Source organism: Saccoglossus kowalevskii, chromosome 17, assembly GCF_978046115.1.
Source record: "Saccoglossus kowalevskii chromosome 17, keSacKowa6.1, whole genome shotgun sequence".
Classification (NCBI taxonomy): Eukaryota; Metazoa; Hemichordata; class Enteropneusta; family Harrimaniidae; genus Saccoglossus; species Saccoglossus kowalevskii.
Genome location: NC_140657.1, coordinates 2729211 through 2801299, shown reverse-complemented (window position 1 = coordinate 2801299; position 72089 = coordinate 2729211). Strand labels below are relative to the sequence as shown.

The following is a 72089-nucleotide window of genomic DNA, read 5'->3' as shown; positions in this document are numbered from 1 at the left end:
TGTGAAAACAACTGCAGCGATAACTAATCTGCATGTGAAAACAACTGCAGCAATAACTAATCTGCATGTGAAAACAACTGCAGCAATAACTAATCTGCATGTGAAAACAACTGCAGCAATAACTAATCTGCTTTTGCAAACAACTGCAGCAATAACTAATCTGCTTGTGCAAACAACTGCAGCGATAACTAATCTGCATGTGAAAACAGCTCCAGCAATAACTAATCTGCTTGTGAAAACAACTCCAGCGATAACTAATCTGCATGTGAAAACAACTGCAGCAATAACTAATCTGCATGTGCAAACAACTGCAGCGATAACTAATCTGCTTGTGCAAACAACTGCAGCGATAACTAATCTGCATATGAAAACAACTGCAGCGATAACTAATCTGCATATGAAAACAACTGCAGCGATAACTAATCTGCATATGAAAACAACTGCAGCGATAACTAATCTGCATATGAAAACAACTGCAGCGATAACTATAATCTGCATATGAAAACAACTTCAGCAATAACTAATCTGCATGTGAAAACAACTCCAGCAATAACTAATCTGCTTGTGAAAACAACTCCAGCAATAACTAATCTGCTTGTGAAAAGAACTCCAGCAATAACTAATCTGCTTGTGCAAACAACTGCAGCGATAACTAATCTGCTTGTGCAAACAACTGCAGCAATAACTAATCTGCTTGTGCAAACAACTGCAGCAGTAACTAATCTGCTTGTGCAAAGAACTGCAGCGATAACTAATCTGCTTGTGCAAACAACTGCAGCGATAACTAATCTGCTTGTGCAAACAACTGCAGCGATAACTAATCTGCATATGAAAACAACTGCAGCGATAACTAATCTGCATATGAAAACAACTGCAGCGATAACTAATCTGCATATGAAAACAACTGCAGCGATAACTAATCTGCATATGAAAACAACTGCAGCGATAACTATAATCTGCATATGAAAACAACTTCAGCAATAACTAATCTGCATGTGAAAACAACTCCAGCAATAACTAATCTGCTTGTGAAAACAACTGCAGCAATAACTAATCTGCTTGTGCAAACAACTGCAGCAATAACTAATCTGCTTGTGCAAACAACTGCAGCGATTACTAATCTGCATATGAAAACAACTGCAGCATTAACTAATCTGCTTGTGCAAACAACTGCAGCGATAACTAATCTGCATGTGAAAACAACTCCAGCAATAACTAATCTGCTTGTGAAAACAACTCCAGCAATAACTAATCTGCTTCTCAAAACAACTCCAGCAATAACTAATCTGCTTGCGCAAACAACTGCAGGAATAACTAATCTGCTTGTGCAAACAACTGCAGCAATAACTAATCTGCTTGTGCAAACAACTGCAGCGATAACTATAATTTGCATATGAAAACAACTCCAGCAATAACTAATCTGCTTGTGAAAACAACTCCAGCAATAACTAATCTGCTTGTGCAAACAACTGCAGCAATAACTAATCTGCTTGTGCAAACAACTGCAGCGATAACTATAATCTGCATATGAAAACAACTCCAGCAATAACTAATCTGCTTGTGAAAACAACTCCAGCAATAACTAATCTGCTTGTGCAAACAACTGCAGCGATAACTAATCTGCTTGTGCAAACAACTGCAGCAATAACTAATCTGCTTGTGCAAACAACTGCAGCAATAACTAATCTGCTTGTGCAAACAACAGCAGTGATAACTAATCTGCTTGTGCAAACCACTGCAGCGATAACTAATCTGCTTGTGCAAACAACTGCAGCGATAACTATAATTTGCATATGAAAACAACTCCAGCAATAACTAATCTGCTTGTGAAAACAACTCCAGCAATAACTAATCTGCTTGTGCAAACAACTGCAGCAATAACTAATCTGCTTGTGCAAACAACTGCAGCGATAACTATAATCTGCATGTGAAAACAACTCCAGAAATAACTAATCTGCTTGTGCAAACAACTGCAGCAATAACTAATCTGCTTGTGCAAACAACTGCAGCGATTAATAATCTGCATATGAAAACAACTGCAGCATTAACTAATCTGCTTGTGCAAACAACTGCAGCGATAACTAATCTGCATGTGAAAACAACTCCAGCAATAACTAATCTGCTTGTGAAAACAACTCCAGCAATAACTAATCTGCTTGCGCAAACAACTGCAGGAATAACTAATCTGCTTGTGCAAACAACTGCAGCAATAACTAATCTGCTTGTGCAAACAACTGCAGCGATAACTATAATTTGCATATGAAAACAACTCCAGCAATAACTAATCTGCTTGTGAAAACAACTCCAGCAATAATTAATCTGCTTGTGCAAACAACTACAGCAATAACTAATCTGCTTGTGCAAACAACTGCAGCGATAACTATAATCTGCATATGAAAACAACTCCAGCAATAACTAATCTGCTTGTGAAAAGAACTCCAGCAATAACTAATCTGCTTGTGCAAACAACTGCAGCGATAACTAATCTGCTTGTGCAAACAACTGCAGCAATAACTAATCTGCTTGTGCAAACAACTGCAGCAATAACTAATCTGCTTGTGCAAACAACTGCAGCGATAACTAATCTGCTTGTGCAAACAACTGCAGCGATAACTAATCTGCTTGTGCAAACAACTGCAGCGATAACTAATCTGCATATGAAAACAACTGCAGCGATAACTAATCTGCATATGAAAACAACTGCAGCGATAACTAATCTGCATATGAAAACAACTGCAGCGATAACTAATCTGCATATGAAAACAACTGCAGCGATAACTATAATCTGCATATGAAAACAACTTCAGCAATAACTAATCTGCATGTGAAAACAACTCCAGCAATAACTAATCTGCTTGTGAAAACAACTGCAGCAATAACTAATCTGCTTGTGCAAACAACTGCAGCGATTACTAATCTGCATATGAAAACAACTGCAGCATTAACTAATCTGCTTGTGCAAACAACTGCAGCGATAACTAATCTGCATGTGAAAACAACTCCAGCAATAACTAATCTGCTTGTGAAAACAACTCCAGCAATAACTAATCTGCTTCTCAAAACAACTCCAGCAATAACTAATCTGCTTGCGCAAACAACTGCAGGAATAACTAATCTGCTTGTGCAAACAACTGCAGCAATAACTAATCTGCTTGTGAAAACAACTCCAGCAATAACTAATCTGCTTGTGCAAACAACTGCAGCAATAACTAATCTGCTTGTGAAAACAACTGCAGCAATAACTAATCTGCTTGTGAAAACAACTCCAGCAATAACTAATCTGCTTGTGCAAACAACTGCAGCAATAACTAATCTGCTTGTGCAAACAACTGCAGCGATAACTATAATCTGCATATGAAAACAACTCCAGCAATAACTAATCTGCTTGTGAAAACAACTCCAGCAATAACTAATCTGCTTGTGCAAACAACTGCAGCGATAACTAATCTGCTTGTGCAAACAACTGCAGCAATAACTAATCTGCTTGTGCAAACAACTGCAGCAATAACTAATCTGCTTGTGCAAACAACAGCAGTGATAACTAATCTGCTTGTGCAAACCACTGCAGCGATAACTAATCTGCTTGTGCAAACAACTGCAGCGATAACTAATCTGCATATGAAAACAACTGCAGCGATAAGTAATCTGCATATGAATACAACTGCAGCGATAACTAATCTGCATATGAAAACAACTGCAGCGATAACTAATCTGCATATGAAAACAACTGTAGCGATAACTATAATCTGCATATGAAAACAACTCTAGCAATAACTAATCTGCTTGTGCAAACAACTGCAGCGATAACTAATCTGCTTGTGCAAACAACTGCAGCTATTACTAATCTGCATGTGAAAACAACTCCAGCAATAACTAATCCGCTTGTGCAAACAACTGCAGCAATAACTAATCTGCTTGTGTAAACAACTGCAGCAATAACTAATCTGCTTGTGCAAACAACTGCAGCAATAACTAATCTGCTTGTGCAAACAACTGCAGCGATAACTAATCTGCTTGTGCAAACAACTGCAGTGATAACTAATCTGCTTGTGCAAACAACTGCAGCAATAACTAATCTGCTTGTGCAAACAACTGCAGCGATAACTAATCTGCATATGAAAACAACTGCAGCGATAACTAATCTGCATATGAAAACAACTGCAGCGATAACTATAATTTGCATATGAAAACAACTCTAGCAATAACTAATCTGCATGTGAAAACAACTCCTGCAATAACTAATCTGCTTGTGCAAACAACTGCAGCGATAACTAATCTGCATATGAAAACAACTGCAGCGATAACTAATCTGCATATGAAAACAACTGCAGCGATAACTAATCTGCATATGAAAACAACTCCAGCGATAACTATAATCTGCATATGAAAACAACTCCAGCAATAACTAATCTGCATGTGAAAACAACTGCAGCAATAACTAATCTGCTTGTGCAAACAACTGCAGCAATAACTAATCTGCTTGTGCAAACAACTGCAGTAATAACTAATCTGCTTGTGCAAACAACTGCAGCAATAACTTATCTGCTTGTGCAAACAACTGCAACGATAACTAATCTGCTTGTGCAAACAACTGCAGCAATAACTAATCTGCTTGTGCAAACAACTGCAGCAATAACTAATCTGCATGTGAAAACAACTGCAGCGATAACTAATCTGCTTGTGCAAACAACTGCAGCAATAACTATTCTGCTTGTGCAAACAACTGCAGCGATAACTAATCTGCATATGAAAACAACTGCAGCGATAACTATTCTGCATATGAAAACAACTGCAGCGATAACTAATCTGCATATGAAAACAACTGCAGCGATAACTATAATCTGCATATGAAAACAACTCCAGCAATAACTAATCTGCATGTGAAAACAACTCCAGCAATAACTAATCTGCTTGTGCAAACAACTGCAGCAATAACTAATCTGCTTGTGCAAACAGCTGCAGCGATAACTATAATCTGCATATGAAAACAACTGCAGCAATAACTATTCTGCTTGTGCAAACAACTGCAGCGATAACTAATCTGCATATGAAAACAACTGCAGCGATAACTATTCTGCATATGCAAACAACTGCAGCGATAACTAATCTGCATATGAAAACAACTCCAGCAATAACTAATCTGCATGTGAAAACAACTGCAGCAATAACTAATCTGCTTGTGCAAACAACTGCAGCAATAACTAATCTGCTTGTGCAAACAGCTGCAGCGATAACTATAATCTGCATATGAAAACAACTCCAGCAATAACTAATCTGCTTGTGAAAACAACTCCAGCAATAACTAATCTGCTTGTGCAAACAACTGCAGCGATAACTAATCTGCTTGTGCAAACAACTGCAGCGATTATTAATCTGCATGTGAAAACAACTCCAGCAATAACTAATCTGCTTGTGCAAACAACTGCAGCAATAACTAATCTGCTTGTGGAAACAACTGCAGCAATAACTAATCTGCTTGTGCAAACAACTGCAGCGATAACTAATCTGCTTGTGCAAACAACTGCAGCGATAACTAATCTGCTTGTGCAAACAACTGCAGTGATAAATAATCTGCTTGTGCAAACAACTGCAGCAATAACTAATCTGCTTGTGCAAACAACTGTAGCGATAACTAATCTGCATATGAAAACAACTGCTGCGATAACTAATCTGCATATGAAAACAACTGCAGCGATAACTATAATGTGCATATGAAAACAACTCTAGCAATAACTAATCTGCATGTGAAAACAACTCCAGCAATAACTAATCTGCTTGTGCAAACAACTGCAGCAATAACTAATCTGCTTGTGCAAACAACTGCAGCAATAACTAATCTGCTTGTGCAAACAACTGCAGCAATAACTAATCTGCTTGTGCAAACAACTGCAGCAATCACTAATCTGCTTGTGCAAACAACTGCAGCGACAACTAATCTGCTTGTGCAAACAACTGCAACGATAACTAATCTGCTTGTGCAAACAACTGCAGCAATAACTAATCTGCTTGTGCAAACAACTGCAGCGATAACTAATCTGCATATGAAAACAACTGCAGCGATAACTAATCTGCATATGAAAACAACTGCAGTGATAACTAATCTGCATATGAAAACAACTGCAGCGATAACTATAATCTGCATATGAAAACAACTCCAGCAATAACTAATCTGCTTGTGAAAACAACTCCAGCAATAACTATCGTGGATGCTCATCCACATGTGTGTTTCCTCATTCATTAATATTACTTGTTTATTCAGTTTTATTCTTTCGTATTCGTAATTTAGTTATATTATCAGATCATGTTTTGCTTTATCTATTCGTCTTTATTTTGTTCAATTACAAGCAGTATTAGCTGAGATATAGCCAATAGAAGCTATTACATGTCATGATTTCACACTTTAATACATGTATCTCTATTATAAATTAACACAGAGTCGAGTTACATAAGCCATTTAATAATAATCAATAGACAGCACGAACGCAATAGGAATCAGTTGCATGGTCGATTTTAAGCCGATGTATCAATATTGAAAACCTATCACTGTGTCTCCCTCGTATTTAATCCATAGGTGTGAATCCTACTGAACCCTATAAAAGGGGCATTCTATCGTGTATTTTTCAGTTGCATCCTTGTTACATTGTAGTTCCTTTGTTGTAACATCGCCATAATAAACAGTGTATTGTTTAAATGTACATTACGCCTCCTTTATTGTAACTCTACGATTCAATGCATGCAGTTTGAACCTGATCGAATGTGAGCGAATATCACCCACAATAACTAATCTGCTTGTGCAAACAACTGCAGCAATAACTAATCTGCTTGTGCAAACAACTGCAGCAATAACTAATCTGCTTGTGCAAACAACTGCAGCGATAACTAATCTGCATGTGAAAACAACTCCAGCAATAACTAATCTGCTTGTGAAAACAACTGCAGCGATAACTAATCTGCATGTGAAAACAACTGCAGCAATAACTAATCTGCATGAGAAAACAACTGCAGCAATAACTAATCTGCATGTGAAAACAACTGCAGCAATAACTAATCTGCTTTTGCAAACAACTGCAGCAATAACTAATCTGCTTGTGCAAACAACTGCAGCGATAACTAATCTGCATGTGAAAACAGCTCCAGCAATAACTAATCTGCTTGTGAAAACAACTCCAGCGATAACTAATCTGCATGTGAAAACAACTGCAGCAATAACTAATCTGCATGTGCAAACAACTCCAGCAATAACTAATCTGCATGTGAAAACAACTGCAGCAATAACTAATCTGCATGTGAAAACAACTGCAGCAATAACTAATCTGCATGTGAAAACAATTGCAGCAATAACTAATCTGCTTGTGAAAACAACTGCAGCAATAACTAATCTGCTTGTGCAAACAACTGCAGCAATAACAAATCTGCTTGTGCAAACAACTGCAGCAAAAACTAATCTGCTTGTGCAAACAACTGCAGCGATAACTATAATCTGCATATGAAAACAACTCCAGCAATAACTAATCTGCTTGTGAAAACAACTCCAGCAATAACTAATCTGCTTGTGCAAACAACTGCAGCGATAACTAATCTGCTTGTGCAAACAACTGCAGCGATAACTAATCTGCTTGTGCAAACAACTGCAGCGATTACTAATCTGCATGTGAAAACAACTCCAGCAATAACTAATCTGCTTGTGCAAACAACTGTAGCGATAACCAATCTGCTTGTGCAAACAACTCCAGCAATAACTAATCTGATTGTGCAAACAACTGCAGCGATTACTAATCTGCTTGTGCAAACAACTGCAGCAATAACTAATCTGCTTGTGCAAACAACTGCAGCGATTACTAATCTGCATGTGAAAACAACTCCAGCAATAACTAATCTGCTTGTGCAAACAACTGCAGTGATAACTAATCTGCCTGTGCAAACAACTGCAGCAATAACAAATCTGCTTGTGCAAACAACTGCAGCGATAACTAATTTGCTTATGCAAACAACTGCAGCAATAACTAATCTGCTTGTGCAAACAACTGCAGAAATAACTAATCTGCTTGTGCAAACAACTGCAGCGATAATTAATCTGCTTGTGCAAACTGCAGCAATAACTAATCTGCTTGTGCAAACAACTGCAGCGATAACTAATCTGCATGTGAAAACAACTCCAGCAATAACTAATCTGCTTGTGCAAACAACTGCAGCAATAACTAATCAGCTTGTGCAAACAACTGCAGCGATAACTAATCTGCTTGTGCAAACAACTGCAGCGATAACTAATCTGCTTGTGCAAACAACTGCAGCGATAACTATAATCTGCATGTAAAAACAACTCCAGCAATAACTAATCTGCTTGTGCAAACAACTCCAGCAATAACTAATCTGCTTGTGCAAACAACTGCAGCGATAACTAATCTGCTTGTGCAAACAACTGCAGCGATAACTAATCTGCTTGTGCAAACAACTGCAGCGATTACTAATCTGCATGTGAAAACAACTCCAGCAATAACTAATCTGCTTGTGCAAACAACTGTAGCGATAACCAATCTGCTTGTGCAAACAACTCCAGCAATAACTAATCTGATTGTGCAAACAACTGCAGCGATTACTAATCTGCTTGTGCAAACAACTGCAGCAATAACTAATCTGCTTGTGCAAACAACTGCAGCGATTACTAATCTGCATGTGAAAACAACTCCAGCAATAACTAATCTGCTTGTGCAAACAACTGCAGTGATAACTAATCTGCCTGTGCAAACAACTGCAGCAATAACAAATCTGCTTGTGCAAACAACTGCAGCGATAACTAATTTGCTTATGCAAACAACTGCAGCAATAACTAATCTGCTTGTGCAAACAACTGCAGAAATTACTAATCTGCTTGTGCAAACAACTGCAGCGATAATTAATCTGCTTGTGCAAACTGCAGCAATAACTAATCTGCTTGTGCAAACAACTGCAGCGATAACTAATCTGCATGTGAAAACAACTCCAGCAATAACTAATCTGCTTGTGCAAACAACTGCAGCAATAACTAATCTGCTTGTGCAAACAACTGCAGCGATAACTAATCTGCTTGTGCAAACAACTGCAGCGATAACTAATCTGCTTGTGCAAACAACTGCAGCGATAACTATAATCTGCATGTAAAAACAACTCCAGCAATAACTAATCTGCTTGTGCAAACAACTGCAGCGATAACTAATTTGCTTGTACAAACAACTACAGCAATAACTAATCTGCTTGTGCAAACAATTGCAGCGATGACTAATCTGCATATGAAAACAACTGCAGCGATAACTAATCTGCATATGAAAACAACTCCAGCAATAACTAATCTGCTTGTGATAACTAATCTGCACAAGAAAACAACTGGAGCGATAACTAATCTGCTTGTGCAAACAACTGCAGCGATAACTAATCTGCTTGTACAAACTGCAGCAATAACTAATCTGCTTGTGCAATTGCAACGATGACTAATCTGCATATGAAAACAACTGCAGCGATAACTAATCTGCATATGAAACCAACTCCAGCAATAACTAATCTGCTTGTGAAAACAACTGCAGCGATAACTAATATGCATATGAAAACTGCAGCGATAACCTGCATATGAAAACAACTGCAGCAATAACTAATCTGCATATGAAAACAACTGCAGCAATAACTAGTCTACTTGTGAAAACAACTGCAGCGATGACTAATCTGCTTGTGCAAACAACTGCAGCGATAACTAATCTGCTTGTGAAAACTGCAGCGATAACTAATCTGCATATGAAAACAACTGCAGCGATAACTAATCTGCTTGTGAAAACAACTGCAGCAATAACTAATCTGCTTGTGAAAACAACTGCAGCAATAACTTGTCTGCTTGTGAAAACAACTGTGGCGATTACAAATCTAGAGGCAAAAGACAAAATTGTCATCACATGATGAGTCACATAACCACAAGCAGTAATCAAAGAAAGCTTAGAAAGAACTCCTGTGTGCCGAGAGTATTGAATACCCATTAAAAATGAATTCAAAATTACTTGTACATGAGATATTGATGGAAAAGCTGAAAACTAATTATGTAAATCAGGTAACTAATATGAACAGAACAGAACAAAAAAATTATGAATTATTATGCTAATTAGAGAATTAATATTAATCAAAATTAATCAGGCCTTTCTATTGTCCTAGAGCATTTATGTACCAAATTTTATTCAAATGTGATCAGTAATTGAGATATCAGTGTTAATTAATTATGTTAATTAGGTGATTAATAAGCATAAATATTTACCAAAAACTAATTGGGTTTCTGCATAGTTCTCTTTAAAAGTTTCATTAAAATCATTTGTGCTTCTTTATACATCAGTGGAACATTATGCAAATTAGGTAATTAATATTCAGTTAAAACTAATCAGGTCTCTGCATAATCCTAGAAGATCTATGTAGCAAGTCTCATTGAAATACGATGATTACTACTTGAAATATCAAAGGCTGAAAATTAATTAATTATGCAAATTAGGTAATTAATATGTACTCATATTACCCTAAAAACTATGAGGTCTGTGCAGTGTCCTATGACATCTATGTACCAAATTTCATTGAAATGTCATGATTACTACTTGAAATATCAAAAGCTGAAAATTAATTAATTATGCAAATTAGCTAATTAATATACACTGATATTACCCTAAAAACTATCAGGTTTGTGTAGTGTCCTATGACATCTATGTACCAAGTTTTATTGAAATGTGATGATTAGTACTTGAGATATCAGTGGAAAAGCTGAAAATTGATTAATCATTATGCAAATTCGGCAATTAATATTGCACAGATTTTTACCCAAAACTAATCAAATCTGCGCATTAGTTTGGAGCATCTGTGTGCCAAGTTTCATCAAAATCCAATGAGTGGTTCTTCAGTGGAACAGTCATGGAACAGCTAAACATCAGCTAATTATCATGCAAATTAGGTAATTAATATGCATGGATTTTTACCAAAACCTAATCAAATCTGCGCATTGGCCCAGAGCATCTATGCATCAAGTTTCATCAAAAACTGATGTATGGTTCTTGAGATATCAGTGGAACAGGCGGACACACACATACATACAGACACACTAACTGCAAAGACTTCTTTTTTGTGCTTCGCACACGGGAGTAAAAAATATACAACCAGTTATCTTACTCCCCACCAACATTTACAGAATAGTGTTCAATGTTCATCACCACATAAAGTTATCTGCGTTTAATCCCCTTGATAATAATATGGATTTCCAAATGGAATCACTAAATACACCACATCAAATGGCCGCTGACACTCAATGCAATATATTCATGCATTTTAAAATTGATATACCTGCCAAGTTTAGATTTACTGATATTCATTTACTATGTTATAACATTGGAGCAATGCAATTCCATTGATTGAACAATCAATACTACACAGAGCACTAGTCAATGCTTCATGTGCAACATCTGTGTTTATTTTCAGTGTTTCCTAACTTTTTAAACATGTCTAAACAAAACATCCATGAATCTCTTACCTGGTACTTTAAAAGATTCAGTAAATTTTCATGTGTAAAACTACATATGAATACTTTTTCTCATTGTTGTATTGTGTATGTAATCAAAATATAAGCAACTTTGAAGCACAAACTAAACTTTTAATTTTTGTCTTCTCAACAAGTAATTGTTTAAATATTCAACATGTCAGGGTATAACTGAAACAAAGGATTATTATGTGACAACAGGTAAAGGGCAGACATGTGTACAAATAATAGAGGAGATGTGTAGTGAAATCTGAGAAATAAGAAAGTGACACACTCACCATATAATATGTATTCTGACTTGTACATGTATATTTCATGACTCGAGGAAGCACCTGAATGTCAGTTTATTTGTATCATCATTACTTATATTTTCAGTTTACATTTAGATTACCGGTACTAATTTGCAACATTTGAGTAAAACATGGTTGTTTTTGTAACACAGAGACACAACCTGGTATGTATCTTCCATGTAAACACCACCACCACATGTACATGTGCTGTAGAACAGACTCCATTTCATCATACAAGTAGGATGGTTGTTTTCATCGCAAGAATGTATAAACCTCAAGAACAGTTGCTCAGGTAATTTGCTTGAAATCTAAAATGAGTATGGTTTCTATGACGATGAGTACACACCACAAGATATTTCATCCAAGCAATATAGCAAGTATTTATTGCCATGATATTTTTTTAAATAATATTCTAAAGAATAATTGTGCATGTTATACATATACAAGACAACACAAAGTGGATACAATTAATTTGACACTCTAAAAGTTGTTCATTAAACATTTGTAAAATCCTTTTCACAGGCGAAAATAGGTGCCAGCAAATAAGTCAGTGAAAATACACTGAATGTCATTTTACTTTCTTTAGAAACTCTGAAAATGGTGTTGCAGCATTCATACACAGTGTTCAATATTGCAACAGTCTGGAATGTTTTGTGAGATCTAGAAGACAATAGATGACATCATTGCAATATCCTAAACACATTAGATGACATCATTGAAAGATCCACAGCACAATAGATGACATCATTGCGATATCATCAACACAACAGATGACATCATAGAAAAACCCACTGCACAATAGATGACATCATTGCAATATCCACAACACAACCCAATAGATGACATCATTGAAAGATCCACAACACAACACAATAGATGACATCATAGAAAAACCCACTGCACAATGGATAACATTCAGAGAATAGGACATCCAATAGATGATGACATCATAAAGAGCTCTTTGTTTATGTTCATTATTAACAATTGTTAGATGTCTGCCAGGAGTGTTCCTTTTGGTTTCTTTTTTAATTCTTCTTGAGCCTAAATGTGAGAAAAAATTTACTCAATATAAATAATCATAAATATTCATAAAGAACCTCTGAAAGCAGAAAGCATAAGATTGTTTTGTTTTTTAACAGAATTTTCCCTTCATGCAAAATTTATACAAGTAAAAAAAAAAATAACTGAACAAGTCATTGAAAATGACACAGTCCCCATTAAATTTTTGAAAGTCTTGTTATTTGGCCATCTTTGATCTAGTTATGAAACAAACTGACATGTATGATGTATGTACCAAATACGAATGAAAATGGTACTGTAAAAGGGTTAATTATTCACTGGGTTTTAATTTTGCTTATTGATCCGATTTTGAAACAAACATGTATCCTAACATGTATAAAGTATGTGGCAAATTTGAATGAAAACTGACAAAACTGTTCAAGATACCATATTTAAAAAAACAAAACAGATGTCTCCCAGTCGGGCATCTTTGATCCAATTGCAAAAGAAATTGTCATGGACAATTAGGTACATGCAAAGAATGAATGAAATTGGCCTAAAGGATTCTGAAATATGACTCTGGACGGACGGACAAACGGTCGTTGGACATGTATCTTAACATGTAAAATCATTTTAAAAAAACAAGATGGCTGCCAGTCGTTCATTTTGAATCACTAAACCACTGCATGTGCAAATGCCCCACATAAAGTACTAGGCACATGCAAAGAATGAATGGAGTCGATCAAAAGGATTCTGAAATATGACTCTGGATGAACAGATAGATTATAAGTCGCAGTTTTCGAACTTCGAACAGGAACTAATAAAATAAACATCAGAACCTTAAACAACGAGTTATGACTGAATGCTCGGGGTCTGGTTGTAGTACCTCACATCATAAAAAGATGATGGATTTCCTTTATTACATGATTCATGATATAATATTTCTACTTGCCAACTCTTGTAGTTTCCGTTTGGCAACTCCTTTTCTTTGTAGCTGTTTCTCTATCACTCTGGCATTGCTGGCATAGGAGTCAGCAACCTCCCTCTGGGAAATAAAACAATATGATTAGGAACACTCCAGAAAATTATATAATATTTTGCTATGATTTTGGTAATTCAATTTTATATTTCACCTCTAATAAGTAGTGAACTAGACAATAATTTGAGATAAATACAGGGTAATGATCCTGATGATCAAGCCAGGTTTTATTGATGGTATATACCTTTGTTGGTACCCATCACAATCTATATGTGTTTGAAACCCAAAGCAATATGACAAATTTAGGTCAAAAAGTGTGCCAACAGTCACAACCTTCTGTGTTTCTTTGTAATTTCAGAAATTTTACTTTTTGTGAAAATTGTTTTGACTCCCTGTCTTGAGGACCCAAGTGAGATGTTCACTGCAATGTGAACAGTTCTTACAGCTTCTATTTCTTCTTCCTCTTCATCAACAGTTGACACGGTTACTGAACTGAACTTGCCCATCTCTTTGGTTCTCTTTGATATTATCACCTGTGGAGTGGAAATAAAAACAAATTAAACATTTCTGTTAGAAAAAATCAGCTCATATAACATGCAGTTGACAAGATTGCACTAACAAAACCCAATATTCTTATTTAGGCTATAAATGAGAAATAAAATATATAAATCTAACCAATATCTGAGCATCTTTTGCACCACAATTTCTTTTTATAGCTTTAGTTTCTGACACGTTCTTTCACAGACTTAGTTTTGCAACTCACACTAACTGTGTGTATGGACTAATATATTTCTCTTGTTTCATGTACATGAATGTAACAGAACGAACAGACATGTTGCAACAGATAAGAATGAATGGAGTACTACCGGTAGTACATTTTATTTTTCTGTCACAAACAATCGTGAATATTTATATATTACAATTTTGATCGATTTTACTAGCTGGAAAAAATTCCTGCTTAAATGTTGATGTTTAGAGCAGTGATGCAAGTCTTCGAAATGAATGTCAGATTTATTTAAATCTAAACATCAATCAGAACTGTTGGTGACTACCAGTACTGTACAATAATTTTATTCATAGTAAATGATTGGTGGGCCATTGAAATTACATTTCCCATGATGGTACATATGACATATAATGTACATGATGTGATGCAAAGGTTTCTGTGATAGAAATGTATTTATTTATTAAACAGCATCAGTGTTACTTTCCCACTTCACAAAACTGAACTCTGTAAGCATTTATAAGGGCTTTATATTTTGTATGGTTTATTAAATAAAATGTCTAAAAGATGAGGACAGAATTTTCTGTTCAATACATCATTGTTTTAGCTAAAACAGCATCTTTTTTTTACACATTTTATGTTTTTAGCTTGTTTTAACTTAAAATGTCTAGATTGTGTACTGCACTGAAGCAGTATAAATGGTATGATTTGTGTTTCATAATTTCTCAGTAGTGACCTACTGACCTTCTTTCTAGGGGCTTCAGTCTGTGCCTGTGCCAATATATTGGTTTTCACTGGACCATCACCAGCCTTGAAAACTCCACCTTCCACAATGAAAGTTATGGGACTGTTTTTTTCCTGATGTTGGTAAAATAAAAATAAACTGCACCTATGAAGATAAAATGGCATTGCTATATCAAGATGTCAAATGTACATAATTTATTATTCAAACTTAACTCTATCCATTTCAAGCTCTGAATACTTCATTTATTGTCAAGTGTTGTATCATGTAGCGCATTTCCTAAATTAGAAGCATGTCTCCAATAAAAGAGCATAATAGTCGCATTGATGTATACTGAATCAATAAAATATTGCTTAGTTTGAACAGAGTAATGCCTTTGTAATATACTTAAGTGCATGTGCTATTTATAGAGCAATTATGCTATACCAACTGGCTAGGGATGTCCATTTCAATAGAAGATAATTTTGATTTTGCTATGCATTGGGAACTACAAGCCTCCACTCATGCAGACTCGTTATTAAAAATTATAACATTCACTACTCATTGTAGTCAGAACGTTTCACAAATTGAGTAACCACTCAATAGTTATTATACTATTATATTAACGATCAACTGTAAAACATTTAATATTTAGGGATTTTTGCAATTTGTTTATCTATTTCATGTCATTCATGAAGACAAATTTTGAAAGTGAAAATCGCTAACACACCCTGTAATAAGGAGAAATGTTCACTGGTACAAAATCTATTTTGAATGGCCCACTAAATAAAAAAAAAAATTATCCTTCATAAAAATTAAAGTGATTTACAGTATTTGAGGCACAGTCGTTGTGCAGCTTTAAACATGTGTAGTTTTGGAGGGGTGGGCGGGGTTTGAAATCAGATGTAGGATAGGATAGGATAGGATAGATTTTATTTGGCACATACACAATACAGAGCTAGTGTAAAGTCCAAAATAACACAAACAAAATAAGCTAAAACAATTCTAAAACATGAAAAAAAAATTTTGCTAGACTACTACAAATAAAAAGATCAGAACTTGAAAGAATCAAAACAAAGATATACTCTCTAGCTAATACCGTACTCGACCGCGTTAGCGCCCATGCCCGGGCAAGTGCCCACCCCTCACTTTTGCTTAATTTTTATATTTGGGGTCACATTCGGCAAAGCGCCCACCCCTTCAAAATGCAACTAATTTAAAACTTGGTCTTGCGTTACGAATCTTGGTAATCGTTTTTATATGATACAGCGTGGATATTGACCGCTGTGAACATGTTGTGAATGTGTAGAACATGGTAACCGTGCGTAAACTATGCTTCGACAATGACCTGTTAATACAAGTAAAATGCGGTAAATATTTCATGCCATATTCAGTTTACCTCTCAAAAATGGCTAGTTACTAGTTTTTGGGAAAAACCATGTCGTTTATTCGCTGAAATCAATTCCAACAGATCGTATTTCGACATCGATAATTCACTTCCGCATTGCGTTACAGGAAAGTCTTCGGGAATTTCCGAAGAATTGCGTCAGTACAACACAGCATTCTGATTGGTAAATAACCAACTTGACCCATTAGGTCAAAGGACGCTGCTGCAGGTCAAATGCAAATGCTTCATGGCGGAAGGTGATTTTCATCAAGAGTTTGCGTATGATCATGGACGCACTAGTACGTCCATGGTACGATCCAACACCTTCGTCAGTGGAGAAAATATGACAATTTTGATTTCGACTGTGTTTCAACAGACTCAAATGTTTTTAATTTCGTAAATTTTGGTGGTACGTAATTAATATTGTAATAAAATGTGCATATTTTTTGTGATCATTTCCGTTTCTTCATTGTGAAAATCAATGACCACTCAACTAATTTCGTAATTTGATTTTCCCTCAAAGACGTAATCTGTCACTTGATGAATCAAATTTTTCATTTGCACTCTTTTTCGAGGGGGGTGCTCGGGTAAGCGCCCACCCCTAACAAATCGTGATTTTCTGAGTTGAGGCCCCTGGGCGCTAACGCGATCGAGTACGGTAGTTGTAGACTTGGTGCATAAACATAGATTGCTATCAATAATGAATTTCTTAATTCCCTAATTTTGTCATGATTACATCTGAAAAGGTAATGTTTTTCATCACCAACTTCATTACAGTTACACAGATGACAGAATCTGTCTTCTCTTTTAATGCCTCTATGTCGACCTTTTTCTACTGGTAGCTGATTGGCTGAAATCCTGAATTTGGTTAAAGGGGAACTAAATAGAGCCTATTTTGGTGTTTGTATTTATCAAGTTATGTATATTGATTATAAATTTGAAAAAATAAATAAAAAAAAATGATTATCTTCAGAGTTATGATGATTTAAATATGAGAAACCATAAAGCTGCGAAGGACATCCGTTTGCGCCATCTTGCCAAAAAAAAACACGCCCTCATGAGGTATAAACAGGTAAGGTAACAAAGCATGATGACGAAATAGTATCTGATTAAATATAAGCAACTTAGGGAGCCATAGTTAGCTGGACTGGTGAATTGACTTCTAGTCTAAGTTGTTTCGACTTTTACGTTAATGTTATTTACAAGCGTATCAACATACAAACATTATGGATGTGCGATTGATCGAGACAGGCATTTTGTTTTGTTTTTTGTCTAACTGTCTAATAAATGCCGTTTCCAGTACTGCACTGTGCGGCGTGCAAATTATTCAAAGTATATGGATGCTGGAGTATGCAATCTTGAGTTCGTAGAGTGATGGTGGAAACATTTTCGTCCATGTATTCACAGGGCTGCACTGGCAAATCATGGGACAAGTGTCACAGGAACACCAAGCAGATTGTTCACAGACTTCCGTGTAATTTGAAATAAAACTATTATCTGAACAAGGGGCATCGTCGACGATATACTCTCATCACTCACACTGGACTGATCTGAATCTTCACAGTATACCGTACTTCCCTGATCATAAGCCCGAGGGGCATGAACACGTAAGGGAAAAGTAAGGATGAGCTTATACTCGAGGACCAACTCAGCAAAAATGATTTTGTTTTGGGGTTAAGGTAGAGATGCAGTTTACCTGACAGGTATTTTAATTAGTTAATTAGGAAACCAAGATGACTGCCTTTGTCCACAAAACTATATATTTTCGGAAAGCTTATTGTATAAGTTTTAAAATTTTTGTAGTATTTTATTTTTATGGACACTGTAGTTTGAAATATGCACAAAAATGTGCTTTTTTGGTCAAAAGTGATTTAAAAAAAATTAGCTCCTAAACCATGCTTCTGTTTCCTTTCAAAATTGGTTTGTGGGTACATCTGTTTACTATGAAGAAAGCGCTGTCTTGAAAACTGTCTACCAGTTGTCAATTTTGCAGGGCAGCAGTCCAAATTTCACTACTTCAAGTTTATGCACAAATTAACACCCAGGCTAGTTGTCTGTACGATTGTTGTAACACTGTTCAACCAAAAACAATGCCCCGACGGCGTTTTGAAGATAAACACATTGTCAATCATTTGTGAAAATTTCAAAACAAAAGGTCAAAGCGTCTAGGAGCTATTTTTTTTTAAAGTTCTGGGATGTACACTAAAAAGAAGCTGAGATAATTTCTAATTTGCATAACAATTCACTCAGTAAGAAGTAAAAAATTAAAATGGCTGTAACAGTTCCAAATTTAAATGTATTATCGTTTTGTTAGAAGTTAAATATAGTGCATAATATGGAGATCCCGTCATTTCTTTTTTTCACCATGTTTCTTTTTTATTATTTATGTACAGCCTTGCTAAATCTTGCTAAGCATTCAAGAGAGAATTTTTGCACCTGTTATCTATATTTTAAAATCGTTTTTTGAGTATGTTCCACTATTCATAATTCTACAAAATTGTAACAGTCTATAGCCAAGACTGTTTGGATAATAAAAAGCAGAAAAAAAAAATTCACTCCCAAGTGCCCACAAACATGCATTTCTACCTTAAACACTGTAACCATCTTGCAAACAACAAAATATTATCCAAAAAAATTATTCATTCACCACGCTGGGTTCGGGAAAATAATATTTATTTTTGAAAAAAAAATGGGTCATTGATTTGAACGACACTTACAATGATTAAAAATAATTAAAAAGAAAGAAAATTTATGGTTCGATAAAGAGTGTTCGGCAACTAAAAAAGAAGTACAATGTATTACGTGCACTAAATCAGTTTAGAAACTCTCAAAATGGGAAAAGTTTGGAATATTACTTACGCTAATTCAAACTCACGCCAATTTTGGCAGAAATTTCGGCAACAAAACGAAAATGTGTCTAAAATTATTACCCAGAAAGAGTGGCATGATTATTTTAAACATCTGTTTAATAACAATTTTATAGGGGATGAGGATATGGCGGATTTTTTTGATTCAGTAAATGATTATGTAACAAGGTTAAATTTTGATGACATTGAGAACACAGAGGTTGATAATACTGACCTTGACTGCCCTATCACACAAGATGAAATTAAAAAGAGCATAAAGAAACTAAAAAATAATAAAGCCCTGGGCAAGATGGAATTTCTTCGGAATTTTGGAAAGATGCACCACAGAAAATTGTTGAAATGTTATTTATTTTATTTAATGTATTACTTGAACAAGGTTATTTTCCTGAAAAGTGGGCAATTGGATTAATAACACCAGTGTAGAAAAAAGGGCATAAGGATAACCCTGAAAATTATCGGAGCATTATGCTTTTAAATGTTATTAGTAAAATATATATGAATATCCTGATGGAAAGATTGACAGTATGGTTTGATGAATATAGTAGAATTGTTGAAAATCAGAGTGGTTTTAGAAAGAAACGAAGCACATTAGATAATATATTTATTCTGAGCACAATTATTGATAAATATGTATTTCATCTCAATAGTTGATTATATTGTGCTTTTATAGATTATGAAAAAGCATTCGATAGGGTCCACCATATTTCACTATTTTATAAATTAACAAAGGCAGGAATGAGAGGCAGACTATTAACAACATTGTTCTCAATGTATACACATGTTAAGGCAGTAGTTAAAACCCCACATAGTGTGACTGATCTGTTTAAACTTGGAACGGGCCTGCAACAAGGTTCAGTTATTTCCCCATTACTTTTTTGTTTTTATATAAATGATATAGAAGAAGCTCTTACACAAGGTGTTGAAACTGTAATCTATGTAAACAATTTAAAATTAATGTATTTATTATATGCTGATGACCTCGCATTATTTAGTAAATCTCCCATTGGTCTACAGCGTCTTCTAAATAGATTAGCAAATTACTGTAAAAGATGGAGGTTAACAGTGAATTTGAATAAATCAAAAATTGTTGTTTTTCGCAAATCGGGTAGACTAAAGAAATCTGAAAAGTGGTTTTGGAATGGAAATGAAATTGAATTCGGTATTGGTTAAAATGTATACATGTAGGTGGTGATTCCTCTGTTTTAGTAAAAGAATGTTATGGCTATCAATATGACAGAGTAGAAAGGGGATTTAATTGTTGGGCAACATATATTAAGGATTTGTTATGTAATTTTGGTTTTGCACACGTATGGGAAAGCCAGTATGTGAATAACCCAAATTGTTTTCTGCTACAGTTTAACCAACGGTGTCTAGATATTTCCCAGCAACAGTGGCATGATCAGATTGGTAATAGTTCAAAATTATGCACTTATTCTAAATTTAAAAAATTATTAGCCGGGGAAAAATATCTGGATTCTATCACCATAATATAAACAACGATTAATAGTAACCGTGGGTAAACTGAGTGTGGGGGAAGAATTTAAACACCTTTCTCGGTCGCCAACATGTCTCATCGTTCAAACCCTAGGCCTTTCATGGTAGTCTCAAAGTAAACCATGCCCAATAACCAGGTACACGACTTAACGATCACATTTTTGGCTTTTCGAAAGCTACTACTCAAAGAAATATGGATTACTCCAGAATTGCAACATCAGGGTTCATCCTGAGTAAATGACAGAAAGGATGCGAACCACGTTGTGTACGTTCGCCATGCACTCTGAATTTAATGCGAGTTTTCTCATAAAACTAAAAGCATGAACCAAACTATCATGTCAATCATGATTATTATGAATTGAAACACACAATTTACACGCATATTTTAAAGAATATCGTCGACGTCCAGTAAAAACACTCTGGACTTATAATCGTGAATGCTCTCAACTCGATAAATACCAAGTAAAAATATAGGTATGGGCTTCATACTCGAGAGGGGCTTACGATTGGGGAAGTACAGTACTTTAACGCAATTGGGCTTTCACTCTCAGAATACTGTGGTTCAAACGCATAAGGCTCTAACCCAAGTTTTAAAAAGCATATTGTGCATATAAAAGTTGAGTTTATACTAATAGTACACAATGCTTGGCAGCATGAACGGCTATGTACAATGGCGTATACGAATGCAGTCAGATACTAAAACGTCATAGCTTTGAAAAGTACCCGGATGTTAAATATGTTCGTTCGTTATTTATTCCCCTCCATGAATGGCCTCCATGGTGTTTAATTGCAAGCACTTCAAATGCCTATCCAAGCTACAGTTATAATTAAAACAAAATTAAACCACTGCAATATTATTTCGAATACAGTTTAGAATATACACAACTATAAATTAAGGCCGCATTTAGGTTCGCTTTAAAGCATTTCTAAATTTCCTGTTTTTGGTGTTTTCTAAATATTGTTCAAATTTAATACAAGATTTAAAAATGCTATAAGTGCAAAGTACAGTCACTGGTGTACACCACTTTAAAGTAAATGTATACATGTACAATTATTTTGAATTAGAATCAGTGTATCACACTGCTACCTACATGTAGACACACAACTGGTTGGCATATCTGATCAGAGAAGAGATGTCCAATGCAACCTGCAATGTTATTTGGTCAGATGTAGTTTTATGCAATGTCCAGTAGTGAGCGAAATTAAAGTGCGCCATGTTTCATCTCATTGGAAGTCTTTTCATCATATTATTTATCAATTCACTAGAATTATTCTAGACCACTTACTTTTTACATTTCTTTCTGTACTGTCTTTCTATTCCATCTGGCCTATTAATCAAAAAGTGACATGTCAATATAATAAAACTAAGAAATTTTATGATGTAATACTTGTACAGGACAAATTTTTGTGAAATTCACAATTTTGAATGACTCTCAACAATCGTGAAACATAGCACACATTCGTGCTGTTTATTTATAGCATGGACCATAGGAAACCGAGACATGTAACTGTGGATATTCATGTAACCATGGAGATATAATGATATACGAGATATATATGAGTCTTGATATACATTGTAGCTCCATGATGGGATCTTACTTAGTAGTTATATTCCCCTACCCAAGTAACACCTTATAGGGTCAAACAACACAGCTACTGTCCCCTACCCAAGTAACACCTTATAGGGTCAAACAACACAGCTAATGTCCCCTACCCAAGTAACACCTTATATGGTCAAACAACACAGCTAATGTCCCCTACCCAAGTAACACTTTATATGGTCAAACAACACAGCTAATGTCCCCTACCCAAGTAACACCTTATATGGTCAAACAACACAGCTAATGTCCCCTACCCAAGTAACACCTTATATGGTCAAACAACACAGCTAATGTCCCCTACCCAAGTAACACCTTATAGGGTCAAACAACGCAGCTACTGTCCCCTACCCAAGTAACACCTTATATGGTCAAACAACACAGCTAATGTCCCCTACCCAAGTAACACCTTATATGGTCAAACAACACAGCTAATGTCCCATACCCAAGTAACACCTTATATGGTCAAACAACACAGCTAATGTCCCCTAACCAAGTAACACCTTATAGGGTCAAACAACACAGCTAATGTCCCCTACCCAAGTAACACCTTATATGGTCAAACAACACAGCTAATGTCCCCTACCCAAGTAACACCTTATAGGGTCAAACAACACAGCTAATGTCCCCTACCCAAGTAACACCTTATATGGTCAAACAACACAGCTAATGTCCCCTACCCAAGTAACACCTTATAGGGTCAAACAACACAGCTAATGTCCCCTACCCAAGTAACACCTTATATGGTCAAACAACACAGCTAATGTCCCCTACCCAAGTAACACCTTATAGGGTCAAACAACACAGCTAATGTCCCCTACCCAAGTAACACCTTATATGGTCAAACAACACAGCTAATGTCCCCTACCCAAGTAACACTTTATATGGTCAAACAACACAGCTAATGTCCCCTACCCAAGTAACACCTTATATGGTCAAACAACACAGCTAATGTCCCATACCCAAGTAACACCTTATATGGTCAAACACAGCTAATGTCCCCATACCCAAGTAACACCTTATAGGGTCAAACAACACAGCTAATGTCCCCTACCCAAGTAACACCTTATAGGGTCAAACAACACAGCTAATGTCCCCTACCCAAGTAACACCTTATAGGGTCAAACAACACAGCTAATGTCCCCTACCCAAGTAACACCTTATATGGTCAAACAACACAGCTAATGTCCCCTACCCAAGTAACACCTTATATGGTCAAACAACACAGCTAATGTCCCCTACCCAAGTAACACCTTATATGGTCAAACAACACAGCTAATGTCCCCTACCCAAGTAACACCTTATATGGTCAAACAACACAGCTAATGTCCCCTACCCAAGTAACACCTTATATGGTCAAACAACACAGCTAATGTCCCCTACCCAAGTAACACCTTATATGGTCAAACAACACAGCTAATGTCCCCTACCCAAGTAACACCTTATAGGGTCAAACAACACAGCTACTGTCCCCTACCCAAGTAACACCTTATATGGTCAAACAACACAGCTAATGTCCCCTACCCAAGTAACACCTTATATGGTCAAACAACACAGCTAATGTCCCATACCCAAGTAACACCTTATATGGTCAAACAACACAGCTAATGTCCCCTAACCAAGTAACACCTTATAGGGTCAAACAACACAGCTAATGTCCCCTACCCAAGTAACACCTTATATGGTCAAACAACACAGCTAATGTCCCCTACCCAAGTAACACCTTATAGGGTCAAACAACACAGCTAATGTCCCCTACCCAAGTAACACCTTATATGGTCAAACAACACAGCTAATGTCCCCTACCCAAGTAACACCTTATAGGGTCAAACAACACAGCTAATGTCCCCTACCCAAGTAACACCTTATATGGTCAAACAACACAGCTAATGTCCCCTACCCAAGTAACACCTTATAGGGTCAAACAACACAGCTAATGTCCCCTACCCAAGTAACACCTTATATGGTCAAACAACACAGCTAATGTCCCCTACCCAAGTAACACTTTATATGGTCAAACAACACAGCTAATGTCCCCTACCCAAGTAACACCTTATATGGTCAAACAACACAGCTAATGTCCCATACCCAAGTAACACCTTATAGGGTCAAACAACACAGCTAATGTCCCCTACCCAAGTAACACCTTATAGGGTCAAACAACACAGCTAATGTCCCCTACCCAAGTAACACCTTATAGGGTCAAACAACACAGCTAATGTCCCCTACCCAAGTAACACCTTATATGGTCAAACAACACAGCTAATGTCCCCTACCCAAGTAACACCTTATATGGTCAAACAACACAGCTAATGTCCCCTACCCAAGTAACACCTTATATGGTCAAACAACACAGCTAATGTTACTCCACTATAAAAAATAAGCCAACTTTGAAGTTAGAATACAATCAAAACTGAAGTGAAAATGAAAATTGCGAAGGAAACAGTTTTTCTTTGAACTATGAAAACAGGAAGGGAAAACAAAAGGAGACAGTTTTCTCATACATGTAATTAGACCAGTTAGACTAGTGCACCAGTTATACTGTGATAAACGTGAATATTAACACACTATAATTTATCCAACAACAACAAACAAATGAAACAACTAGAAATGTTTCATGTTAAAACTACCCCCGGTACCAGTTATATACATTAATGAGACTGGAGATTATAACCCATGTTGCACATAGGAAGTATTTTCTATTGTCTCAACAAGAGTTGCATGTGTTTTTAAAGTCTATGTTTATAGAGCTCACAAGACAGATTTTGATTGTGCATTTCACCACTGCATACTGGGGCTCAAATAGGCTGGTTCAAGTCACAATAATTGTATTTACAATGGATCATTTGAAAAAAAATGATTACACAGACAAGGGCAATCATAGAAGTAAATGGGCCATTCCAGTTTATATCTGCACCCCCCTGTTGATGTGGTCGGATTTCCAGCACTGTATGATGGGAAAAATATCACGGAATTCCAACTGTATATGGAGAAACAGAATCTGGAAATCTAGACGAGTATGGAAAAAAAATTCCTGAAAATCCAGGCAGTTATGGCTACTAAATAAAATATGGCCTAGATTATCTTGCCACATACCGGTTGATGATGTTGGATTTCCAACAGTATGAGTAAACAAGCAGCCTATCGGCTGAGATAGCTCCGCTGTTAGCAATGCACATTTCAATTAAAGAACTGAAGACATCATTAGAAAATGAACAATATGAATAGTATCAAAGCAATCGGACTTACAGTTTTTAACAAGAAGTCGAAAATATCACTTTTTACCAAAAATTACAAAAATATTCACCAAAATAAATAGAGAATTGAAGATATCATCACAAAATGAACAAATCTGAGAAAGGTCTACATGTAGTATCTATATATGCAATATCAAAGCAATTGAACTATTGGTTTTTAACAAGAAGTCGAAAATATCACTTTTTACCAAAAATTACAAAAATATTTACCAAAATTAGAGAATTGAAAATATCATCACAAAATGAACAAATCTGAGAGAGGTCCACATGTAGTACCTATATATGTAATATCAAAGCAATCGGACTTGCGGTTTTTAACAAGAAGTCGAAAAGATCTCTTTTTACCAAAAATGACAAAAATATTCACCAAAATTAGAGAATTGAAGATATCACGAAATGAACAAATCTGAGAGAGGTCCACATGTAGTACCTATATATGTAGTATCAAATCAATTGGACTTGCGATTTTTAACAAGAAGTCGAAAATATCACTTTTTACCAAAAATGACAAAAATATTCACCAAAATTAGAGAATTGAAGATATCAACATGAAATGAACAAACCTAAGAGAGGTCTACCCAAGGTACATATACACCAAGTATCAAAGCATTCAGGCTTGTAGTTTTCAAGAAGAAGTCGAAAAAGTAAAACATTGACACGGACGACGACGACATACAATCACTCATGATAAGCTCCGCTCGACAAAGTCGACAGCGGAGCTAAAAAACTGTATATGGTAAAAAAATTGGGCCAGTATGAAATAGTTATTACTGAAATTAGATAAGGATGGTGGCACGAATGAGCTCATCAACACCGTGAATCAGGACTAGTTTGGATTTCCATTATCAAATATAAAATTTTGAACTTGGTAAATTAGCATATGATGAGTTATATTTGGAAATCCTACTCTGTATGGTGGCACAATGGAACTCATCAACACCATAAGTAGGAACTATAGTTTTGGATTTCCATTACTGTATGGTGAATGGTGATTTGGAAATAAAACTTTGTATGACTTATACACCCATGGAAATTATACCCTGTATGAAGTAAACACACAAGCTCATCAACAGCGGGGGTGCAGATATAAACTGGAATGGCCCAATGTAAGATGGTCTTGTTTGTGTTTTCCCAACGTAATTTTCATCACCACCACCAGACTTTCTCGCCCAATTTTATCTGTACTTTTCTTTTTATATGCTTTATTATTATTATTATTATTATTAATCCTTTATTTCAGGCCAAAAAAGTCCCATATTAAATACATAACAAACACCAACACTAATAAATACAACGTCTAAGATTAGTCCAAATTTTTTTTTTTTTTACAATACAGCTAGTTCAAATTTACCTCTTGAGGTGAACAATCTCATCTGTTTCGCACGTCAGTTTGTGTGCGTGTTTGCCACCGTCGATGACACGGGCTCCATCACGTTTTCTCATTGGTAGTTTATCTATTGTGCAATCTGAAATAAAATGTTACATTATCATCAAGTGTTTCATACACAAACTTTAGTATACTACATGTACACCATACCAGATGAACATTAGAGAATGGGATCGAAAAATCATTTGTTTTAGTAGAAACCAAACATTAAATAGACTGACTCACTTGTGCATACAGTTTTTACAGGTTGCAACTAATTTATAAAAACATTTTTAATCACTTCACCTATCAAAGGGGGGTTGGTGTGACTAAATTAATTGTTCTTTATTTAGATCAGTTTTTGTTTTAATTTTATTCATCTAGTAATTGTTTTTAACATTTATTTTTAACTCAGTCTTTATTTTATTCTAACATCCTATTATTGTATTGTATTGCATTGTCCTAATCTTGTAATACTTTTTTATTTACCATACTGAACCCGCTGATGGTTTGGTAGTGTAATAAAGTTATTATTATTATCATTATAAATGTATGTAACTGTATGAGCTCCTCTAACAGCAAATATTTTGTACTTACAACCAATTTAATTTTACAAGAGACAAATTATCATGAATTTTGCAAGACAGAGAAACACGTGAGATTATGTAGAAGTGAAATTTCAGCTGCGGTGCTATAATAGTATCTGTTAATAATTTTTGTGAATTCCTGTCTTCATAAATTTCATAAATTAGAAAATCACAAAGATTTCTGACAATGACAGTGTGTACATGTAAGTAGCTAAAGTCCTGCAGTTCTTGTTTTTTTTCTAGAATTAATGCAGTAGTTTTGTTCATTGTGGATAATCATGAAACCAGGGACAAAGAAATATCGGTAATAATAATTTCCAAGCAATAATCACCCAATAAGAGTGCCTGGCAAAGATTCTCTTGTACGTCACATGAAATGTTGATCGAGTAATTGTCTGTTCATTTTTGCAGACAGAGGTACAAGAAGGTGATATTATTGATTACAAGTCGTTTGGACCCCTCGCCGTTTGGACCCCAGAACGATTAGACCCCAGGACGTTTCGACCCCTCGACGGTATAACCGCTTGACGTCACACTTCTCAACATTTGCACCCAGCATTATTTGTCAAAAGTTGCAACATTTTACTGGATAAAACTAGATACCTGACTTTGGCAACAGAATCGCGAATTACGGCGATCACTCGACGGTTGAACCCCTCGTCGTCACAACCCCAAACGTTTGAACCCACTCTTATTACGAATATGAATACTGCCCGATCAAAAGCAACAACCACTTCACTGTATAAAATTGTTACCTTGTTACCTATCCTCCAGATGCCTAGTGGCACATAGGGCCTCAACCGAACGTCTCCATTCTGTCCTATCAGCTGCTGCAATTCTGGCTTCCGCCCATGACTTCCATCCAGCCTTGTTTCTTTCCTTCTCTACAGTGCGTCGCCAAGTTGTTTTGGGTCTACCCCGTTTCCTTTTCCCTTCTGGTGCCCATGTCAATGCTGTGTTACAGATGCTTGTGGGTTCCTCCCTTAAGGTGTGCCCAATAAATTTCCATCTCCTCTTCATTACTGTAGTGCTCAATTTCTCCATCCCAGTCCTGGTTAGCAGTTCTTCATTCCTAACATGGTCTTGCCATTTTATCTTCATTATCCTCCTTGAGCACTTTGTTTGAAAAGCATTGAGTTTTCTTTCGTCGACTTTTGTCATCTTCCAGGTTTCAGATCCATATAACAGCACTGACAACACCAATGATTTGTACAACTTGAGTTTTGTTGCTCTCTTGATTTTGTTACTGTTCCATATTTTATTAAGCTGCCTGAATGCATTTCTCCCCTTTGAAATTCTGTTTTCCATGTCTCCCATTCCTCCTCCTGATTTTGTTAAGGTTGCACCCAGGTACACAAATTCGTTGACATCTTCAACAACTTCGCCATCGATGTAAATTCTGTCAACATTTCTTGCATTAATTCTCATTAATTTTGTCTTCTGGGAATTCACTTTTAGACCAACTCGTTGAGCTTCTGTAAAAATCCTGTCAGTTTTTTGTTGGATATGTTGTTTTGTGGATGCTATCAGCGCCAAATCATCTGCGAAATCCAAGTCATCCAACTTTGATGTAAACTTCCATCTAATTCCTGTTTCGCCATTTTGTACAGTCCTTCTCATTATCCAATCAACCACTATGAGAAACAAAAAACCTGACATATTGCAGCCTTGTTTTACTCCTGTTTTGATGTCAAACCATTCCGATGTTTCCCCTTGATGTATCACTGCACATTTGAAGTCATCATAAAAAGCTTTCACAAGACTGGTTAACTTTTCTGGTATTCCATACATTCTCATTATTCTCCAAAGGCTGTCTCGGTGCACAGAATCGAATGCTTTTTCGAAGTCAATGAAATTAACGTATAGTGTTGCTTGCAATTCGTTGACCTGTTCAATAATATTACGTAAAATGAATATTTGTTCTGTTGTGCCTCTTCCCTTCCGAAATCCAGCCTGCTCATTTCTGAGACTTTTATCAACTCCGTTCTTTATTCTGTCTATGATGACTCGGCTCAGGACTTTGCTTACGATAGGTACAGTAGTAGTGTTATTCCTCTCCAATTCTTACACTGTTTGAGATTTCCTTTCTTTGGTAGTTTTATTATCAAACCTTGCTTCCATTTCATAGGTATTCTCTCTTCTTTCCATATCTTATCAATAAGCTGTTGAACTTTGTCTGTTGCAAGTTCAATATCTGCTTTAAGGAGTTTTAAGGAGTATAAAATTAGTTGATAATAAAAAATTGGCAACAGAGTCGCAAATTACAGCGGCTATCTTTTCTGATCGATGCCTGGGCGTTGGAGAGTTTAGTCCGCCATGTTGTTTACAATCGCAAGGCTACTGTTTAGCAATAGGACTATACCATTCGATTCTTAGGGACGGCAATATAGTCAATTTACACATTTCTTTTTTGTTTTGTTTTCAGGAAAAAGTCAATGTTCTTTCCCGTGTAAAGCTGTGATTATGTAACCTTACCCCAATCAAAATAGTTAGGTGAAAATACGAGAAACATATTTACAGCCGGTACATACAAAAAATGTACATGTAGTGGCTGTCATTACAATGGACCCTCGCTAAGTTGCGATTGTCGGGATCCAAGCAAAAACCACGACATATCAATCGTCGCGACTTTCAGAAGGGGCTCTGAAGGGCGGGGGTTCGTGCATTCAAAACATATAAAAAGAACACATACACCCATGGGTTTATTTACAGTGTGTCTTCTTTATTAAAATATATCACGGTTAATAAATACGCAATTTAATTGAAATGTTAGAAACATATTTACAAATTGTATGTTGTACCATCACATGTGTCAGGCAATATTCAAATAATTGATCATGATTATGTTTGCTGTGAACATTGCAGTGATGCGTTGTTTATGTACAATACTACATTGTATGTGGGTGTTTGCTGTTGTTTGCTACTTCGACAGTAACAGCTTCCGAATATACTTGTTCGTCGGAATAACTATCTTCATTGATAATTTCTCGGGAGAAGTTCTGTATTTCATCAAACAGGAAATTGCGAATGTTCATTTGAATTATATTCTGTCGGGTTCATTTCCGGGACCAAGACAACTTGTTGTAGAAATCCGAATTCAAGTAGGGGATAGACTGCAATGTTCAATAAACACACTAGCAAACATATACAAAGTTGCATATGCCAAGCTTATTTCGTATTTTTCATGATGCCAATCGAGTAGACGAACATGACACTTTAGACCACTGAAACAAAGCACATCGGTTCACGTGTTTACTGCACCTTCAGCTTCTTAATAGTTTCGAGGTACTTATTGCCTTGTCGTCGTACTTTTGCCATAGAGCGGAGATACGTCCTTCGTTTGTGCGGTACGCGGCCCTCTGGTAGTTCGAAATCTTCGACTCTCTCACTAAACGCGATTGTACGGTAGTTAGCCTGGCTTCTTGGTACAGTAGTGGGATCAAAACTTAAAACTGTAATTCGCTGCGGTTAGCCTTTCCATTTATCCATCGACGCCATCCTTCGACATGATTGTTGGTTCTGAAACTTTTTTAAAAATGCACCACGACGCGACTGGAAAAACTCTGCTTTCTATCCAGGTGGTACATGTACGAACATAACGCATCAACTCTGTGAATTCCATCGTTGCATTTTCTTCTAACTCTCTAAACATGGGCTCGATGTGTTCCTGCGGCAGAAATGGTAGCGCCATAATTTTTCTGATAAATCTAAATACTGATCCCTTCCGATTATACGCCAACTGTAAACCTACTTGCTTCACTTTGCGGCCTATTGCCTGGGTCAAATGAAAAACGCATGCCATCCTTGGATTCTTAGTTCAGGGCAATCTGATTAAAATCTGACGTAGTGTACGGGCTTTAATTATTTTGGCTATAAACTTATTTTAATTTTATTTTTTATTACTTTTGTTATTAATGCCCTTTTATCTCATTATTTTACTTTGATTTTGATTTTGTGATTTTTTTTAATTCCGCCCTACCTACATCTGATCCGACGCCTATGTAACGAGATTTCAACGAGACCCACTATCGACGATTTTAGTCAACGAATCACATATCTCCTTCTATAGCGCACATGATGACGTCACCGGGTGGCAAACACACTCAAATAAAATGGCGGATTATACCGACGTTAGCGACCGTGAATAACACGGCTTTTCGGTAAGTTTATCATTGTCACGAAAGTCATTTTCATGTTAATATTGTGACTCGAATGGTTTTAGATCGTTATTCCGCATAGTTATTCTGGGAGTGTTGATTTTGTTTCCACCGGTTCGACCGAACACCAGTGTCTTTTTCCAGTCGCCTGCCCTGGAGACTGGTGATGTTTTGTTGACGATCGGGCCAAAATCGTCTACGGTATTGAAGCTCTAAATATTCATCAAATTGTATCAACATTTTGTACATAATACAATAACTCTTTATTAAAGTAATTGAGCTGATTTGGACTGGAATAAAATATTTTTTATTTGGAACACATCGCAATTGATCAGGAAATATTTGTTTGCTCCAATCACAGGGAGCCCAGGAACTATAATCAACTGTAATACGTAATACGCAGTCTCTATGAGAGGGGGGGGGGGGTATCGGCTGGTATCCAGTGTAAGAAATAGACAAGGGATGAAGGCTCCAGCCAGCTCACATTTTTTAAACTCGAAAAAACAGACGAAAAGAACGAAAAATAAAATATAAAAAAAATACCAGGTTGAAGAATATTAGTTGCTCCTTCGAATTTCGCCAAAGCCTTACCTTATTTCACCGTGGGCCGGTGACCGTTATACAATTTAAAATCAGTTTGCATTGTTTACTATAGTTGGTAACAGTGTTCTAATCATTACGATTTACTTATTTTTTTGCTTCCATTCTAGATAATTATGCTCAGTGATGTAAAATTGAAGCGATGACTGAATGAACGAACCTTGGCTGGTGAAGATGTATCTGGAAGTGTACACATTTGTTGGAAGTGAAAAAAATATTCAATGTAATGACAAAAATTGTAAAATGCTGTGGAATTTCTTTTGCAAATAAAAATATACTAGCAATTTTCTATTAATGGTTTATTCAAGTGGGCAAAATATAATGTACAGAAAGATTGTCCGTATACACTGAAAAGTAAGCAACCGACAGCCTGTATAAAAGGGGGGCTGTGATTGGCTGTTACTTATGCGAGATTTGAACGGGACTTACATAGGCGTCGGATCAGATGTTGGTAGGGCGGAATTAAAAAAAATCAATCTCAAAATCAAAGTAAAATAATAAAATAAAAGGGCATCAATAACAAATATAATAAAAAATAAAATTAAAATAAGTTTATATGTAGCCAAAATAATTAAAGCCCGTACACTACATCAGATTTTAATCAGATTGAGTTCAGGGAAAACAGAACGTACTGCACGCCACATCCCTGCTTCGAAATCCATAACGCATGCCTTTGCCTTGAATCCAGGTATTGCGATTCTAATTGCTCTAAATACTGATTCGTAATCTCTTGTTTCTCGGCGGGACATCAAACAATACGCTAACAGAATTTGCTTCAGGTCATTCTCTTAGTCACCTTTGATAAAACCGTGAATAGAAAAAAGCTGGTAAAATGGACGTCTAACGATCCTGAAAGTAGCGTCCATGTACCACGAACGCGCCCTGTGTAGTACATGGAGCTGGGCCGGAGTATAAAAAATTAGGTGTCGCACGCCCTTGATTACTACGTCGTTCTGCAAAAAATCTTCAGGCAGGAATGATTCGGCTAACTCAAAATCTAAATCTCAGGGCTCTTTTGGTTGCGTCTTTTCTCTGGTACGGTTTGCTGCTCTGGTCAAGTTGGCTGGGACAGGTAAACTATATGGTGGGTCTTCGGGATGCGCGGGATTCTTCACCATAATCTCCTCCACGATGTCAGCTAATGAACGAAAAACAGTTTCCTTGGCTATCTTTTTTACTTTTACAATCGTTTTCATTCTTTTGGCCGTACCGGGTTCACCTGCATGGTTGTGGGCATGTAATCCTCTAGTGAAGTTATCGCCCGACTGGGACACCGAAGCACGACACTGTATACGGGAGGTTCACTGGCTACATCTCCATGCTGTAACCGTCCGTCGTATTCTTCGTCGATTTAGAGTGGTAGGAGTATCCGCTACTGTCAGTTAGCATAGTTTTCCCTCGTGTCGATGATCCTTCCACGAGTTCGTATGTAACGCAATGCTCTTCTAACGTGATTTCGTCTGGTAAGTCATCGAGGGTTACATCAGGATTCGGTTGCGGGTTTTCGTAGGAGATATCTACATTAAATGAGTCGCGGTCTAAATTCATTGGTTCGTCTCGGGTGTTGTCGGGCGCTCTCGTCTTCATGATGATCGTTGTCTTCGCGGTCTAAAATCATTGGTTCGTCTCGAGTGTTGTCGGGTGTAGTCTCATCTTCATGATCAGATGGGAGTACATCTTGATCGTGATCATCATTGTACAGTCGCACATATGGTAATCGTTTGCAATCAGCACAAAACCAGTCTACATCTGCTTCTTGGCGCCTCAGTTGTCTGTAGAATGCTATTATATATTATTTACCATGAATTGTTACCATGATTGATAGCTGCAGTTCTGTAGCTCTGGATTTTGATGGTATCTGTTGTCATTTTCTGTTGCATCGATGCAACAGAAAACGCCAACAACAGACACCAGCGAAATCCAGAGCTACACATGTACAGAACTGCAGGTATACCATGAATATTGTTACCATGAATTCTGTCAATTCCACTACCGGCATCCAATGAAATGTCATCTTGCAACACAAACGACTTTAATTACAACCACAATCCCACTATCCATGGACGTAATAACATGTTAAACAGTCCCTCTATAGACCCCGCTCATGCTCTATCATTGAGGGACTTAGCTGCGGTTCCGTAGCTCTTTGGTGCGACCTACAATCGAATTTCGCCCTCACAATTTCATTTGGACGTCTTTTTTTTAATTTTGTTGTTTTACGTCGAACATAGAGCTACGGGATCTATCACCGTTTAAAAACAGAAATCTGGCAAACGTAAATTAAATCGCTTTTGCTTTCGATTACGATGGTGTGACGTACCTTTATTGTGATTTGATCGCTGGATGAATAACATACAAACTTTTGTTTGCAATTTGTGTTTATAAATAAGCAATAATTTGTGATATTTTCAAACAATTACCGCGGAAACCAAGCAAATTTCGAGAAAACGGCAACCATTGACATCCCACACTCCCTAGCGCAGAATAAATGTAATCTCGTTTGGCGGTCATGTGATGCAGTGGTGGAAGAATAAAACTCACTCTTCCCGTTATTCTAATTGTTCTGTGACAGGTCAAATGTATTCACATTCTAATTAGCCTTGTAATTTACTTTGCGCATGCTCAGTGGTGCTCAACTTGACATCCAGTCAGTTGGTCACTGAGATTTGCGGCGTGAACATCGCTTTGAAACCACTGAGGGACGACAACCCGTGCAGTACTTCTCCATCTACTTTCCACGTTTATGAATTCACTTTCGGTAAGAGGATAGCTATTATTTCAAACGTATTTTGTAGCAAATTTAGTGTAAACATTGTATATTTCGCTAACTTGTAAAACACGAGTAGGAGCGTGTACGCCACGTGTACCCATTGCTTGTACGGAACAACGTTGAAAGCCCATTACATTTGTTCATAGTGGTAATTAGTTATTCGGGATACATAAACTCATTATGAATTGTTCATTTTTCTTATTGTATTTGCGTAACATTTATGTAATATTTATGTAATATTTATGTATATATTTGTGGAATTGTAGTTTTTTCTAAATGAGAACTGTCCAAGTTTGTGGCACTGTTTAAATGTGCGAATTGTTAGGATTTAAGTTTAGCAGTTATCACGACTCGTTTATTTGTTATAAATTATTGTAGGTGTGTTTGCGTGTAAAAAGAAACTATGTAATCATATAGGGCGTCACTGAATTGTACTGGTTGGGGTGAGTTTATATACGCTACTCGAGTGCAATATTATTTCTTTGACTCGCATTATGTTACTTGTTTATATTCATGGAAAAAAGGAAGTCTCTATGCGTCGACTTAAGTCTATTGAGAGACATGATTCAGTTTATTGTGTATTTCGTACATTCAGTACTTACATATTAGCTAAACTATTCCGTTTACATATCATGGTTTCTACTTGGAATTATGATCTCCATACCTCCAATGACATTGTATTAATCTTGACTATTTATTGTATTTATGTAGGTTTCAGTTGTGTTAACTTTTATAGTTGCTCATATTGGAAATTAAAAGAACGCATGGTGACTTCACATCTGCCTGGTGTCATATTTTCTGCGTTACATTTGGCGTAGTCGGCAGGATTTCCAATCAACAACCCCAACCATGGAGCGACGTCAAGGAGATACTGTGAGTACATGTTCAAGAAAGTGAGAATATGGTCCGAGTGTTGAAGTTTGCCCAGTGAAGACGAATTTGTGGCAAAGAAGGCGTTAAATATATATCTGACTGAGTTAGCGTTAAGCTTGCATTTTAAAAATGTTTATGATATAGTATATATTTTTGTATTGGGTGATATATATTTATATGTGTATACGCTGTATATTCATCAGTGCCAATTTGTTTAAATGTTGTGTGTATTGTAAAGTTTATTTTTGCGTTGACTATTTTGATGTAATATGGCGGCCGAGGAGAAAATCCACGAGCTGGAACGACAGGTAGAGGCTCTTAAGCTGGCTGTCAGTAAGCAGGAGGGTGAAGCTGCTGCCGCAGTTTCAGATGCCAAATTAGCGCACGAGGAAATTCAGCGTCTGGTTGACAAAGAAAGTCGGTCAGCGGAAAGTGAAGCATATAGCAGTCAAAGTTCTGGTGAACGTATGGTTTATTTGACCCAAGCAAGACGACTTGACCGATTTAGAGGTAGGCCAGAGAAACCCATGGATTTGGCTATTGATGAATGGATTGAAGATGCCGAAGCCATACTTGCTACCAGGAAACTTGACGGGAGGGAAAAAGCCGCCTTTATTATTGAACACTTAGCAGGAGAAGCTCGCCGTGAAGTGCTTGGTAGAGGAGAAGCGGTGAAGGATGATCCCGAAAAGATCTTTGCAGTATTGGTCAGAGTATTTGGAGATGGTGATAGCCTACCTCAGTTACAGCAACGTTTCTTTACATATAGACAAGGGGAAAGGGAAGATTTGGTTACATGCTCTCTCAAACTGGTTGATTTATATGATCGGATGGTAAAACTAGATTCTTCTCTTAAAGCTGTCAGAGAAAGTCAGCTTAAAAGTCGTTTGGCTGAAGCTGTTCGTGACGGAAATGTTTCTATGGAGCTGAGGCGTTTAACTAGTGATCATCCAGATTACACATTCTTCGAGGCCCGGGACCACATCATGAAATTGATGGGGTATGGAAGCAAGACGTCCAAAGTTAAATCATATGCTACCCTTCACGAAGTATCTATGGATAGTGAACTGAAGGACACCGTGAAGAAATTGAGTGAGCAGATGGCTGCCCAACAGGAGCAAATAGAGTCTCTGCTAAAGCTTGTGCAGCCTGGTGTAAGGGAGCAGCCACATTACCAGAATAAACCGAAATCTGGATGCTGGTACTGTAATGCACCAGACCATTTTCGCCGTGATTGTCCTAAAAAACGTGGTGCACAGGACGACAGTTCAAAATTGTCCTCTAAAAGAGTCCATGATTTAAACAAGTAGTGCCTACTGCCGAGAGCCATGTGGTGGGTGGATGCGAAACGGAAGGCTCAGTAATACACAAAGTTGTGGGACATTGTCCAGAGCTTACTGTGAAGTTGGGACAGACAGAAATCGGGTGTTTGTTGGATACTGGTGCCCAGGTGTCTACAGTTACAGAAGACTTCTTCAAGGAGCACTTCGCTCATGAAGGACAGTTAATAGATGTAACATCCTTCATCCGCATATCTGGTTCCCAAGGTTTGGAAGTACCTTATTTAGGTTATGTTGAGCTCCCACTGTCAGTATTTGGACAAACATTCCACAATTTAGGATTCTTGGTTGTCAGTGATCCTGTCAATACACCCATTGCAGAGCACAAAAGGATGATCCCTGGTGTACTTGGTTCTAATGTATTTCGTGACATAAGACAGAAATTAGTTAACAAATTTGGCAATAATTTCGTACCAATTTTAATGCAATCAGTAGACGAAGAAGAGCGCAAACTTTTACATGTACTTGGACTTTATCAGTCAATAGCATTGAGCCAAGAGACAAGAATGGTTGACACCGAGGTAATGTATGTGAGAGTTGCTGGAAAGAAACCAATTTTAATTCCTGCTCGCACTCTTAAGGTTATTCAAGGGTCCGTGAGGCCAGCAAAGAGAGGGCAAACATATCATGCCTTACTTGAGAGAAATGTTGCTCGGGTTGCTGAATTACAGAATGGGGTTTCCATGGGAGCAGCGTATGTCTCTGTGGATGATAATGGAAGAGTACCAATTCAAGTTGCTAATTTTAGTGATACTGATGTACATTTGTTACCCAGAACTCCGATTGGAGAACTAAAGTCAGCCACTGTGGAGCCCAGACTTCAATTTTATACCATAAATGAGAATGAAGTGGAAGTGAAAGATGTGTCTGCGGATAACCCTGCCTTGTCATCGGTGACTGATATTCTGGCAAGAATGGATCTTGGTAATTCCCTTGATGACCCCAGACAGAAAGAGCTGCACAAGGTGATAAGCAAGCACCGACACGTCTTTAGCCAAGATGAAAATGACATTGGTTATTGTGATGTGGTGAAACATAGGATAGTCACTATCGATGATAAACCAGTGAAAGTACCATATAGAAGAGTACCACCACACCAGTGGGGTGAAGTGAGGGATTACCTCCAAAAGTCATTGGAAAGAGGTGTAATCCAAGAGTCGTGTAGCCCTTATGCCTCACCAATAGTTCTAGTCAGAAAAAAAGATGGCAAGTTGAGATTATGCGTAGACTATCGTGCGCTTAACGCCAAAACTCGCAAGGATGCATATCCTTTGCCGAGAATTGAAGAAGCACTCGATGTTCTGAAGGGGGCAAAATATTTCTGCAGTTTAGATCTTGCCCATGGATACCACCAAATTCCTATGGCAGAAGAGGATGTGGAAAAAACAGCCTTCAGGACTGGGACGGGAGGTCACTATGAGTTTTTACGTATGCCGTTTGGCTTATGTAATGCAAGTGGCACGTTTATGAGGTTGATGGACAAAGCATTTGGGGACCTAAATTTTCAAACTCTTCTAGTCTACCTTGACGACATTTTAATATTTGGTGCAACTTTCGAAGAGACACTATCAAGACTGGACACTGTCCTTTCCCGCTTGGCTAGTCTAAACTTAAAAGTTAAACCTGAAAAATGTCAACTCTTCAGAAAAAAGGTGAGGTATTTAGGTCACGTTATATCAAGTGACGGCACCTCCCCTGATCCAGAGAAACTACGTGCTGTTCAGGAGTGGTCTCGCCCAGAGACGGAGCGTCAACTTCGTGGGTATCTTGGCCTCTCCGGATATTATAGAAGGTTCATCAAGGGGTATGCAAAGATAGCCGCCCCACTACACAACTTGTTGAAAGGAGGGAAGAATGACACGAAGAATGGAAAGAAAAAATCCAAGGATTCGTCAATGAAAATCAGGCTGTTATGGGACGCTGCTTGTGAGGAGGCTTTTGTTGCAATTAAGAATGCCCTAACTAGTGCACCCGTACTAGGTTACCCAGACTTCCATAAACCCTTTGTAGTCGAAACGGATGCCAGTTTGAATGGCCTTGGTGCTGTACTTTCTCAAAATCAAGAGAATGGAACTGTAGTCTTGGCGTATGCCAGTCGTAGCTTGAAGACGAATGAAAGAAATATGCAAAACTACTCCAGCATGAAGTTGGAACTTTTGGCATTAAAGTGGGCCATTACCCAGAAGTTTAGAGACGTATTAGTTGGAGCAGAGTTCACAGTGTATACTGACAATAATCCACTAAGTTACCTGCAGACGTCAGCTAAATTGGGTGCAACAGAAACTCGGTGGGCAGCCGAACTAGCGCAATTCAATTTTGTAATCAAGTACCGATCAGGCAAGAGCAATACGAGTGCTGACGCTTTAAGCAGGAAAAATGACCATGGCATTGAACCACAAACCGTGAGGTTTGAACAAGTTAGTGGTCATGTTATTCATGGTTGCATCCCAAGAGAATATGTATCCACACAGGTTCCAAGTGAACTTCAAACACAGATGTGTCAGTTGACATCAGACCTACTACTTGATGAAGTTCGTGTACGGTCGCAAGTAATAGAGCCGGAGTCAACATCTACTTACCCCTCTATTTCGAAACATGATCTGTCAAAAATGCAGAGGATAGACGAAGTGATTAGTAGGTTCCGTCATTATTGGGACAGTAAGCATCCCCCAACAACAAGACAGCTGATGAAAGAGTCGAGACCGACTAGAAAACTACTTCGAAACTGGAAGAGGTGCAGGGAGGAAGATGGTGTTCTTTACCGTGTTGTGCATGATGCTGGTCAAGAGGTCAAACAGCTGATACTTCCAGAATCACTGAAGCCCCAACTATTTGCAGCCATTCATGACAGCGTTGGTCACCAAGCCACTGAAAAAACGGCAGCCCTCGCCAGAAGTCGATGCTATTGGCCAGGCATGCTGGCAGAAATTGCTGAATACTGTCAGAATTGTACTCGATGTGTCCTGGCCAAAGCAGGTAAGAAAGTCCATCCTACTATGGGATCTTTAACGGCCAAGAAACCCTTAGAAGTTCTTGCAATGGACTTTACTGTGCTTGAACCTGGTATTAATGGGATGGAAAATGTATTGGTATTAACAGATGTATTTACGAAATTCACCCAAGCAATTCCTACGCGAGACCAGAAAGCCAGTACAGTTGCTCGTGTGTTAGTTCGAGATTGGTTCTTGAGGTTTGGAGTTCCACACAGAATCCACAGCGATCAAGGTCGCAATTTCGAAAGTAAAATTATACAGGCGTTGTGTGTACTTTATGGAATCGCAAAGAGTAGGACTACTCCCTACCATCCAGAGGGTAATGGCCAATGTGAAAGATTCAATAGGACATTACATGATAGACTCCGCACTCTTCCTCCAGAGAGAAAGCGTCGATGGCCTGAGTTGTTACCCGAAATCATTTACGCCTATAACTGTACTCCCCATTCCTCAACTGGGTATTCACCACATTATTTGTTCTTTGGTAGAGAGCCTGTTCTCCCTGTTGACCATTTTCTTGGCATAGAAAACAGTGATGACATTGGAAATGGTCAAGTTGAGGATTGGATTTCCAAGCATCATGAACGATTGATGGGTGCATTTGAGAAAGCGTCCGAGAAAAGCGAGAAAGAAGTGTTGCGAAGGAAAGTTAGAAATGATAGAGATGCAAAAAACACTGATCTACCAATTGGCGCGAGAGTTTTTTTACGCAATAGAAGTGTTAAAGGTCGCAACAAAATACAAGACGCATGGAACTCGACACCCCATAAGGTGGTGAAGCGATTGGATACTGGAGGCAACACCTATGTGGTAGAACCACTAGATGGAGATGGACCAAGAAAAACCGTGCATAGAGGCGAACTTTTAGACTCCCGAAGCCTGGCGAAAGATGTACACACAAAAAGTGGTAATGGAAAACATGACGCAACAGATGAGTATGGTGATAATGTGAGTGAAGATTCGAGTGAGGATGAGTATGACATTGGCATAAAGGTTAGTTGTCTGGACGGCGGCGGCGGCGGCGGCGGCGGCGGCGATGGTGGTGGTGCTAGACGTCATGACAATCAAACCAACAGATTTGTACATGGTGGTGATCGTGCCATAGACAAAGTAGGGAAGCCTCTTTCCGGATCGTTCAAAGCACTTAAACAACCAATTGTGGACAAGCCAGAAGGTATTCCATTACCTGTTGTATCGGGTGAGGATAACCCTGAAGAGTTAGTCGAAGAGCCTCCCACTGTAGCTGCTGCTAGTGAACCAGTAAAACTTAGACGTACAACTCGTGCAAATGCTGGAACACATTCGAATCCCCACCATCTACCCAAATCTGCGATCCAAGAAGTTAAAGCTACTCCACAAGCTACTCCACAAGCTACTCCACAAGTTGATCCACAAGTTATTGCTGATATCGCCAAATCAAATTTACTGTTTATGCAAGTGCTGTCAGGAATGGCACATAATGTTAATACATAATACTAATTCATAAGATTTGTAATTTTGGGCAGTGGACAGGTCTGACAGATCTGTATGGGAAATGTAAGACACTCCCACCCTCCACAAGCCTTGGGGTCGCACCTTCGACAAGTGAGAGTAACCCCGCAGTCGCCCTTACTGGGGATACAGTTATACATAGTTACACAACATAATTACATAGCTTTGTAAATCAACTAAAACGGTTGCTGAGGACATCAACCACTTAGGTAGGGAAGTGTGTGACAGGTCAAATGTATTCACATTCTAATTAGCCTTGTAATTTACTTTGCGCATGCTCAGTGGTGCTCAACTTGACATCCAGTCAGTTGGTCACTGAGATTTGCGGCGTGAACATCGCTTTGAAACCACTGAGGGACGACAACCCGTGCAGTACTTCTCCATCTACTTTCCACGTTTATGAATTCACTTTCGGTAAGAGGATAGCTATTATTTCAAACGTATTTTGTAGCAAATTTAGTGTAAACATTGTATATTTCGCTAACTTGTAAAACACGAGTAGGAGCGTGTACGCCACGTGTACCCATTGCTTGTACGGAACAACGTTGAAAGCCCATTACATTTGTTCATAGTGGTAATTAGTTATTCGGGATACATAAACTCATTATGAATTGTTCATTTTTCTTATTGTATTTGCGTAACATTTATGTAATATTTATGTAATATTTATGTATATATTTGTGGAATTGTAGTTTTTTCTAAATGAGAACTGTCCAAGTTTGTGGCACTGTTTAAATGTGCGAATTGTTAGGATTTAAGTTTAGCAGTTATCACGACTCGTTTATTTGTTATAAATTATTGTAGGTGTGTTTGCGTGTAAAAAGAAACTATGTAATCATATAGGGCGTCACTGAATTGTACTGGTTGGGGTGAGTTTATATACGCTACTCGAGTGCAATATTATTTCTTTGACTCGCATTATGTTACTTGTTTATATTCATGGAAGTCTCTATGCGTCGACTTAAGTCTATTGAGAGACATGATTCAGTTTATTGTGTATTTCGTACATTCAGTACTTACATATTAGCTAAACTATTCCGTTTACATATCATGGTTTCTACTTGGAATTATGATCTCCATACCTCCAATGACATTGTATTAATCTTGACTATTTATTGTATTTATGTAGGTTTCAGTTGTGTTAACTTTTATAGTTGCTCATATTGGAAATTAAAAGAACGCATGGTGACTTCACATCTGCCTGGTGTCATATTTTCTGCGTTACAGTTCCAAGAAAGCAATCACATACAGTATTTATAATTGTATGATTTTTGTTTAATAATAGAAACTAGTTGCATAAACGCAATTTATCTACTGATTTCGATCACGTGGTACAAAATGATAGGTCTCGCGTAATTTGCTATAAACTCTGGAATACAAAATGGCGTCTTTCGTCTTGTTATTTTTCTCGGTGTACGGTAAATAAAGTCAATTTTTTATGACCACCGTCATCATTTCACAGCGCAAATAGGTTCTGGTCATTGTTTGGAAGTAAATAAACATAGTGAGTACTTTCGAAGGTCTTAAAATGTGATTTTCGCGACGACCAAATTTGGCATGTGGATTTTAACCGGTATTCAGTCGCACAAGGCCCCATAGCCCTATGGGCCGGCCAGAGTCAGTCACGTAAATAATGCGGTCGGCAACATAGGGCTATGATTCCACAGCTATGAGGAACTATGTTACAACTTACCGAGTATAAGAACCATTTGACCACACAGACAATAATAAACATGCAGTGGTTTTGCTTCGTCGTACTCCTCTTTGTCTCTCGTATCCGAGCACACAACACTCCTAGAAATGACTTTCGGCATTTTTTACCTCGAGTAATGTTTTTTCATCTGAATAATAATACTAAAACTGCACACAACAGGAATAAATTACTTTGGAGTTTCGCAGGCGTTGTGTCATCGTCATCAAAACGTGTGTACTAAATAAGGCGTCTTAGCCATTAATAAAGTTACAATATGGCTGCCTTTTTGGATAATTTGATTGGTAATTGTAGATAATTATAAAATCAAAAACTTTACCCTTATTATAATAATAAGGAATAGGCAATTCTTACGCGTGCAATTATCATTGAATTAAGTAAAGTGTTCATTCATATTGACATACTAGTACTAATAGTTCTTTAGTAGTAACTTGGGTGGTCTTGCCATGCCAAGGTTGACGGAAGTCGCCATCTTGGAACAGAAGAGGGGATTCGATTGTTGTCCAAGCTGAATATCTAATCTGTAGAATTAAAATGGATCCCCAGATAATGGACGGACTGGATTTTCCGTTCTGTGACGAGGTAGTAAAATATGAGAAATTGGCTAAGATTGGACAAGGGACATTTGGGTGAGTTTTGAGTAGTAAAGAACTGGGTAAACTCTGTAACAAACACATTCACATTGTTAAAAAACAGCTGGTATAATGACTGTTTGGATCAACATCATAGTTCACTGGTTAATCTAGGCAGTCCCGACAGCGTACTACTGTACTACTTATAAACTGCTGTTAGTGTTACTAAATTGAAAATGGCTGCTCTGAGTCGATCGAACTGTCAGAATCATTATTGACCACTAGGCGAGCATGAACTGTCAGAATCGTTATAGACCAATTAGCGACTGCCACTAAAGTTCAATGCTGCAGCTATCTAATACATTATAATCAAGAATAATCTTACAGTCAGCAAGGCACTTTTCCTAAAACTGAGAATTCACCAGATCGATCGGAGATAAATGTTTGATTAAAGGCCAACAATTTGAAATCCTGTGTGGGTGGCTGAAAAAATTTGCCGAGTGCAATTTTTTTTGTTCATGGTCTCAACTATAGTCTAAAATGTGGCTCAAATATCATAACTTCAAAGTTTCACAAATTATTTTATATTTTCAAGTTCATGTACATAGCCCTGTGTTGCCGACCGCATTATTTACGTGACTGACTCTGACCGGCTCATAATTACAACAACAAAATTAAAAAGAAGACGTCCAAATGAAATTGTTAGGGCGAAATTCGATTGTAGGTCACACCAAAGAGCTACGGAACCGCAGCTACATGTGTACAAGTCAAATCAGGAGATGGCGACAAGAACTCACAAAAAATAGTCAGGTACATAGAGTAACTGTTTATATCTTGTACAATACTCGTTACATCTGTCTTTTCTAGAGAGGTGTTCAAAGCAAAGCATAGAAAGAACAAACAAATTGTGGCATTGAAGAAAGTTCTAATGGAAAATGAGAAGGAAGGGGTGAGTGTACTGCAACTTTACTTGTTAGACCATAGACAGTATAGAAGAAAGCACTTGCAACTGCGGCAAACATCAAAGTCAAACGCTGGATGCCTAACGCAAGCTGGGCTAGAATATTCTAATGAGCAAGAAAACAAAGACGTCATATTTACTTCGATGCGATGTCACTACTTTCGTATCGAACTACAAGTATCTTTTCCTAAACAAGTCATTTTCTTTCCACAATACACATCTTTCGAACACACAATAGTTATCAGTTGTTCTCATGATCGTGGTTCACTAGTAAATATTACTTTTAATATACAGTACTCATTTCGCCCAACCTCCCGCCCGCTTCCGGATTTCGAAGGATTTTTTTTGCTCGCTTTGTTCAATTCGCTCGCACAATTTTCGCTTTTTTTTTGCAAGCGCACTCGCCTGCCGAAAGCACAACTGCTCGCATTAACAGTTCATTAACTATTGTTTCATGTACAAGTGTATTATTTTTTGGTTTTTGACTCCCGTGTGCGAAGCACAAAAGGGAGTCTTTGCAGTTACCCTGTCTGTATGTATGTACAGTTGTATGTATGTATGTCACTTTTTTTGTTCCACCGTTATCTCAAGAACCACTAATCAAATTTTGGTGAAACTTGGTACATAGATGCTCTGGGATAATGCGCAGAGTTGATTAGGTTTTGTTAAAAATCTATGAATATTAATTACCTAATTTGCATGATAATTAGCTGATTTTTAGCTGTTCCAAGACTGTTCCACTGATATCTGAAGAACCACTCATTGGATTTCAATGAAACTTGGCACATGGATGCTCTGAACTAATGCGCAGATTTGATTAGTTTTGGGTAAAAATCTGCAATATTAATTATCTAATTTACATAATGATTAATCAATTTTCTGCTTTTCCACTGATATCTCAAGTACTAATTATAACATTTCAATAAAACTTGGTACATAGATGTCATATGACACTGCACAGACCTGATAGTTTTTAGGGTAATATCAGTTCTTATTAATTACCTAATTTGCATAATTAATTAATTTTTAGCTTTTGATATTTCGAGTAGTAATGATCACGTTTCAATGAAACTTGGTACATAGTTACTTGAGGACTGTGCAGACCCCTGATTAGTTTTTGGGTAAATATGTGTGCATATTAATTACCTTATTAGCATAATTAGTTAATTTTCAGCTTTTCACCTGATATCCCAAGTACTAATCATCACATTTCAATGAGACTTGCGACATAGATATTCTAGGACTATGCAGAGACATGATTAATTTTAAATAATAAATAATTGTGCCTACATGTATTAATTACCTAATTTGCATAATTAGTTAATTTTTTGCTGTTCTATGGCTATTGCACTGATGTCTAAAAACCACTCATTGGATTTTAATGAAACTTTTAAAGAGTACCCATTACATTTCAATGAACCTAAGACTATGCACCATATTAGTTTTTGGTAAATATTTATGCTTCTTAATCATCTAATTAACATAATTAATTAATACTGATATCTCAAGTATTGATCATCACATTTGAATAAAACTTGGTACATAAATGCTCTAGGACAATAGACAGCCTTATTAATTTTGGGTTAAAATCTGTTCATATTAATTCTCTAATTAGTATAATAATTAATATTTTTTTGGTTCTAATCACATTTCAATGAAACTTGGTACATTGTGGCAGACCTTATTAGTTTTACACCTAAATCTGTTCATATTAGTTACCTTATTTGCATAATTAGTTTTCAGCTATTCCATCAATATCTCAAGTATAAGTAATTTTGAATTAATTTTTAATGTGTCTCTCAGCACACGGGAGTTCTTTCTAAGCTTTCTTTGATTTATGATGTTTATAAAAGAAGAATAAATACAATCAGAAATTTAGAGAACGACCACTAAAAAAATACGGTGGATCACACTGCATAAACATGTAGTGGTAATACATACGTGTAGTAATAATGTCTACATAAACAAGATCAGACCAAACATGTGAAATCAAATACGACACTGACACAGGCACAACTACCGGATTCGGCTGCTACCCCGCCCTGGGCGATCTTATGGAGCATTCGATTTTTTTTCAGAAGAATGTGGACCAAACGATCGCCCGGGCGATGTTATGGCAGATATTACGAAACCCATCTTGTCTGAAAAAATAACCCTGCGGTGATAAAAATGGTGTTGACCAAATATATTGATGTAAAGTATAAATTCGAAGTGTTATATTTAATACTTTGGTGAGAGGTTGCATTATACGTGAACAAGAACATGCACTAAGAAGGAAAAGCAAGCCAAAGTCAAAACAGGGTGACACAACACGGCCATGACACAACACACGCTGCGACAACTGAATGATAAGTGACATCATTTTGGAGCGCAATTGAACTTCAAGTACTTTGCGAAACTTGCTGCGTGGCAATGCTGATACCAAGTGTGTGTTAACCGAAGTTTGACCCCAAGTCACTCACTAAACTGGTGCGTTTCCTTAGCAACCTTTTCCTTTCATGCTCCGTGCGTTGATCTAGTGAACTTGTTATTATATCCTACGATACTGTAATTACGCAACTTGTATGCAACTCTGTACTGGCTTTGAATATATCAACATCGTTTACTTAGTGCACTGCTTTTCTAATGACGCAAATGTGTTAGCAATATTGTACCGGCTCTGAATATTTCAACTTTGTAATGTATTGCTTTCAAATTCAAGTTATTTTTAGCTCCGCTGTCGACTTTGTCGAGCGGAGCTTATCATATGAGTGATTGTCCGTCGTTGTCGTCGTCCGTGTCAATGTTTTACTTTTTTGACTTCTTCTTGAAAACTACAAGCCTGAATGCTTTGATACTTGGTGTATATGTACCTTGGGTAGACCTCTCTCAGATTTGTTCATTTCATGATGATATCTTCAATTCTCTAATTTTGGTGAATATTTTTGTCATTTTTGGTAAAAAGTGATATTTTCGACTTCTTGTTGAAAAACCGCAAGTCCAATTGCTTTGATATTACATATATAGGTACTACATGTGGACCTCTCTCAGATTTGTTCATTTTGTAATGATATCTTTAATTCTCTAATTTTGGTGAATATTTTTGTAATTTTTGGTAAAAAGTGATTTTTTCGACTTCTTGTTGAAAACCGCAAGTCCAATTGCTTTGATATTACATATATAGGTTCTACATGTGGACCTCTCTCAGATTTGTTCATTTTGTAATGATATCTTTAATTCTCTAATTTTGGTGAATATTTTTGTAATTTTTGGTAAAAAGTGATATTTTCAACTTCTTGTTAAAAACCGCAAGTCCAATTGCTTTGATATTACATATATAGGTACTACATGTGGACCTCTCTCAGATTTGTTTATTTTGTAATGATATCTTTAATTCTCTAATTTTGGTGAATATTTTTGTCATTTTTGGTAAAAAGTGATATTTTCGACTTCTTGTTGAAAAACCGCAAGTCCAATTGCTTTGATATTACATATATAGGTACTACATGTGGACCTCTCTCAGATTTGTTTATTTTGTAATGATATCTTTAATTCTCTAATTTTGGTGAATATTTTTGTCATTTTTGGTAAAAAGTGATATTTTCGACTTCTTGTTGAAAACCGCAAGTCCAATTGCTTTGATATTACATATATAGGTACTACATGTGAACCTCTCTCAGATTTGTTCATTTTGTAATGATATCTTTAATTCTCTAATTTTGGTGAATATTTTTGTAATTTTTGGTAAAAAGTGATATTTTCGACTTCTTGTTGAAAACCGCAAGTCCAATTGCTTTGATATTACATATATACATGTAGGTACTACATGTGGACCTCTCTCAGATTTGTTTATTTTGTAATGATATCTTTAATTCTCTAATTTTGGTGAATATTTTTGTAATTTTTGGTAAAAAGTGATATTTTCAACTTCTTGTTAAAAACCGCAAGTCCAATTGCTTTGATATTACATATATAGGTACTACATGTGGACCTTTCTCAGATTTGTTCATTTCATGATGATATCTTTAATTCTCTAATTTTGATGAATATTTTTGTAATTTTTGGTAAAAAGTGATATTTTCGACTTCTTGTTGAAAACCGCAAGTCCAATTGCTTTGATATATTATACATATAGGTACTACATGTGGACCTCTCTCAGATTTGTTCATTTTCTAATGATATCTTCTGTTCTTTAATTGCCATGTGCATTGCTAACAGCGGAGCTATCTCAGCCGACAGGCTGCTTGTTTATTATTGTTACGGCACTGACCCGGGGTATTGGGTCTGTGAATATTTCAATATTACTGACTTGATAATGCATTGCATTCATAATAATTAAGCAAACATAAACATAGGCGCATTTAAATCATTGAAATAGTAGTCAGGTGTCTACGGAAAGTTGAGAAAATATTTTAAATACTTCATCGATGTTCCAATGGTGAATTATTTTATTCGAAATGAAGTGAATATGTAATATAAACCATACCATGCGTCATGTTAATTTTACTATAATGTAATAAACTCTGGGCAGCGCACTTCGATCGCATTATTCACATACATTTCAACTGAACTCTAATAACCACATAATATACTTGCATATACCATATTTTCATGGAACAACAATTCGTCTACAGCATTGGATTTATTTGATTTTTACGCGTTTTGACTTCACAGTGAAATATTTTTAGCGTCATATTTGAAATAGTGGCACCTATAAAAAATAAAGAATATCTGCAGGAATAGTAAGACTGAGAAAAATTGATCAATCGATTGTTATAGAATGACCGTAGTGTACAATTTGTCAAATAAATACAACATGTACAATACTTGCAAATGTACTTGTCCGAAGCCGACATCAATGGAGATCGCGTTTTTTAACTAGGCAGCTGGCAAGTGGACTATCACGTTACATAAACTTGTTGAATTACAATTATGGTTTCTCTTTTTGTGCCCAATGTCTTGTTATAAAATGAAGGATTCAGATTTTGCATGCAGGGTATTCCGTTTTGCGAATTATGGGCGAAATACTTCCATGACACCATGTAGCTGTATCAGCTCTTCTGCAGTCACCAACTTTCCATATTGTTGGCACTGCATCTGGTTTCAGTTTGCGCCGTTTTTCATTCCCGAAACCAAAATATTTCATAAATTAATGAATCCAGATAGTGGATCAACAAATGATACGGGCATAAAAATGGACACTGCAAATAAAAGTATATGGAGAAGGTCCATCCCAATGACGGCTTCTTGACGGCTTTGGTCCACTGATGTCGTAAATTCAAATCTTTTGGGAACCCATAAAAACTTATGCGATCGGCGTGTGTGTTACTACACCCGCCAACAACACAGCGTTTCCCCATGATAACGATCGTGGTAACTCGTTGTATATGATGGTAACTCGTAAGAATTCTCGATCGTGGTAACTCGTTGTATATGTTTACTAAACGCGTGCGTATGGAAAATGATAAACAATCCTGTCTGCTAGCTATCTCATGCTTTATGCTCCCGTTGGTGGCGCCATTTCGGCTACACTCGTAATGCCAAAAAAACTTGAAGGTGACAGGAGAGGGGGGCGTGGCCCGATTTTGGAATATCATTGACTGTTTACCCAATTTATATACCCTTTTCACTTGATTGTTTTTTCATAATGTTGTTTATAAATAAATTTTGCACACAAAAAAGTCAATTGTCCCAATTCAGTTACACTTTAAACAGGGGTCAAAGTGTCGCTTGTACGCCCGTGACTACAATGCGACTATAGACATTTTATTGTTTATTTGAAAATAAAAAAAAATATAGTGTCAGAACCCAATTAATAAGTTTTTAAGTCAAATGTTGAAAAACGTGCGTCAATATCTGACATGCTTAGCTCATAGTTTCATCATCGGCATGCTGATTGGTCAGTGGAAAGGTTAATTTCAATAAATAAACAAGCAAAATGGCTGACTCAGTTTCAAACTGAGATAGTTTTGAGTCCGTTGTATCAAGGTTGTTGTGGTTGTATAATGGAAATGGACTCATTTGTCACCTTCGAAAGTGTCGTTTAGTTTCCGCAAAATAATATTCTCGCATATGGCGTATGTAATTGCTAACTACTGGACAGGATACAGGGCAAACGTAATTGGTTAGCCATGGCAGTTCACGCCCGAGCTCAACGGCAAGTCACGAGAAGAATGAAAAGTCTGGCCGCTACAGTATCATCCTGATAACTGCACTCAACATATGGTCAAAAATATGGTCAGAATCCTGTTGGACTGGGCGTGTGCTGTATTGTTCAACATCTACGTGTTAATGATGGAATTGGTGACACGAGCCAGTACTGAGTGGACAAGACAATGAGTGTTTGGAGTCGCTTTGTTGTGTCAACAAGTATACAAATTACAATGCAGCGAAAGTAAGACAAGTAGAGACAGTTTCGTGAATGAAAAACAAAATAGTAAAAAAAACATTTCTGAATAAAAAACACAGGCATTTAAACTAACGAAATTTGGAAATTTCTACCAACGGAACAATAATTTTACCTCCATAATAGGAATAATATTTTTACCTCCATGATTGTACTCTTGAGTTTGAGGAATGTTATGCTTCCCAGTCGGACATGTGTGATTAAGCAATTGAACTACAAACTGAGATATGAAATTTATATATAAGTGGCAGAATTTTCTCATTTTATTTACTAGAATCATTACCCTTGGGTTTTTATGCCAGACGCTCTTTGTAACATTGTACAATACATTTGTGTCATGTGATGAGCCAGACACTTCACACATGTTCAGCATAAATAGCAGTGACTTGTGCAAGTCACAGACAGAACAGTTACAATTGCCTAGCGATCACAGCTCTCCTGCCACAACTATATATTTTTTCGTTTATTCATATTATTATTAGAGACATGTCAGCTGCCAGGCGCGGTTTAAAAGGTTAGTGTGTCTTTTTATTATATCAGGGTACATGTATATGTATGTATTATTTTTGTTTATCTTTTGACATTCTGTGTCTAGTACCATTGCCTTTATAGACTCAATCATATCGCATCCCTTTTTTTCAGTGTTCTGTACGAGTATTCTACACTCATCTAACTGATCATCGTAAATATGCATCGTCATTATTTTTCAGTTCCAGCATTCATCCTCATTGAGTTTTTGTGTGACAACAAAACATGGTTAAAAACTCCCAAAAAAGTTAGTGACAGTCCCACGACTATTTTGTGGTAGAACTTTTTACATGAAAAGTTAATCACTTATTGTAATTTCATGGGTGTAGAGTGCTCATTCCAATTATATCGTGTTTTTGTATTTTAATTTGATCATCACCAACTTTTTAATGTTGGCCATTGATGTTTTATCTGCTAAGAACCCTTGCTATACTTGTGAATGTGTAAAAGTTCTGCTTCAATATTTAACTTTCTTTTGCAGACAAAGTTACAAGATAAAGAGGAAAAAATTATATCAGGCCGTATGCTGAATGAACATAGTAATGACCCAGAAAATACAGTGGATGAATCTTTGAACCAGGTTGGTTGCTCAACAAATTTATAGTGTATTTTTGGAAATATTTTTCTATTGCTTTTTTACTATCAAAATTGTCATATCTTCAAACAAGTTGTTACTTGTCATGGTGCAACTAAATATGGAAACCGGTTGCCCATTTAAAAAAATACATGTATAATATGAAGGCGTAGTCTGTGAAAGCTGACAAAAACTGACCTAGCTATCTTCAACTTTGTATGAACAACTGTATTTTTTTTCCTGTACTATTCACATTTAGTACATTATTTACACGTCTCATAATCAATATTCTAGCGTGTTCTTCTGTGACACATACTGATCAGTTGAATTGTTTTTTCAGACTTTCAGTGACGACTTCTCAGATTCAGACCCTGGTGAGTCAATATCATTTATGTCCTTTACATCATCATCATCAGTAAAAGAAGAAGAATTACCACCAATACCCCCACCAAAAAAGAAAAGAAAAAGTGATGCAACCCCAATACAGTGAAAAACAAAAAAGAAAACTGTAAGTATCATTCTTTATTAAAATAAAGACTACCAGTATTTCAGAAGTGTTGCTCATGTGTGATGATTGATTTCACCCTTACCGTTAAAATCTTATTATAAACCGCATACCTATTACTAACCGCACCCCCAATTCAACAAGACCGTGACCGACTTTGTTTTAACCAGCTGGTACATTGTTCCTAATCCTATTCATTTGTTTCGACAACGTGCCTAAAAATATTCATACTTCTTTATTGTTCAGTAGTGTTAGGATGTCAAACATGCAGTGTCGCAATGAGCTGTTCCCACCGAAAAACTGTTAAATTCTCTTTCAATGCTCAGTTTATCTTTCGAAAACAACTAATTTCTTGATTTAAAAAAAAGTCATGTCGTTTTCCCATGGAAATCAAAGCCAAAATATCGCACTACATTATTGGTAAATCGCTTCCGGGTTTCGTTCACCATGAAGTCGATGACCTTTCATTAACATATTTAAATGAACTAAGGTAATTTGAACACATGGGCACCATCCAGCATTTTGATTGGTTAATTAGCGACTTCAAGTAATGTCTCGTGGAAATTCAAACTACATAGCGGAACTCGTGTCGCATCGATCGTTTACATGTGACCGAAATAATTCGCTTACGGTGAAACTAAGTTGAATTTTACTTGCATTTGATAACAATTCAACGAATTTATTTTTCATGTGTTATTATAATCACTACTGAGTAATAATCAACAATTTGAACAGTTCGAAAACAAGTAAGTTATTCACTTGTGAGCCGAAGCATGGCCGGATTGCGTTACCGTACCCACGGTACCGTACATTTTGAGTGCCATACCATGATCATTTTCTACTAAGCAATGCATTAAAGCGAACCTAAATGCGGCCTTAATTTATAGTTGTGTATATTCTAAACTGTATTCGAAATAATATTGCAGTGGTTTAATTTTCTTTTAATTATAACTGTAGCTTGGATAGGCATTTGAAGTGCTTGCAATTAAACACCATGGAGGTCATTCATGGAGGGGAATAAATAACGAACGAACATATTTAACATCCGGGTACTTTTCAAAGCTATGACGTTTTAGTATCTGATTGCATTCGTATACGCCATTGTACATAGCCGTTCATGCTGCCAAGCATTGTGTACTAGTAGTATAAACTCAACTTTTATATGCACAATGTGCTTTTTAAAACTTGGGTTAGAGCCTTATGCATTTGAACCACAGTATTCTGAGAGTGAAAGCCCAATTGCGTTAAAGTACCGTACTTCCCCGATCGTAAGTCTCTCTCGAGTATAAAGCCCATCCCTATATTTTTACTTGGTTATATATTCACAATTATAATATGCGTGTAAAAGGTGTGTTTCATTTCATAATAATCATGAATGGCATGGTAGTTTGGTTCATGCTTTTAGTTTTATGAGAAAACTTGCATTAATTTCAGAGTGCATGGCGAACGTACACAACGTGGTTCGCATGCTTTCTATTCTGTTATTTACTCAGGATGAACCCCGATGTTGCAATTCTGGAGTAATCCCTATTTCTTTGAGTAGTAGCTTTCGAAAAGTCAAAAATGTGATCGTTAAGTCGTGTACCTGGTTATTGGGCATGGTTTACTTTGAGACTATCATGAAAGGCCTAGGGTTTGAACGATGAGACATGTTGGCGACCGAGAAAGATGTTTAAATTCTTCCTCCACAGTTTACCCACGGTTACTATTAACCGGCTTATGATCAGGGAAGTACGGTATACTGTGAAGATTCAGATCAGTCCAGTGTGAGTGATGAGAGTATATCGTCGACGATGCCCCTTGTTCGGATGATAGTTTTATTTCAAATTACACAGAAGTCTGTGAACAATCTGCTTGGTGTTCCTGTGACACTTGTCCCATGATTTGCCAGTGCAGCCCTGTGAATACATGGACGAAAATGTTTCCACCATCACTCTACGAACTCAAGATTGCATACTCCAGCATCTATACTTTGAATAATTTGCACACCGCACAGAGCAGTACTGGAAACGGCATTTATTAGACAGTTAGAAAAAAAAACAAAAAAAACGATCAATCGCACATCCATAATGTTTGTATGTTGATACGCTTGTAACATTAACGTAAAAGTCGAAACAACCTAGACAAGAAGTCAATTCACCAGTCCAGCCAACTATGGCTCCCTAAGTTGCTTATATTTAATCAGATACTATTTCGTCATCATGCTTTGTTACCTTACCTGTTTATACCTCATGAGGGCGTTTTTTTGATGGCAAGATGGCGCAAACGGAAGTCCTTCGCAGGTTTAAATCATCATAACTCTGAAGATAATCATTTTTTTTTCAAATTTATAATCAATATACATAACTTGATAAATACCAAAATAGGCTCTATTTAGTTCCCCTTTAATGTTTGTTTTTATTTGAAACTTAAAATTAAAAAAATAAATGCATATTACATTAAATATACCGAGTATTTTTTTTCTTATGAACAGTTTTTTTGTGACGTGACGCTTATCACTCTTCCCTGACATCAAAATTGGAGTTAGCTTATATTCAAAAGATTGTACGGTGTATTGTTTGTTTTGTGCAAGTGATGTGGGGAAAAAATCACCACGCCCATTTAGTGATTGCAATATGTCCCTAATATAAACCGCACCCCAAACTTGAGCTGTTGATCCCAATTTTTTATTTGATACATTGTAATGTAAACCGCGGTTTATAATAGGATTTTAACGGTAATACTGTAAATTTTGCGAGTGTAAACAAAGATTTTTTTTTAGCAGCATAAATTTCATTAGGCACTTATTTAAATGTGCACAACAAAAACTACTATGATTGTATATAGAAATAGCATTTCTCATTATTCTTAATCTAGACTAATTCTTTTATTATGTATTTTAGAAACCACATGCTGCTGTACTGGATAACAGTGCTACCATGCCACCACCAAGTTACCACAGAGGTTTAACCGATGAGCAAAAAGAATTGTTCATTAAAAAAATGGCTGAAAGACATGAATCTGAGATGTGATGTCTTCAAGTGCAGGTTGAAGACTTAAAGCGTGACATCATAGAGACAGTTAAAATTGAAATTAAATCAGCAGTTTCCACAATTTTGGATTTTTGGCTCAACGGACCATAGGTTTCTATAGGAGCATAGGGATGGGTTTCTGTCCTGCGTCTGTCGTCCGTCTGTCTGTCTGTCTGTCTGTCTGTGCACGACTTCTTCTCAAAAAACGCCGAACCGTTTGACTCGATTTTTAGTGTGTGGATGCCTTGATGAGTGTAGATGGTAATTTGTTCAGGAGAAGTCGATCTGCCAAAAATTATGCAAATTAGCCCCCCAAAACTCTAAAATTTCTTCTATGCTACTATGACACTAAGTGGTCTACAGTGCTGATATTGATAGTGCATTTGCCTTATGTTGTCCTCTATCAGTTTTTAGCTCCGCTGTCGACTTTGTCGAGCGGAGCTTATCATATGAGTGATTGTCCGTCGTCCGTGTCAATGTTTTACTTTTTCGACTTCTTCTTGAAAACTACAAGCCTGAATGCTTTGATACTTGGTGTATATGTACCTTGGGTAGACCTCTCTTAGGTTTGTTCATTTCATGTTGATATCTTCAATTCTCTAATTTTGGTGAATATTTTTGTCATTTTTGGTAAAAAGTGATATTTTCGACTTCTTGTTGAAAACTGTAAGTCCGAATGCTTTGATATTACATATATAGATACTACATGTAGACCTTTCTCAGATTTGTTCATTTTGTGATGATATCTTCAGTTCTCTAATTTTGGTGAATATTTTTGTCATTTTTGGTAAAAAGTGATATTTTCGACTTCTTGTTAAAAACTGTAAGTCCCATTGCTTTGATACTACTCATATTGTTCATTTTCTAATGATGTCTTCAGTTCTTTAATTGAAATGTGCATTGCTAACAGCGGAGCTATCTCAGCCGATAGGCTGCTTGTATTAATTCGGTAAGGAAATTTTCAATTTCCTAATTTTGGCAAATATTTTTAAATGGTAATTTTTAGTCAAAAATTCTATTTTCGACTTCTTCTTCAAAACCAGTAGCCTGAATGCTTTGATACTTGGTGTGTATGTACTAGATTTGTTCATCCCATGACCATATCTTTAATCATTTTTTGTCATTTTTGGTTAAAAATGGAATTTCAACTAACCACTATTTCCAATGCTTTTTAGCAAATATTTTGGTGCATAGATGTGTTGGGGAAGTTTCCAGATATATTTAGTTTTTGATGGAAATTTATGCAAATTATCTAATTTGCATATCAGCTAGTGAAATATAAGCTATTTGGGTGCTATTTCAAGAACCATTCAAAATATTTCAACAAAACTTGGTAAATACATGTATTACGAATTCAGATAATTGCAAATACCATGTTATGTTATTCTCTCAACACGCTGGAGTTCTTTTTCAGCTCTCTTTGATTCTAATTTTATTGAATATTTCTGTTATTTTTGTAAAAAATTCCACTTTTAGCATTATGTTTTATTGTCTCACTCACTGCTTTTTGGGGTATTTGTCATATACAGCACTAATCTTTTGTTCAATAGCCGTTGAGTAACAGGCCATTGGCCTATTTTTTAACAAGCAGAGATGATCCATAACCAAATCTTTCGTTGACTGGAACTTTTTTCCAATCACCACAGCGGCCCATGAATACTGCAACTGCAAGTGCAAGTGAAGAACTGACAGTACCATTGACCTCACTTGAGCCTGAACAAACTGCCAATACAGCACATATAGCATTACCTATGGAAAAGCCAGCATCTCTTGCAGCACAACCAGCAACACAGCCTGCACAGCCAGTACCACAGCCAGCACAACCAGTACCACAGCCAGCAGCACAGCCAGCACAACCAGTACCACAGCCAGCAACACAGCCAGCAACACAACCAGCAACAAATGAAACAAATGACATTTCATATGAAATATCAAGAGATCTAATTGCAACAATAAAACTAGTAGTAAGGAGCAGAGAGAACTTCGCAAAACGACTCATCTTCGAACTAATACAGAAAACTGACCGATTAGGAACAAATATCAATGGTGCAAGCAATAACGGAAAAGCAAAATTACCATTAAATCAAAAAATTGTAGCTGCAGTAAGAAAAGTTTCCTTTGAAGAATATCCAGAAGCATCATCGAGGCAGGATGGGATCTGGGAGACGATTTGTGTCGAGAGAGTATCAATAAGGCTTTGAGAACTGAGCTCAAAAGATATGAAGTCTTGAATGGACCACTTTGTCAACATTAGGTCTTTGTATTGTAAAAATTTATGCACAGTTGTGTATTTGTATAAATAAATATATTGTAATATATTCGCAAAGACTTCTAGAATACCTTACTAGTAGGCAACTCTCGTCAACGAAATCACGCATTTCATGAGAGTTCATGACTCTCGCCGCCTAAAAACACGCATTTTACGAGAAATCCAAATAAACATTTAGTTTATGTTAACGGTTAGTTTAAATCAGCTTAACTTTTTTTTCAGCCCACTCTGCTTGTCCTTCCTACTATACTGTCTATGGTTAAACCAGTGATGATTCATAATTTGATTCTACTCTACACTTTTCTACATTGCAGTGTTATATCCTGTAATATATTATCTGATCTGTTTGATATGTTTTTATTCAACTGCAAATTCAAACTTGAAGAAAAAAACTAGTGCCATAACAGTACCATAACAAAATGTTTATTTTCGGAGGTGACTAAATTGGTTGAATCATAGTGGAGTTGGTATCATATCAAACAGAAAATATGAAACCAGACTTGGTTTGGTGATGACTTCACTCGCCTAACACTCTCCTAAATCAAGACCTAGAGCAGCTAATTATCAGTTTCCCAATTCATAAGAGATTTTAATGGCATAATCATTCTTGTTACTGTGTTTAGAAGACCAATTTTCAGCTCTGAGGCCATTTATCAAAAACCAAAGCATGGTGAAATATAGAAAATGGAGAGTCAAAACATACAACTACTATGTAGATATCAGTTACTGTGTTTAGAAGACCAATTTTCAGCTCTGAGGCCATTTATCAAAAACCAAAGCATGGTGAAATATAGAAAATGGAGAGTCAAAACATACAACTACTATGTAGATATCAGTTACTGTGTTTAGAAGACCAATTTTCAGCTCTGATGCCATTTATCAAAAACCAAAGCATGGTGAAATATAGAAAATGGAGAGTCAAAACATACAACTACTATGTAGATATCAGTTACTGTGTTTAGAAGACCAATTTTCAGCTCTGAGGCCATTTATCAAAAACCAAAGCATGGTGAAATATAGAAAATGGAGAGTCAAAACATACAACTACTATGTAGATATCAGTTACTGTGTTTAGAAGACCAATTTTCAGCTCTGAGGCCATTTATCAAAAACCAAAGCATGGTGAAATATAGAAAATGGAGAGTCAAAACATACAACTACTATGTAGATATCAGTTACTGTGTTTAGAAGACCAATTTTCAGCTCTGAGGCCATTTATCAAAAACCAAAGCATGGTGAAATATAGAAAATGGAGAGTCAAAACATACAACTACTATGTAGATATCAGTTACTGTGTTTAGAAGACCAATTTTCAGCTCTGAGGCCATTTATCAAAAACCAAAGCATGGTGAAATATAGAAAATGGAGAGTCAAAACATACAACTACTATGTAGATATCAATTAGAAGGTGGATTGGTAGCATTTGAATGTTACCATTTCCTGCCAGGTGGATAAAAGATGATAGCAAAAAATGTCTAAATTACTATTTTGCCAGAGATCTGGTGGTGAAGCGAATACACCATTGCAACAAATTGTACCTTCCAGTGAGGGAGTGTTTCTGTGATCTCAAAATTTGAAGTACTGTTAAAATCCTAATGGTAACCGCACCTCCAATTTGAGGTACATGTATAGGCAATGTTGTTTAATTCTACCAATTGTTTTTTGTTTTTCATCTCGGATAAAATCTCTCAAAAACATCATTTTCACTGATGGACGACTGCAGATCAAAATAGATTTAAATTATGTCACATAAAGTGAATTGCAACTAGATGATGCAATATACAAGAATTGTGTAAGGGATTATGATAATTTATGGAAATGTACAATTTACACTTCTCAAGTTTTCTGATTTTCATTACTTTGTTCAAAATACAGATTAGTGAATGAAATAAGTAGGTGTTTGTAGTGACTCTATGGTCTCATGCTTTCTGTTTTATTTCAGTTTCCTATCACTGCCTTGAGGGAAATAAGAATTCTACAACTCTTAAAACATGAAAATGTGGTGAACTTAAATGAGATTTGTCGAACAAAAGGTACTGTGCATATTTGGAGATATTCAAAGCAACATATAACAAACACATGATTTATGAAGATATACAAAGTAATCAGCACATGTGTACAAGCCAACTGTTGTACATGTACCACCGATGGTGGTCGTCGTGCCGCGCATGTCTGACATTTATGGTGATAAACATTGATTTTCCCACAATCCAATGCGCTCTTGTAATGGAAATCACAAGTACGAGTTTTGCCCTGGGCGCTACGTTAACTAATTACTGTCGATGAGTTTCCAATGCCTTTCAATCACCTAATAAATTACATAGTTAAAGCTTGGTAACATATCAGTTGGCACCGTCTTTGTTGATACAAGTCCCATATCTCACATACACATGGTGCGACGACCACCACCCTTTAACATCCACAACTAATTAATGCGCAACATTTTTCACAATATTGTTACAGTGATTTTTATACTCTGCTCTTTCCACAGCTAATCAGTTCAACAGATATAAAGGCAGCATTTACTTAGTATTTGAATTCTGTGAACATGACTTGGCAGGACTTCTCAGTAATCACAATGTGAAATTTAGTTTAGGTGAAATAAAGGAAGTGATGCGACAACTGTTAAATGCTCTCTATTACATCCATTGCAATAAAGTGCTACATCGAGATATGAAGGCAGCGAATATTCTGATTACCAAGAACGGAGTACTGAAACTTGCAGATTTTGGTTTGGCAAGGGCTTTCAGTATTTCTAAAGCTTCTGGCAGTAATAGATATACTAATCGTGTAGTGACATTGTGGTACAGACCACCTGAGTTGCTGCTCGGTGAAAGGAATTATGGTCCTCTTATTGATCTTTGGGGTGCAGGTTGTATTTTGGCCGAGATGTGGACACGGAGTCCTATTATGCAAGGAAATACAGAACAACATCAATTGACTCTGATAACACATCTCTGTGGTTCTATTTCTACTGAAGTATGGCCTGATGTTGATAAGCTGGAGTTGTATAGCAAGCTGGAGCTTCCCAAGGGACAGAAACGCAAAGTTAAAGAGCGACTAAAAGCGTATGTAAGAGACCAGTATGCGCTAGATTTAATTGACAAGTTGTTGTCTCTGGATCCAGCACAGCGTTTGGATAGTGATGCAGCATTGAATCATGATTTCTTTTGGATGGATCCCATGCCAAGCAGTCTGGCCAAGATGTTGTCCACTCACAATATGTCAATGTTCGAATACTTGGCTCCTCCACGTCGTCGCTATCAACAAGGAGGAGCTCAGCCTCCAGCTCAGCAGCAGCAACAGCGTGCTGTGGCATCAAATGATGCAGCATTTGATAGGGTATTTTAAAGACTGGAATCATTTACAGAATTCTGAGAAAAAAAATATTTTTACATGCATTACGTACTTCCTTTGATATCCTTATCGATCATGACATGGTACAACAAATATGGTAATTTGAAGAAGCAACAGGGGAAAAACAAGTTTTCACAGATTTTCCTGTCAATTGTGTATTGTGATTTAAACAGTGGTGGTAATAGTGTGACATGTATAATACATTGTTTTACCCAGAATTCAAAAACACGATATTGAAATTTAGTACTCAACAGTAATTACAAATGAGCACCTTCTCACTTGAAGAGATACTTGAGTGAAATAAGAAAAAAAATTTAAAAGCTAGTGCAGAATAGTAACTCCCTCCCTTTTGTTGAAAGTATGGCTGTCATATATTAATTTATTGTAAAATACTTTATTTTATCTGGAATTAATTTTATCTGAAATGTCATTTTGGCTGTTTAGAACGAGATTTGTTTTCACTGCTTTTTGATGTACCGTAGAGTGTACCAAAAAGGTATTTTCATTTCATTCATTCAGCAAAATTAAATTTCAAGTGAAATAAAGTACTGTATTGTACACAAAAAGACATACATGTACAACCCGTACTCATCAACGTGTATGTGCTGGTGTGGAATACTTTGACGCCATGCAATGTTAATGCAATTAGTGTTACTAACACCAGTCTAGTCTCGTGACACAGTGTTGAAACACTGAAATGATCAAGTAGGTTATTTTACTATAATGTACCTCACTTCAGCTTTTGGATGGTGAGATTGACCACGAATCAATATTGTTTGACACGGATGTCTTAAACATGTGAATGTAACAGTGAAATGCAGAATCTCAGAGGACTGGTGGTGGTGGTTGTATGAAAACAGAAACTTGATTGGCAACTGCTGCCACCATAGAAATTTAAATCTATATGTAGGCATAATAGAATACAGTACATGTAAAGCTATCAGTACTGTATACTAAGAGAATAAAATCTATGAGTTAGGCGTTGCCTGTGTTCTCTCCGGACATGTAAACCACTGTGGTGGTGAGTATTTGCATAGTAATTTGCATAATCATTCAAAACAGAAATTGCAATATTGGACATGGAGCACATGGTAATAAATGGTTGTGGTATACAGCTTATTGACTGCCAGTGTCTGTGGTGGCAGTAAACAAAACACTGTCGCCGTGCTGTATGTATCCTGTGGAAAACTCTTCAATCCCAAATGGCATGATTATGTGTTATACATATCATTCAACTTTTAAGTCTGAGTTCTTCCCAGAGCATTATATAATAGTTGCCTCCACTATGGTATGCTATTTTCTTGCGGAGAGCACTATTGTTGCACTTGCAAACCCTTTTCAGTCGCAAATGACTACTCTCGATTTGGCTGCAACGCATATCACTTTCAACACCAATTGTTAAGACTAATTTTTGACCATAAATTATTCCTTAGAAAATAGTCATCATTTACCGTAAGAGTTGTGCTATTATCCAAATAGGTTAAAGATAGCAAAAACTAAAGTGCAGTGGTCAGTCCAGGCTTCTGCTAATCTTTCAAAGTCTCCACAGGTGAATTACATTTATGTATTTGGCTAAAGATGCCGCTAAAAAAATGAACCCAATCTTTGCAAAGTAGCTAAGAAAAAAGTTTCATTTGTAATGGCTAAATCTATTTTATCCTTTGTGAAAGCCCAGTAACATGAATACTATATTTACTCTATTAGAAGCGCATCTCCAATAGAAGCTTACATAAAACACATACTTTTCTTGTATGGTATTCTGTGTCTTATTTTGACCATAGAAATTTTTTTGTAATTTATGGTATATTTTTTTGTAATATATATGGTAATAGAGGAAATACAATGTTCAATCACATTGAATAATGATAGTTTTCGTTTTTTCTGCTATATTTTCAGGGTAATTTCCACTGAACTTTCATTAAAAGTAGGGGTTTTTTTTGAGTGGGCATTACAATTTATTTATTTGCCATGTTGAAATTTTCTTTTTTGATTTAAAATTTAAAAGTTATCATGAACAAATATTAACAGAATGTGCTAAGATTAAATGTGAAAATAAAAGTGATCTCAGAACAATCTGTTTTCTGTGTAATCCACCACCCCTCCCAACTACGTTTTCCATGTTGTAGTTGTTGTTTTATTTATTCACAAGGTGAAAAAAGTTACAATAGAAAGTAAGTTAATAAATAAATAAATGCACAAGTATAAATAAATAATCAAACGAACAAACAAATAAATAAACGAACAAAAGTCTTAGTAAATATGTATAATATGGCTGGGAAGCAAAAATAGCTATAGCGAAGCTAGTCGAGTCTGCTTCCCAGAGTTTGAGTAAGTTTATTTATTTATTTACTTATTGACTCTTACACAATCCCCGGAGGGAAAGAAAATGGTCACAAAGTACAAGGAGAAATATATATATAAAAAAAAAAAAAAAAAAAAAAAAACACAATATACTAAAGAACAAATACAATCACTAAATTACTAAATAATACAAAATCTCTAAAATACAATCTAATATAAAATTACAAAATTGACAGCAGGCATTAAGATGTCAAGTAAGACCCTGCTTCCTGACTTCAAAGCTTTTACTTATGAACTGTGCTACTGGTATAATAATGTTTTCATTCTGTAACAATTCCATGAATTTTTTCTCTGCAGGTTTATTTTCAAATGCTGGGATCATATCCTTAGCTTTATTGAACAGTTTGGCACACAACTCATTATATTTGTTGCATTCCAGCAGAAAATGCGTTTCATCCTCAATTAGACCTTTGTTACACATGTCACAAACCCTGTTGTTTAATGGGATTGTTTTATGACGACCCATTTCAATTTTGAGACTATGGTCACTAAGACGAAATTTGGTAAGCACACTACGCAGTTTAAAGTTTTTTAGCTTGACTAAATATGGCTCAAGTTTTAAATCTGATTTGATTAGCCGATATGTTCTTAGTTTGTTTTTCTCATTTGCTTTGGTGCGGTTATCATTATAGACCTCACCTTTCCATCTTGTTAGAAATAAATCCTTGATGTCGAAATCAATTTGTTTCATTTGTGCCGAGGTTAATTTATCACAGTTGTTAACTGAATGATATTGTTGGATATTGTTTAATAATGATGTCACTTCTAGATACCATTTACTTTTAATGTTTTGGTTAACCACAAAAGCTTCCTTGAGTAACGCATTATTAGAATTCATGGCCCGACTGTAATATTTAATTATTTGTTTTTTTATAAATACGTCTAGGGGGTATCTGCCTAACTCGCTATACATGGCCATAATTGGTGTGTGTTGTGACACCCCCATTAGATACCGACAATAACTTAATTGAACGTCTTCAATAGGTGATTTAGTGGAGAACTCATCACCCCAAAAGTTTGTCAAAAAGGGAAATTGAAACTTGTATACTTATGTTTTGTATTGAGCCAAGCTTTGCTTTCATTGAAAACAGAGCTTTTTGAGCCTTACGTTTAAGGTTTTTTAGGCCATCTTTAAACCTACCATTGGCACTAATGACTAGTCCCAGATAGTTATAAGATTTAACTGTATCAAGTTCGATACAAATGTACCTCCAAGAAAAAATGTATCATTATTCAAACGTCTGTTTGATTTATTGAAAATTAAAATTTTGGTTTTGTCATTGTTGACAGAGAGCTTCCACGTTTTAGCATGCAATGCCAAACTATCAAGACATGTCTGTAATCCCTGTTTAGTTTTAGAAAGTATCACAATATCATCGGTATAGAGTAGACAGCTGACATGCAAGTTTTCTAAATAAGGAGGATCACAGGTAATAGGATTGAAAATAGTGGGCAGGTCATTTAAAAAAAGATTGAAGAGAGTTGGACTAAGATTACATCCCTGTTTAACACCAATATTGGACTGAAATTGTTTTGTTAAGCCTTCTTTACATTTAACTTTATATTTTACTTTACTGTACATGTTTTTGATAGTTTTATACATTTTTCCTGTTATACCATATTTGATTAATTTTTTGAATAGACCATCATGCCAGACACTGTCAAAGGCCTTTCTAAGGTCAATAAAGCAGGCATATAATTTTTTTGATTTTTTAATATTTGTGTTATTTTGTTTATTGGCGCACTCTGACTTACCACTGTAGATATATTTATTTACCAGGGTTTTCAGTATGAAAAGATTGTCTGTAGTTCGACAATCATGCCTGAATCCGAACTGTCGACCGGAAAGAATGTTATTAGAGTCTAAAAACGATGTCAGCCTAATATTTAGAATACTATTGAATAACTTGCCAAGACAGCTAGAGATGGCAATTCCCCTGTAGTTGGCCGGGTTATTTTTCGACCCAGATTTGTGGATTGGTACCAACAGGCCAGCGCTCCAAGAATGTGGATAGTTATTTGAACTATAAACAATATTAAAGAGTTTATGTATTGCATCTAATAAGTGATGTTCACCATACTTTAACAATTCATTGCAAATTCTATCTTCTGCCGAAGCCTTGTTACTTTTAAGAAGTCTAATGGCTTTAATTATTTCATTTTTTAAGATTGGTCTGTCTAAATAGGGGTTGCTACTTGCACTCTTTTCACTATTTTCCAGTTCATTCGCAATCTCAGAGTTTGATGTGCTGCTATCAGTATTAAGTAGGCTCTTAAAGTAAACCAACCAATCACCAGGTTGAACATTCCCATTATTATTACTGGGGTTTTCGCCATTCATATCACGAAGAATCTTCCAAAATTTAGATGTGTCTGATTTAGAATTTTCCAATTCTTTGAGTTGTGCAATCATTTTCTGATTACTTTTATGTTTGATTAGTTTTTTATACTGTTTACGGGTTTGAAAGAATTTCCCTCGGATATATGGATCTTGAGGATACTTTTGTAATAAACGTGATAGGCTCCTTAACTCCTTACAAAGGGACCAACAATCCTGGTCAAACCAATTTTTTTGTTTACTTTTGCATTTATTTTTTTTAAGTTTAGGAGTAATTTTCTTTAGACATTTGTCTGCAATATTTGTAATTAAATTTTCAAAATCTGTGACTACAGTTTCTGACTCATAAATGCTATAAGGTTTGCTCATAAAATTCTTAATTTCATTATTATTTAACTTTTCAAGGTTTGTTTGATAATTGTTCTTAGCCTGGTCATTCCACATATATTTTGATGGTAAAGGATCTAATTTATCATTGCTTTTATTATTTTCATTTAGACACATGTTAATATTAATCTTCATAGATAAAGTTAAAGCACAGTGGTCTGATAAATGAGACAAATCGGCTACTTTAAAATATTGTAATGAGTCGCATAAATTCTTTGAAGTTATCCCGTAATCGATTGTACTGCTACCCCGGGGAGTGTGACATGTGTATTTTCCTGTAGAGTCACCAATAGTTCTACCATTCAGAATGATGAGGTTGCAATCAATACACAACTGAATTAATTTTTTACCAAATTTGTTAATACAGCATGATGAATTAACATCCTTAGTATTTCTGTTGCCAAAATTGTCATTAATATAGTAGGATGGTAAGGGTAGATGCATATTTCTGCTATCATCAATTCTATCATCAAGGCTACCAATTCTAGCATTGAAATCCCCTACGAGAAGAACATCACCTTTGGATGAAAATTGTAAAATGTCTTTTTCCAGATAACTAAACAGATCAACATCCTTGTTCTTATAAAGGAATGAGTTCTCAGGTGGGATGTAAATACAACCAATGTATAAATCATTATTAGTAGCACAGATTGTTTTGTCAATCTTACACCAAATAAAATGTACTGTATTGCCAGAAATATGAGTAATGTACTGTTTGTATTTACTTTTAAATAGAACAGCAACACCCCCTCTTTGTTTTTTTGAGCGACCAAGATTTCTGTCTTGACGTATCACCTCATATGAATCTAGGCTGTTTTCTAATCTAACAATACTGTTACTGCTAAGCCAAGTTTCTTGGAAACAAACCAAGTCTAGGGAAGAGGTGTAATTAATAAAATCAGCATTTGACAGCTTACTGCTATTCAACCATAGAGTGTCTATGATTCAACTACCTATTTTGAAGTTGGACATTTTTCAGCAAGCGAAAATGTACTATAATAAAAAAATATATATACCGGTATATAAAAAAAAAAAGAACTAAGTAATCTATCTTGTATGAATTAAACACAAGGGCGATAAAAGGGGCATATTGTACTAACTTTATAATAAACTAACTAAGGGGTGATCTCATATTCAAACATGCGGGTCAAACCTACGAAAACCCAAACCGCCCGAACAAAACCCAGTTTTGCGGTTTGGAAGTTTAAACAATAGACAGTGCGGTTCAGAACGACCGCACGAATTTGCATAAAAACTGCAGTTCCAACCGATCTCATTCACACCTCATTCAAGCTGTTTATTTTTAGGATTGACAGAGTTTACATTGCGTTTTGAAGACTAGATAGTTGTCTCTAAAATGTATCGATTTATTGGTGTACAGTAGTCATTTTACCGTGTGTCTTGCCTAAAAAAAACACTCTTTCATATATCGGTGAACAGCGTGCTGAATAAATTGTTTTGTTTTGATAAACTGTTACGGCAGGTGCAGAACGCAGGTCGGGTCGCATCAGGTCGTCGGGTCGGGTCGGGTCACAATCTAGGTTGCAGATAATCCAATTTTTGCCATACAACATTATATTTTCACATATTGTTTATCTGAACTGCTTATCTACCTACATTTAATTATTTTGTACGATGTTTTGGATTTTATGAATGATTTGGCTATTCGTCCAGTTCATTTCCAGTGTACGCTGCTATGTGATCGTTGTTAAATAGTTGAATGTTTTGCTAGTTCTAATAGTCCAGCGGCTAATGCACGTATATCAAGTAATCGTTCATTTTGTGGGGAAAGCATCAAAGTTGGCACATGTGTAGTATACCCCTATACCTTCCATTTTCAATTAGGACCCACCTCAGAAACGCCCTCTGTCGGCATCTGTCTTAGATTTCAATATGGCCGCCATCTGGTTTATATTTCTTTCAATAACTTCAATATTATTTCGAGTACATTCATAGTTGCAATGGGTACCCCCATATTTTAATAGTTTTACAATTTCTTGATAACATTTACAACTGTTTCGGCCATCTTGAATCCAAGATGGCCGCTGTAGCATATATGTACACCAGTATCTGTATTATTAGGGGATGATATGGTCAAAGCCTTATATGGCACCCTCATATATTGATAGTTAGATACTTATAATAGTACCAATAAGCCATCACACATATGATATAATTTTAACTGTCTCTACTGTCAGCAGCTTCTTGGATTCAAGATGGCCGCCACAGTTCATTTATCTCTATATTTTCAATATTAGGTCAGATACCTCAATAGTTTGAAAGGGTGCCTTCATATTTTAATAGTTATAGAAGGATGCCGTCATGTATGCCATGTCCGACTTCTTTGCTTTTAAGCTGGCTGCCAACTAGTGTATGTAAATATATATATATATTTACTACTTGTGCCAACCAGGTAGTATTTTTTCTCACGAATCTGGTCGTACCAGTCAATGAGCAAGATTACGAAATGAGCAAGGTATTATAATTACATATAATACATTTCATAAATGCGTGTAGTATCAATCATAACAATCATATTTTCTACTGTTTGTTTCAGATTATTCACAGTTAATAATATACCGCCCTGTGTAACACAATTATTAAGTACTAATAGTTATCTTTGACACCTGTCTGAAAGTTTTGGTATTTTGAATTCTTGGTACGTCAAGCACTTCATCAGCTTCAGAATTCTTCGCAGTGATATATTGTTGTATAGTAACAAATTAAAGGCATGTCAAAATATTTATAACATAAATGTAAATAATTAGTTACACATATATTGCCCAATTATATATGCATCAAATAATGACCTCTATTCGTTATAGTACCATATTTTAGCTCTATATTCTGTTGCCGCCATCTATAGTGACATCACGTAATCAAGTAATCACCTTTTACTTTCCTTCTTTTCAGTGACAACATATGACAACGTGTAGCCATGCCGAAAGAATTTAAAGTGATCCCTCCCAGTTTGTATGAAACATCTAGTGAAAAGCCGCCCATAGACTGGAATTTCTGTATGTAACCGAAGATGTAGTAGTTCATCCAGGTAGAGGCAAACGATTTGAAAAAGGTACAGGCTACAGGTCATTTTCTGCGGAGCTTCAAAGAGCTGACATTGGGCACAACCCACTGCATGTGCATTATCCACACCTAGATGATGGGTCCTGAATTGAGAAAACAATTCGAACTCATGAGGCAGTATGGCATAAACTATGTAAAAAAATGTACAGCAGGTTGAAATTGGATCGTTGTGCAAAACGTAAACGTAAATCAGGTGAAACAAGTGATCAGCATTCAAGTCCAGTTAAAACAAGACGACTTGATAAGCCAAGAAAATTGGATATGTGTCTTTTTTGTGATGGTAATGATGGTGAACTGCATGCTGCATCTACTTACGGGATTGACAAAACTGTCAGGCAGTATGCTGTAGAACTTGGAGACACCAAGTTAATGCGCAAAATAGCTGGTGGCGACATGGTGGCTATCGATGCCAAATACCACAAACGATGTTTACGTGATTTGTATCATCAAGTCCACAGGAGGCAATCCAGTGCTAGTAAAGTTGACAGTGAGATCTCTGTATTCCATAGCATTGCACTTGCAGAACTAGTATCACACATAGAAGAACACAAGTTTACTAATGACTTTGCTCCTGTCTTGTGTCTTGCAGACTTGGCATCATCATACAAACGACGACTTGTTGATTTGGGAATGGATTCTAGTGTGACAGTAAACACTACACGCCTGAAAGATAGACTGCTGTCCCATTGTCCATATCTATCTGCCAAGAAACAGGGCAGAGATATTCTTCTAGCTGTTGATAGCGACATTGGGGAAGCAATTCAAAAAGCATGCACAGAGGATTCAGATATAATGTGCTTAGCCAAGGCTGCAACTATTGTTAGGAAGCAAATCTTTGACACTACATCAGCTTACCGTGATACATCAGATGACGAAGTTCAAAGTGAAAGAAAAGTTACACCTAATGCACTTTTAGCCCTTGTCAACATGATTCTTGATGGACCCAGCATAAATGACCAAACAGAAAAGTCATAACTTTCAACTAATGCAGGATGGCTATTTCCAAGCTTCTGATTTTCAACAGCATTGTAAAGCGGGGTGGTAGTCACATTCGACACCACCAAGCACATGAAACAGGTGTACCACTTTACATAGGCATGAAATTGCATTCGGAAATAAGGAAACGTGAACTCATTGATCGATTTCATAACTTAGGCCTTTGCATATCATATGAGCGCATATTAAGTATTTCCACCAGTGTTGCACATAGTGTTTGCAGGCAATATGAAAAGGATGGTGTAGTTTGTCCTCCCCAATTGCGCAAAGGTGTATTCACAACAGGACAATGTGACAATATTGATCACAATCCCAGTGTTATTACAGCCAATGATTCATTCCATGGGACTGCCCTTTCATTGTGCCAGCATCCGACAGAAGGACAATCCTGGGGAAAAGCGTGATAGTCAATCCACCACAGAGAAAGTACAGGTGAAGCGGATTCCCCAACTGCCATTAGCATACACAACAGTTGCACAAGCCCAGCTCCAACCAAAGAATGCCCATGTTCCTGTATCAGTTAGCCCTGTGATGGCTTGTAATGAAATATTGGTGGAAAACCGGCAATTAGAGTATACTTGGCTAGAAAAGCAGATGGAACTATGCAGAAGTGATGTACTACAGAACAATGACTGGACTTCGTGGGCTGCATTTCATGCAGCTAGCCAACGTGAACCACCTGGACCTATTACAGAAATGGCTTTACTGCCATTATTCTGAGAGAAGTCCAATACTGCAGCAATGATCACTCATATAATGAAGACAAATTCAGTCACAATAGACTTCCTGAATCCTGGCCAGACTCCAGTTTTTACCTTTGATCAGCTATTATGTGTTATTTCCAAACAGGTTCAGTGGAAACACCCTCTAATATTTGGGGAAAACAAGTATGTAATCATGTTGGGTGGACTTCACACTGAAATGGCCGCCTTTAAGACAATTGGAGACTTTTTAGATGGAAGTGGGTGGGTGGATGCATTGACTGAGGCCAGCATAGCTAGTGCAGGAACAGCTGAATCATTCCTACATG

General features: G+C 36.6%; 3 protein-coding genes and 2 long non-coding RNA genes across 5 annotated transcripts; 3 read left to right on the top strand and 2 right to left on the bottom strand.

The window, feature by feature from the left end:
• Nucleotides 1-12172: 12172 nt before the first annotated feature.
• Nucleotides 12173-43955, bottom strand: LOC102810309 (STING ER exit protein-like). Its single transcript, XM_085492010.1, has 7 exons — nucleotides 43714-43955; nucleotides 27195-27309; nucleotides 22275-22316; nucleotides 15264-15408; nucleotides 14239-14328; nucleotides 13769-13861; nucleotides 12173-12858 (listed from the first exon to the last, which is right to left on the bottom strand). Exons 1-7 carry the CDS (start codon nucleotides 43832-43834, stop codon nucleotides 12805-12807), a joined length of 660 nt encoding a protein of 219 aa, XP_085348136.1. The 5' UTR covers nucleotides 43835-43955; the 3' UTR covers nucleotides 12173-12804.
• On the top strand, nucleotides 31656-32848 carry LOC144353226 (uncharacterized). Its single transcript, XR_013420765.2, has 2 exons — nucleotides 31656-31956; nucleotides 32664-32848. It is a non-coding gene; the product is annotated as an uncharacterized LOC144353226 (long non-coding RNA).
• Nucleotides 43956-44169: 214 nt separating the features above from the next.
• LOC100378422 (cyclin-dependent kinase 9-like) lies at nucleotides 44170-67677 on the top strand. Its single transcript, XM_006817278.3, has 4 exons — nucleotides 44170-44360; nucleotides 45171-45252; nucleotides 60479-60569; nucleotides 61028-67677. Exons 1-4 carry the CDS (start codon nucleotides 44266-44268, stop codon nucleotides 61885-61887), a joined length of 1128 nt encoding a protein of 375 aa, XP_006817341.1. The 5' UTR covers nucleotides 44170-44265; the 3' UTR covers nucleotides 61888-67677.
• On the top strand, nucleotides 52191-58585 carry LOC144353225 (uncharacterized). Its single transcript, XR_013420764.2, has 3 exons — nucleotides 52191-52757; nucleotides 53092-53259; nucleotides 56139-58585. It is a non-coding gene; the product is annotated as an uncharacterized LOC144353225 (long non-coding RNA).
• Nucleotides 65411-69919, bottom strand: LOC146732324 (uncharacterized). Its single transcript, XM_085492369.1, has 3 exons — nucleotides 69871-69919; nucleotides 66010-67851; nucleotides 65411-65463 (listed from the first exon to the last, which is right to left on the bottom strand). The coding sequence occupies exons 1-3, from the start codon at nucleotides 69917-69919 to the stop codon at nucleotides 65411-65413; spliced, it is 1944 nt and encodes a 647-aa protein (XP_085348495.1).
• Nucleotides 69920-72089: the final 2170 nt, after the last annotated feature.

What these genes read in the sequence shown, in the direction of transcription:
- LOC102810309 (XM_085492010.1), bottom strand. Translation starts at nt 43,834, where the DNA reads ATGCCGAAAGTCATTTCTAGGAGTGTTGTGTGCTCGGATACGAGAGAC. An exon ending in CTGAAGCCCCTAGAAAGAAG is followed by an intron (nt 14,329 to 15,263) that starts GTCAGTAGGTCA and finishes TCCACTCCACAG; the next exon opens with GTGATAATATCAAAGAGAAC. An exon ending in AACGGAAACTACAAGAGTTG is followed by an intron (nt 12,859 to 13,768) that starts GCAAGTAGAAAT and finishes TCTCACATTTAG; the next exon opens with GCTCAAGAAGAATTAAAAAA.
- LOC100378422 (XM_006817278.3), top strand. Translation starts at nt 44,266, where the DNA reads ATGGATCCCCAGATAATGGACGGACTGGATTTTCCGTTCTGTGACGAG. An exon ending in TGGAAAATGAGAAGGAAGGG is followed by an intron (nt 45,253 to 60,478) that starts GTGAGTGTACTG and finishes GTTTTATTTCAG; the next exon opens with TTTCCTATCACTGCCTTGAG. An exon ending in TGAGATTTGTCGAACAAAAG is followed by an intron (nt 60,570 to 61,027) that starts GTACTGTGCATA and finishes CTCTTTCCACAG; the next exon opens with CTAATCAGTTCAACAGATAT.
- LOC146732324 (XM_085492369.1), bottom strand. Translation starts at nt 69,919, where the DNA reads ATGGCTACACGTTGTCATATGTTGTCACTGAAAAGAAGGAAAGTAAAA. An exon ending in GAAAAGAAGGAAAGTAAAAG is followed by an intron (nt 67,852 to 69,870) that starts GTGATTACTTGA and finishes CCTCTTCCCTAG; the next exon opens with ACTTGGTTTGTTTCCAAGAA. An exon ending in AAATAAATATATCTACAGTG is followed by an intron (nt 65,464 to 66,009) that starts GTAAGTCAGAGT and finishes TTTTTCTTGGAG; the next exon opens with GTACATTTGTATCGAACTTG.